General features: G+C 40.7%; 1 protein-coding gene across 6 annotated transcripts; it reads right to left on the bottom strand.

Moving 5' to 3' along the window:
- Positions 1–2,447: 2,447 nt before the first annotated feature.
- On the bottom strand, positions 2,448–48,829 carry Khdrbs1 (KH RNA binding domain containing, signal transduction associated 1). 6 transcript variants are annotated; one of them, XM_071617600.1, is made up of 15 exons: positions 48,302–48,828; positions 35,764–35,888; positions 34,588–34,704; positions 32,746–32,892; positions 29,192–29,325; positions 28,283–28,484; positions 27,744–27,811; positions 26,187–26,245; positions 24,013–24,126; positions 23,503–23,696; positions 20,793–20,853; positions 7,443–9,104; positions 5,232–5,321; positions 5,039–5,128; positions 2,448–2,729 (listed from the first exon to the last, which is right to left on the bottom strand). In XM_071617600.1, exons 1-10 carry the CDS (start codon positions 48,681–48,683, stop codon positions 23,599–23,601), a joined length of 1,446 nt encoding a protein of 481 aa, XP_071473701.1. In that variant the 5' UTR covers positions 48,684–48,828; the 3' UTR covers positions 2,448–2,729; positions 5,039–5,128; positions 5,232–5,321; positions 7,443–9,104; positions 20,793–20,853; positions 23,503–23,598. The 6 variants fall into 6 exon arrangements, with proteins under 6 accessions (XP_071473701.1, XP_071473699.1, XP_071473700.1 ...); XM_071617598.1 differs by having other exon boundaries at positions 5,232–9,104; XM_071617599.1 differs by lacking the exon at positions 5,039–5,128 and having other exon boundaries at positions 5,232–9,104.
- Positions 48,830–60,948: the final 12,119 nt, after the last annotated feature.

Here is a 60,948-nt window from a genome sequence, read left to right as displayed (position 1 = left end):
TGACCTAGTCTTGCTGACCCTAAATTCTAATAATTTCTCATATTTGACCCCCCCCCTCCATTCTCTGCCACCCACCACCTTAATCTAGATCCTGATTCTTAATTTGCCATTTCCAAGCCTTGAAATCCCATTTCTTGGTTTTTACAATGAGGTAGGTAATATTCACCTTGTAGGTCTTCATGAGGAATAAATGAGATAACGCATGTACAACAGTCTGTTTTAATCAATGTTAACCATCATTGTTATATTTGGCAAGTACTTAACCCCGAGGATGAATTGGATAAATGAGCTGTTGCTATTAAGGGTTATTATGAGTTATTCCCTCAAAAGAAAAAGACTTATAGGGCTGAGGCCATAGCTCAGTAGTAGAGTGCCTGCCTTGCACATGTGAAGCACTGGGTTTGATCCTCAGTACCACATAAAAATAAATAAAGTTATTGTCTCCAACTACAACTAAAAAAATATTTTAAAAAATGAATAAGACTTATAAACAGTCTTAATCACCTTGTAGCTACATTTCTTATCACAGTACTTGGCACATGGTAGACATCAATATTAAACCAATTGAATGAATTATCTAATAGATATCTACAGAGCTTACGGTCAAGTGGGAAAATATGGATAAACAAAATTCTGTAGTATGTAAGAAGGGAATGATTGGCATGGAGGAAAAACAAGAGAGGATGGAAGTTTCCAGTTTAAGTAGGATGGGCAGAGTAGACTTCACTGAAGACACTGAGTTAGTCACACACAGAAACCATGAGAAAGGGAACATTCCAGGCAGAAGGAACCACCAGTGTAAGGGCCCTGGGGCACAAGTGTGCTTAGTGCATTTAAGAAATATCAAGATCATGCTGGGGGTGTAGCTCAGCGGTAAACTGCTTGCCTACCATGTTGAGGCACTGGGTTTGATTCTCGGCACCGCATATAAATAAATAAAACAAAGGTCCATTGACAACTTAAAAAGTATTTAAAAAAAAAAATAAGATCATGCTGGGAATGGTTCCACATGCCTGTAACCCCAGTAAGTTGGGAAGCTGAGGAAAATTACAAGTTTGAGGCCACCCTCAGCAGCTTAGCAAGACCCTGATTTGAAATGAGGACTGGAGCTATAGCTCAGAGATAGAGCATCCCTGGATTCAATCCTTTTTTACCAAAAAAATAATAGTAAGGTCAGTGTGGCTTTACTATGTAAAGTTGTGTGGCTTTTACTATGAATGAGATGGGGAGTCCTTGGAGGGTCTGAACAGACCCCCTCCCATGCTGGGGATTGAATCCAGAGCCTGTCAGGTAAGCACTCTACCACTGAGTAGTGTCTAAACTTCCCGCAGTGTCTAAACTTCCTAGGTTTTGTTTTATTTTTGAGACAGTCTTGGTCTGTTGCCCAGGCTGGTCTCAAACTCCTGGGCTCAACCAATCCTGCCTTAGCCTCCCAAATAGCTGGGACTATAGGCATGTACCACCATGCCCAGCTTCCATTTCAAAGAACCACTCTGCTCTGTGAAAAAAAACTTCAGGGGCACAAGGATGTAAGCAGAGAAATGAGACAGGAGGCTATAACATTGATCTTAGCAATGAGATTTTGATGCTTTGGACTACCTTGGGTAAGAAGATGAGACATGGTTGGATTTTGGATTTGAAGGTAAAGTCAACAGGACTTGACATCTTGGATGGGGGGTGGGTACATTAGTCCTTACCTGGGGGCAGAAGGAAGTTGAGGCTCAGGGAGGAAAAATAAACATCCCTGGGTCATTAAGCAGAGTAGAATCCAGTACTGATATTTTTCTTTCTTTCTCACTCCCCCACTCCATTATTTACTTATATGCATATGCAGTGCTGAGAATCTAACCCAATGCCTCACACGTGCTAAGCAAGTGCACTACCGCTGAGCCCCAGCACCAGTCCTTAGTCATTTTTATTTTTTGAGAGAGGGTCCTACAAGTTGTTGAGACTGACCTCCAATTTGCAGTCCTCCTGCCTCAGTCTCCCAAATAGCTGAGATTACAAGTGCATACCATCATGCCCAGCTGAGATTTTTTTTCAAAGAAATTCTGAAAAAAAAAAAAAAATGGAAAAAAATTCTGATAGAATTGGCCTCATTAGAGGGTGCTAAATCTAAAATATATCCAATTTCAAACCCTGAGAGCCTAACACAAACTGGCACATAAAGGGCATTCAATTTGTATGAGGTTTGCTACTTGAAAGTAGTGGCAAATCAGCTCTTGAAAGGACTCCTAGGGCTGGGGTTGTGGCTCAGCGGTAGAGCGCTTGCCTCGCACGTGCAAGACCCTGGGTTCAATCCTCAGCACCACATACAAAAAATAAATAAGTGAAATAAAGGTATTTTGTTCAACTACAACTAACAAAAAATTTTTTAAAGGAAACCTAATTAGTAAAAAAAAAAAAATGATGTCAGGAATATTCTACAGAAAACCAAAGCCAGACCATTCTTAGTAATACATTTTAATTCATCAGGTCAATATTTCTTAGCAACTACTACATCCTGGGCACTGGCGATACAGAGGTAAATGAGTGGCAGTTTGCCACTCATTAGTGGGGAGACAGAATAATTGATATATTAGGCAGTATGTACCAAGTTCAGAGGCAGACAGAGGGTGATTTAACTCTGATGGGAGGGAGTGAAGATTTCATGAGATGACATCAGTTTCCGAGATGTGTTTTCTTGTTGTGCTCCTATCAGGAAGCAATGGCTTGCATCTGGTAATTGCCTATGGGGTTGGTGGTAGGGAAATGTGTTACTGTGAATCTGTTACATGGAAGGTGTTGGGGTTGCACATAGTAAATACTAATGTTTGCTAATGCCCAGCATCCATTTCTCCTTCTTCTGGTAAGAAAACCGATTTTCTCTTGGTGAACTACCTTTCCTTACTCAGTCCATTTGTGGTTTGGTGAGACTGCCTTACCTTGCAGTTCCAGTGGGCAGATGACCCTGAATTGGCAAATCATAGCATTCCAATATTCCTGCCACCCCAAGCTAGTGACTGATGACGTTGGGGGAAGTGTCAGGCTAAAAGACATACAATCCCAGGATCTATAATTAAACTATTGGGGGAAAATTTTTTATTCCCTCCTGGGATGGGTAAGCAAATATGATATAAACTTGGAGCTCTTGGTGGCTACTTTGCCACTTTTGGGGAAGAACTTAGCTGACAAGGAAACATATCAAGAAATCACAATCTAGGCTGGAGATACAGCTCGCCCTGCTTGCACAAAGCCCTGGGTTCAATCCCCAGCACCATAAAAAATAAATAAATAATAAAAAATTAAAAAAAATCACATTCTGGCCAGGGCGCAATAGTGCATGCCTATAATCACATCAACTCAGGAGACTGGGGCAAGAGGAAGGCAAGGACTAGGCTAGCCTGGACAATACACAGTCAAGAAAATAGAGCTGGGGCTGTAGCTCAGTGAGAGTGCCCCTGTGCTCAATCTTCAGTACTGCAACCCACTCACCCTTGGAAAAACAAACAAACAAACAAAAATGAAAACAATATATTGTGAGGCTGGAGATGTGGCTCAGTAGTGGAATGCTTGCCTAGCATGAGGCCCTGGCATTGCCTCACTCTCCCCAAATAATCACTTTCTAAGGGCATCATTTAAACTTCTGGATCCAACCAAACCTGAAGGCTTATTGGACTTTCCTGTCACAAAAAGTAACAGAAACAAGTTTGGTTACCTGATAACTACAACTGAAATAATTAAATAATTAAATATACTAATCCTCGTATCTACCAGAAACATCTAGAGATTTGATCTTTTCATATCTGCCTCCTATAGAGTCCCTAGAAAAAATAATCATATGATGGCAGGATATTGGTTAGCCTCTTGTCCTCCAGCTCTGTAACTACATCTCTGCTGCTTTGTGACCTTAAAGCCCTCATATCCCCTCTCTGAGCCTCTATTTCCTGAGTAACTTGTTCTCTATTGGCTCTCCCAGGAGTCTTTGAGGAAATGCCACTGGCTCCAGGGCAATCCTGTGTCCTTTTCCTTGGTCATGTTATTCTGGGGCCAAGGCACAAAGCTGGCTAGTCTGTCCACTAGATAGTGATTTTCAACCTGGACTATGCAGACAGCTGGTGGTAGATAGAGGAGATGCTAAAACCACAGGATAAAACAACACAGCTTTCTGGAAGCAGTTTTGTCCAATGGAAAAAGCATTTTCAGTATTAAAATGTAGTTGTTGGAGGCTGGAGTTGTGGCTCAGTGGTCGAGTGTTTGCCTTTCATGTATGAGGTACAGGGTTCGATTTTCAGCACCGTATGTAAATAAAGGTATATCAACAACTAAAAATATATTTTTAAAAATGTAGTTATTAGGCTGGGGTTGTGGTTCAGTGGTAAAGCACTTGCCTAGCATGTGTGAGGCACTGGGTTTAATCCTCAGCACTACATAAAAACTAAATGAATAAAACAAAGATATTATGTCCATCTACAACTAAAAATATTTCTTAAAACTCTAGTTATTAAGAACATCTTATCTAGAGCCAGATTTATATGGAGTCAAATCGCAGTCTCACCACCTATTGGCTGTACGACTTTAGGAAGTTACTTAACTTCCCTATGCCTGTTTTCTCAAAATAAAGTGAGGATAGAGTTATTTTCTACACCATTTGCAATTATGACGAGGATCAAGTTAGTCTGTTTAAAGTGTATAGAACAGTACCTGGTGCCTAGTAAGTGCTACTTAAATATTAGTTATTATCAAATCATGTATTATATATGATTGAAGGCTTTGGATAATGTTACCTGCAGTTCTATCCCAGACTGTCAGGGATTTGCTCTCTCACTTTCTCATGCCAGTAAGAATACTTACATCTCATTTTCAATATAGAAACCTACAAGAAATTCTAGACGTCTTCATGTTCTTTCAAATTCTTGGGTCATCATTTTCACTCCATGCATACATTAGTCCTCCCATATAACCTTCCACCTCAGGGCCACCTACTCACCAACCAGTACTCACCTAAATATCCCCTGTATGAAAACAATAAACCATAGGGTTTTGATAGCTAACGTACTTGCAAGTGTGGAGGTAATGAAGATAAAGCATGAACAAAGGTGCAAGGTGGGCTATGTTCCAGGAATGAGTTCATCTTCCCTTAAAAAAACTGAAGATGAGGTTGAAAAAATAGGTTCAGTTCAGATCACTTGAGGATCTTGAATGCTATATAGGTAGTAAGGAACTTGGATTTACATTCCAAACAGACTTACTTTATAATCTGTTTCATCTGTAAAATTCTGATAATTCCTCTTCATTGTTGTGAGAATTACTGATGGAGATAAGTACATGGGAGAGAAATCCTGTATGAGAAACAGTGACCCATCAGGAGGTGGAGAGGATTTTTTTTTTTTACATTTATTTGTTTATTTATCTATCTATCTATCTTTAGAGCAAACCATCCCACTTCTAAGGATGGCCTGAAATTCAGTCTCACATTAGTATTTTATTCTCCTGCAAGGCACATCTTAACCACCAGAGAGCGCCCAATACAAAGAAACCAGAGCACTCAGTTCACAGAGCACGGGAAATTAAGCTGGGCATCTTTGGGCAGGATATGAGAATCTTGGAGCTCCTCAATGGTAGGGGTGAGGCATGCTGCACAACCTAGAGTTTGGTCATATAAGATAAGGGGGGCTGGGGTTGTGGCTCAGCGGTAGAGCGCTCGCCTAGCACGTGTGAGGCCCTGGGTTCAATCCTCAGCACCACATAAAAATAAATAAATATCGTCTCCCACTACAACTAAAAATAAATAAATAAATCTCTAGAGGACTAGGGATGTATCTTAGTGGTACAGTGCTTGCCTGACATGCATGAGGCCCTGGGTTCGACTCCTACCACCACACACACACACACACAAATGGTTCAGTAAGACTAATCAACCATTCTTAAAGAATAAAAAAAACAATCTAGGAAGGTGGAAGAGTAGGGAAAGGAACCAGGTTATTTGGGAGCTTGCCTCCATCAACATCAAGACCCATCAACTCTGCCTCCAAGCCACTAGATGGAATTTCTTGGAATACTGTCAGGCCAGCTAGTTTAGCTAGACCTGGGAAACTAGATGGGACTGCAGTGTGAGGGAAGGGGAAAGGAAGAGTGAGGGTCATCTCTTGAGTCTTTAGTGGTATCTACGTGGCATCAGACCTTAGCCTCTAGGTCCATCAGAAAAGATGCTGTGATCTAGTTCCTTCAGGATATTTTCAAATCCTTTTTTACCTTGTCTTTCCACTTATCTGCATAAAGACAAGAAGGGACTTTTTTTTTTCTATTATAAATGTCAAAATACAGGCCTAAAGAAATGTGAACAATTTACCAAAGATCACAGCACAGTTGGGTCTGTGTTCAATAAGAACAGCTTGAGGGGGCCCTAGTAAGGAAAGGTAGGCAAAACAGCCTTCAGAGTGGTAAGCACTCGCTCCTGGCCAGGCCTCATACAGGCCCCTTCTAGGTTCAACTCTGCTTCTAGACTCCAGGCCCCACCTCCACACTTCCACCACCCCCTGAGAGCCCATCACCCTGACAACAGCCAGAGAAAGGTCTTTCTAAAATATTTATGGCTCAGAACAATCCAGAGGTTAGGGGAAGGTTGATGTCATCCTTCTCCACTTGCAGAGGTGACCGACATGTAGGGTCACCAATTCAGAGTACTTAAAGGAAGATCCCTAGGGACTAAATGGGAGGAGGGTAGAGGGTGTGTGCTACAGGTGATAGGACTGCCAAGACCTACTGGGCAGGAATAGAGCAGGAAGGATGTGTTGAGCAGTGTTATGTTTAGACCCCACGCTAAGCATTTCAAACACACTTCATTTGCTTCTCAGACCTCCTTAAGTAGAAAGGGATTGTTATCCTACTTTTAAGGAGTAAACAGGCCTGAAAAATACAGGGATTCGGGGTCTAGATCTATTTTGCCCTGTAAGCTTTCCAGTAAAACTTGGTGTCCTTCAAATAAAAATCCTACACCTAAGGGTGGAGGGGTATGCCTGCCAAGGGTCCTCACCAAATGCAGACTCCTCAATGACCTACTATCTGTAACTAGGATGCCATCCGGCTCCCTCCCCACTGCAACTCCTCCCTTGTCTGGTGAACTGAAAGGACTATGGCCACAAAGTAAGGCCTAAGAGACTAAGAAGCCAAGGAAAGTACAGCCTCAGCGGCCAGCCTTGGACTGAGAATCACCAATGCAGAGTGACAAATTTTTTCATCTAGGACTTTCCTAGTTTTAGCTCTGAAAGTCCCATATCTCAGAAACCTGACAGTTTCAAAGAACTTGTAGCTGTCTGATGAAGCTTTTTCTAACCTTAGCTAAGTTATTTATTCTTTTTAAGCCTCAATTCCCTCACGTGTAAAATAAACATAATGGATTGGAGGATTAAATGAAACAGTGCATACAAATGCTTGACATAGCTGGGCATGGTGGTATTCACCTGTAATATCAGCAACTTGGGAGGCTGAGTCAGGAGGATCACAAATTCCAGGCCAACCTCAGCAACTCAGTAAGGACCTAAGCAACTTAATAAAAACTTTTTTCTATTTTTTTTTTAAAGAGAGAGAGAGAGAATTTTAATATTTATTTATTTTTTTTTTAGTTTTCGGCGGACACAACATCTTTGTTTGTATGTGGTGCTGAGGATCGAACCTGGGCCGCACGCATGCCAGGCGAGCGCTCTACTGCTTGAGCCACATCCCCAGCCCAAAACTTTTTTCAAAATAGAAAAAAAAAAAAAAAAGGCTGGGGATGTGCCTCAGTTGTAAAGTACCCCTGGATTAAATCTTTGGTACCCCCCAAAAGGTATAATTAGCTACTATTTATAGTAATCAACAATGAAGACAAGCAGGTTCAGATGTTCAACAGCTTGTCCAACGTAAATCAACTGACGTCAAGGTCCCTTTCCACTACACCTGCTAAAAATGAATCTAAGCTCATTAAAATATCCTGACATAGTTAAAATGCAGACAGTCTTCCTCCTTAAACCCAGTCCTAGCTCTTGGTTCCTTTGTTAGGATAAATAACCTGAAGGTCTTAGGGAAGAGTGCAGCACTGGAGGTCCCTAATCTCTCAAGAAGCTCTGTAAATCTCAGCTAGGCCTAGGACCCAGGAAATCAGAAGCCTTTCAAAAGCGGACTTCCTAATCCTTCAAGAGAAAATGTTAAGGCAAACCATTTGGCCCAGTATAGCTCTAGAAGGGGGGCTTAGGCCCTTTCCCAAAGCTAAGAGAAGCTACCAGAATGGGACCATTTATCACTTGACCAAACCTTTATTGAGCTCCTCAGGGGCAAATACTGGTTGGAAAATAGAATACAGATGTAAAGTAGAAAAGCCCTACCTTTCAAGAGCTTTTTTTTTTTTTTTTAAGAGAGAAAGAATTTTTAATATTTATTTTTTAGTTCTTGGCGGACACAACATCTTTGTTTGTATGTGGTGCTGAGGATCGAACCCGGGCCGCACGCATGCCAGGCGAGCGCGCTACCGCTTGAGCCACATCTCCAGTTCCCTCAAGAGCTTTTTTGAACAAGTAATCAACAATAAGAGAAAAACAGGCTCAGCAAGTAATTAACCCAAAGTAAATGAACCTCTGCATTTGGTTTTCCCTTAGCCCATTACTGAGGAGATGAGGATTACTCTCTGGAAGTATCCAAGGGCTCTGATGCTGACAGCCACCAAAGAATTTCTGTATGGTGTGAGGAATAGGAAGTGAAAGTAGGGTATTTCAGTCAGTTCTGTGACAGATTAAGGGGAAGCAGACTGGAAATGGCATAGTGGGAGGTGCCAGTCTACTGATCTGGAGGGCCATGCTAGGGACACATTGTTAGTTCCACTCTTTTAAAGTCTTGAGTAGGCTGTTAATATCACAGAGAACTGTTAATATCACAGTCCCCTACTGCCCTGAGGATTCCATTCTGAGTCTAAGGACTCTTAAAAGGATGATCCTGGCTGGTTTTTCTGTGGTTAATTCAGACAGATCAAGAGGTGGGGTGTGACAGAACTGTTGATCTCCTCTCCATGGTTTCTCTGTGCTCAGCAAATGCCCCAGGCCAGCCTTTAAACAACAGGTAGTTCTCTCTTGGTTACTGGAGTTCTCTGATAGCTGCAAAGAAACAAAGTGGAAATTAAGAAACATGATGCTGCCTTATCAAGGGGTTTCCCAGCCTCCCATCTGGCTAGGCCGCCTTCCTTCAGTCCCCCCATCCCATAGTTCAACTCTAGGTGTTTCCTTCAGTACACAGATTTCTAGGTACCCAGATGAGTGGAAAAACAGCAATCCATAGCCTATTAGCTGTCTCTTTACTCTTAGGTAATAAAAATGGAGTCCCACACTCTATACCTCCCATCCTTGGCCATGCCTGAATAGAGTGACCCAGGAAGGCCTTAACTATAGAAGAGACACATCCTAAGCCTGAGGCACAGGAAAGGGGTCTCTGATCTCATACTAAAGCCTATAGCAGTGCTTCTCCTTTTTAAAAAGACATTTATCCGCCCCCCCCATCCCAGTCAGTAACCCGGAACCTTAATTTTCAATATTATCCTATTACAAGACTTCCTCCCAACCCTCCAGTGCTGAGATTGAACCCAGGACCTGGCACATAAATACTGGGGACTGAACTCAGGGCACCACTGAGTTACACCTCCAGTCCTACCTACAGGCCTTTCTCATTTTGTTGCCCTCACCTAATAAGGTTTCCTATAGAGATGTATTATCAGCAAGTGAAGTTTAAAATCAGAAATCTGAGCCAGAGGTATGGCTCAGCAGTAAAGCACTGGCTTGCTTATCTTGCTGGCGACCCTAGATTTGATCGCCAGCACCGCACACAAAAATAATTATTAATTAATAATAAAATCAAAACAGAAATCTAGAGTTGGGGATAGCTCAGGTGGTAGAGTGCTTGCCTTGCACGCACAAGGCCCTGGGTTCAATCCCTAGCACCACAAAAACCAACCAACCAAACAAAACCCAGAAATCTAATGTTATTCTCCAGTCACTAATTTAATGGTCTTCAGTGATCCCCTCAGAATAAGGTATAGTTTTCTACTTCACCTTAAACCTGCTGCAGTTTACCCTCTGCTTAGATAATGTGCTCCATGTCCTTTCCCCAAACCAAGCCCTCTGCCTAGCTAAAAGCCTTCCTTTTGTATCAGTTTAAACACTATTTGCCCAAGGAAAACCCTAGTTAAGTTGTATACCCTCAAAGCATCCTATCCTTTTCTTTTTAGAACTTGTCATAATCAAAATTAGCTATGTAACTAATGAGTTATCTGTTTAGCGTCTGTCTCCCCAAATATTCTGTTAAGCCAGGACCATTTTATGTTGTTTACACTCCACCAAATCTCCAGAGCCTAGCACACAGTAGGTGTAATAATCAATATATTTTAAAAAATAAATAGGACTGAGGATATGGCTCAAGCGGTAACGCGCTCGCCTGGCATGTGCAGGGCGCTGGGTTTGATCCTCAGCACCACATTTAAAAAATAAGTAAATAAATAAAGATGTTGTGTCCACCAAAAACTAAAAAATAAATATTAAAAAAATAATAAAATAAATAAAAGAACAAAAGTGACCATTTGTACTGATTTCTGGAGACAAGTTTATGAAGAATTCTATCAGAACACAAGGTATTTCTTTTTCCTTTCTTTTGGCTGTGCTAGGTCTATCACTGAGCTACACCCTCAGGCTTTCTTTCTTTTTCAAAGGCAGATGAAGAATTTGTTTCCCACATTCCAACACAAAAAGCTGAGATGGGGAGCACCCACCTCTAAAGCTGCTGGAGTCATAAGACACCAGAGAAGAATTACCCTGAGTCAATCTGTTCCCAAACTCTTCTATCTCAAGTTCTTATCCAATACCGTGCATGGTACCTGGTGGAAAGTGATTGGCTGCCCTGAACTAGACCAAGCCAGGCTCCAGAGGCAGACAAGGGAAAAGCCCTTCTTCACATCTTAATGTAGATTAAGATCAGAAATAGTAGCCAGGGGCTGGGGATGTGGCTCAAGCGGTAGTGCGCTCGCCTGGCATGCGTGCGGCCCGGGTTCGATCCTCAGCACCACATACAAACAAAGATGTTGTGTCCACCAAAAACTGAAAAATAAATATTAAAAAATTCTCTCTCTCTTTAAAAAAAAAAGAAAGAAAGAAATAGTAGCCGAATTTCTGGACATGTGTGCTATTTAGCTGATTAATTTGGGCTGATACCCTGGTTAGGCCTCACACTATCTAGAAACATCAAGTTTTTTTTTTTTTTTTTCCCCCAGGAGTCCAACTGCCCCTCCTTGAAGCATGAATCTGCCTATATCTAGGTGGGGAAGGCACAGGACTAGCCTGTGCCCCTGCCTGAAATGCACCCAAAACCAATCAGCACAGTATGGGAATGTGGACACTCACTGCACAGCAGTTCTAGCATCTTTGGTCAAGGAGTGCCGAGAAACTGAGGCTCAATCATATGCCTATGAAATTCAATTCTTTTCCAGATACAAGTCTCCTTTCAGAGGAGAGATGGTTAGGTGAATACTAAATGAGAATGTTCACTCGGCACCGAAGTCCCAGAACAAATGATAAAGAGTAGAGGACTCAGGGCTGGGGATGTGGCTCAAGCGGTAGCGCGCTCGCCTGGCATGTGTGCGGCCCGGGTTCGATCCTCAGCACCACATACAAACAAAGATGCTGTGTCCGCCGAAAACTAGAAAATAAATATTAAAAAAAAAAAAAGAGTAGAGGACTCCAGCTCAGGGCTGGAAAATTGATTCCAGGTGTCAGTGAACATTTCTGCTCTGTATTCCCCCAACAAAAGGATTTAGTCTGTAGCTTGAGTGTAGCCTTCTTGGGAGCTCAGGGCAGCAATCAGTCCAAAGTAAGACTACAGTGCAATGCCCACCATAAGGCCTTTATTTCTAAGGGGCTTAGAAGAGACAGGCCTATTTCCTAGGGCAGGAAACAAAAGAGGGGGTAGTTAGGCAGTTTGGTGTACTTTTTTCCCCTCCCCCTAACAGCTAGCTATCTCAGACAGCGGTTTCCAGCCTGTCTGTTCAATGCTATTAAATATTCATCAAATGTATGCTAGCTTTAAACATGCAATGACTATTAATCTGAAGAACAGGTAGTACGTGTGGATCTACAAAGACAGAAGGGGAAGACTCACAAGGATTAATCTTTTACCTTCAGGAATCTGGAAAACAAGTCAGGGGCACCCATCCTATACATATACACCAATATCAGGAACTACTTTCAGTGTAAGCTTATCTTCTGGCTACTCTAGTTACAGAGGAGACTAGAAGGCAGCAAAACAGGAGTGGGAAGACTTGGGTCTGAACTCCAACTTTCTGACACATAAGTTTCCAACTCTACATACCAGGTTTAATCCTCACCTCTTAGTGTTATTTTAAAAAATTAAATGAGATGCTGTATATGATATCCCTAGCACAGAGTCAGCACAGAATTTAAGGCTTAAAATAGAGGCAGAGACCTCATCCATTCATGACTTGAAGAGAACGGTAATGTACCAAAGCTTTCTTCTATCAGTGGGTCAGAACCCTGAATATTGGTATCTGATTCACAGGTTGAGTGAAAGGTATAGGATGTGAGGAGACTCCATTAACAAATGGCAAAACCCTAATATCTCGTCCTCAAATAGCCCAATACCTGGATGGAGAGAGGATTCTGTCTTGAGAAAGGCAGGAACCAAAGACCTTCAGGCAAGAGGGAGGCAGGAGGAAGTCAAGGGAGATGATCCCCTTTACCCTACCACAAAGGAATGATGCCATTAAAGTGGCAGAAAGCTTCTCTTTTACTTCTATTTCCTACCTTGCTGGCACAATGACAGAGATGTGGTTCAAGCCCCTCCTTATATTTCTTTCTTTCTTTTTTTAAAGAGAGAGAGAGAGAGAGAGAATTTTTTTTTTAATATTTATTTTTTAGTGGACACAACATCTTTTGTTTGTATGTGGTGCTGAGGATCGAACCCGGGCCGCACGCATGCCAGGCAAGCGTGCTACCGCTTGAGCCACGTCCCCAGCACCCCCTCCTTATATTTCTTAAGGCGTTAAACAGTTCCCTAAACTTCAGCTTTACAAAAGCAACACTGGGGTTGTGGCTCAGCAGCAGAGCACTCGCCTAGTACGAGCAAGGCCCTGGATTTGATCCTCAGCACCACATAAAAATAAATAAATAAAATAAAGGTATATTAAAAAAAAAAAAAAACAATACTAACCTATTTTTCTAGCCTATACATATAGCTAGTATTTATTACATGCTTACTACATGTTATGCTAAATGTTAGTTTCATTAGCTCACTCAATCTTTACAACTGTACTGTTTCGTAAATGGTATCTACATTTTATAGATAATAGAACAGATACTTACGGAGGCTAACACACATAAGATCCTCAAAACTAGCTTTGGAGGAGGTAGAACTTAAAATTTGTCTATTTAAAGCCATAATAAAATGGTATGGTATTTGTTTCAGTGTGGCAAATTCTTAATTATCAGGGCTGAGGATATAGCTCAGTTGGTAGAGTGCTTGCCTTGCATGCACAAGGCCCTGAGTTCAATCCTCAGCACCACAAAAAAAAATCTTAATTATCCTTTAAGACGGAACTTAAATGTTACTCTTTTTCTTTCCTTTTTTGGTACTTAGGATTGAATACAGAGGCGCTTTACCACAGAGCCACATCCCTGCCCTTTCAGAGACAGGGTTTCACTAAGCTGCTAAGGTTGGCTTTGAATGTGTAATCCTCCTGCCTCAGCCTCCTGAGCTGCTGGGATTACAGGTGTGCACCACTGCACTTGGCTGTCACCTTCTTTCTCTGGCATTCCCTAAGCCTGTCTCCTACAGGTCTCTGGTATTCAGTGCAGCAGCAGAACACCATCATCTACTACTGTAACAATGGAGAATTTTCTCCCATTAAACTGTTTCTTGAGGATAAGGACTACAAATTGGATGCAGAAATGTGACTCAGCATAGCCAGCATAAGGCCTAAGTGGTCTCAGCAAATGTTCACTGTAATAATATTCCTGCATAGGAAGTCTTCTTCCAGGACACAGAATGACTAAAAATGTTCCCTAAGACAGTTTTGGCTTGGCAGTTGGAACTTCGAAATTCCATTACATGGTTGAAATTGATCACAGAACCCAAAATCAGACTGCCTGAAAATGAATCTCAGTTCTGCTATATAACAGCTGTGTGGTCTTTGATAATTAACTTTTTTAGACCTCAATTTCATTATGTATAAAAAATAGAATAATATCTACTTCACTGGTAGAGAAAATAAATAAACATTAGAATTGACAAAATGTAATAGTAACTAAGACTTTTTTTCCAGGATGCATCTCACATTTGCTGTGAAAAGAAATCATGTCAGTTTAATTGAAAGTGTTTTTCCTTTGCAGCACTTAATGATTCATCTCAAAACAAATATCCTTTACAGTTAATGAAATAAGGTATTATTTTATAGAAGCAGCATACTTTCAGAACAGAGAATGAACTCTGGTATACAGAGAATGGTATACAGTAATATTAATATGCTCCTCTCCCAATTTGCTATGCAACCAATGTAAATTACTGAATCTCTCTAGAATCATCTGCCTCACTTGCAAAAGGGACACACACAGTAGGCATTCAAACCAAGTTCTCTTTTCCCTTAGCCAGGCAAAGTTACCTATTTTCCCTTTCTTACATTCCCCTTCTTTTAAATGAGGTAAAGATCAGCAAATGGGACAGACTGAAAAGTAGTAAAATGAAGAAAAAAATTTAAATTACTTACTGCTAGCACAGATAGCAAGCAGTAGCCTCTGTACGTTCACACAAAGAACAGTATATCAAAAGAAGGAGCTCATTGCTGCCTTATGCATTCTAACCAAGAAATGATCTTTGGGCAAAGCCTTGGAGGACACAGAACTTCAAAATCATGAGTCAAGCCAGGTGCATGCCTGTAATTCTAGCTTCTAAGGAGGCCAAAGCATGAGGATTTCAAACTACAAACCAGCCTGGGCAACTTGGAGACCCTCAGTCTCAAAACAAAAAGGGATGGGGATGTAATTCAGTGGCAGAGGGCTTGCCTAGCAAATGCAGCGCAGGGCCCCGGATTCAATCAAACAAACCTGAGCCAAACATCCACCACCACCTCTATCCCCATCCCCCTTCTGCCCCTGGTTCAGGAGCATTCTGCATAAGCATAGACAAGAGGCCAGCTGGGTCCCAAATCAAAGGCTGTTATTCCTGAAACAAAAAACAATCTAGAGTCTATTCTATCACTGGTAGCCAAAAAGCCCTAAAAGTTGCAGATGCACTTCATTCTTAGCCTGAGGCAGAGGGTGGCAACTGGGGGGAAAGAAAACAAAAGTGGAAAAACTCTGAGGCTATTTGATAACTGCTTTATCCCTAGGTAAGGAAAGACGAGAGTGTTCCTTCAGCATTAAGTGTCATTGCTATGAGTCTGCAGGCTCTATGGAAACAGGGTGAGTGAGGGTTGATAGTGGGAGATAGATATGCTGGAGCTAAGTTTCTGAGCTTCTAGAACTACATGTGGCCATGCATAATACTAGAACAGTTTCATTCCCACTTTTAACAGCCTACAGTATAATGCACAGGACATGCTTTGCAGTCACCCATACAGGGATCAAATCTCAGCTCTACCACTCATAGCCAGTCTCATAGTGATGCCAAAGCTAGCCAATCAGCTAATATTTATTATTTAGTAGCTATCATGTGTCAGAAATTGTATTAGTCAACCATTTTTAGTAGTACCTACTTCAAAAGGCAGATCTATAGATGTCTTGTGCTTTTAATTGGGGGTGGGTGGGGTGTTGGGGCGAGTTTACTGGAAATTGAACCCAGCCCTTAAAAAAAAAAAAAAATTATATTTGGAGACAGGGTCCAATTAAGTTCCTGAGGCTGACCTCAAATTTCCAATTCTCTTGCTCCAACCTACTGGGATTATAAGCATGTGCTACCATACCAAACTAGACCCATAGGTCTAAGGTCAACTGGTAATTTTGTTTTTTGTTTATTCACTCCTGAGGACTGAAATAGGGGCACCTTGCCACTGAACTACATTCACAACCCTTTTTATTTTTTGAGACAAGAGTCCTGTTTAGTTGCCCAGACTCATCATGGATTTGTAATTTTCCTGCCTCATTCCTTCTGAGTTGCTGGAATTATATGCGTATGCCACTATGTCCAGCTTGGTCAATTGATTTTATTTATTTATTGATACTAGGGATTGAACCTAGGGGAACTTAACCACTGAGCACATCCTTAGCCCTTTTTGAGACAGCCTTGCTAAGTTGCTTAGGGCCTCAATAAATTGCTGAGACTGTCCTTGAATTTTCGATTATCTTGCCTCAGACTGCTGAGCTGCTAGGATAACAGGTGTATGCCACTGCACCAGCTGATCACCGATTTTTGACAAGGACATCCATTTAATGTTGGAAGATTAATTTTTAAAAATATTTATTTTTTAGTTGGACACAGTATCTTTTATTTATTTATTTTTATGCGGTGCTGAAGATAGAACCCAGGGCCTTGCATATGCTAGGTGAGCGTTCAACTGCTGAGCCACAACCCCAGCCCCAAGACTAATTTTTTCAACATCCAGATATTCACAACAGAAGAATCTGAACCCCCACCAAAGAAAAACGGCAACAATAAGAAACCCTTACAATTCAATCATAAATAAAACAGACAAGGGCTAGGATTGTAGCTCAGTGATAGAACACTTGCCTAACATGTAAGGCACTGCATTCAATTCTCAGCACCATATATAAAGGTCCACTGACAACTTTAAAAAATAGAAATTTATTTTAAAAAATAAAAATAAAACAGACAAATAATCTAATTTAACAGCAAAGGATTTTTTTTGGGGGGAAGGGAACTTTACCGAGTCGTCCCCCAACCCCCCCACTTTTGAAATAGGATCTTTTTAAATTGCTCAGGCTGGCCTCAACTTGTCATCCTTCTGCCTCAGCCTTCTGAGTCACTGGGATTACAGATAAGCTGGCAAAAGTAGGTAAAAGATTTAAAGACATTTCTCCAAAGACAAATAACTGGCCAACAAGTACATGAAAAGATGTCCAATGATAGTAATTAGGAAAATGCAAATCCAAACCACAATGAGATGCCACTCCATATCCACTTTGATGACTATAATAAAATGGAAATTAAAAAATGCTAGTGAAGATATGGGGAAATTAGAACCCTCATGCATTGCTGGTGGGAATGATGGAGACTTTGTAAATAATAGTTTGACCATTTCCTCAAAAATTTAACATAAACCAGGCATGTTGGCATACACCTATAATCCCAGCAACTCAGGAGGCTGAGGTAGGAGGATCGAAAGTTTACAGCCAGCCTGGGCAACTTAGTGACACCCTGTCTCAAAATAAAAAACAGGGTTAGGGATGTGTAGCTCAGTGGTAGAATGTTCCTGGAATCAATTTTAAAAATTGAGCAAACTTCTAATACTCGGAGTTGTCTGCCTCAAATGAAAGAGACTGCTTATGTTGTTATTTGTTTGTAGTGCCAGGGATCAAACCCAGGACTGGATAGGCAAGTGCTCTAACACTAAGCAACACTCTCAACCCCTGAAATAGATTGCTTTTGAAAGCAGTGTTTCTTATGACTTTGAAATACTGATATGTAGATGAAACTTGAAAACATATGAAAAGTGAAAGTCAACCAGAAAGGGCACATCTACACAATTCCATTTATATGAAATGTCTAGAATTGGCAAATTCATAGAAAGATTACTCATGGGTTGGAGAGAGTGAGTAAATATTAGTAGGTATCATACTTTCTTTTTGGGATAACAGAAATATTCTGGAAAAAAAAATCACTTTTAAATTTCATGTTATATGGCTTTTTTCCCCCCCTTCCTTATAGTGTTAATAGAGTAGCATTTATTCCTGCAAGATGAGCTGGGACCCATAGAGGTTGCCTATGATGTATGAATTTCATCTCAATTAGAAAAGAAAACCTTTACTAAACTGTTTAGCACATGCCTGTAATGCCAGCAGTTCAGGAGGCTGAGGGAGAACAATCACAGATTCAAAGCCAGCCTCAGCAATTCAATAAGACTGTAATCAACCTAGTAAGACCCTGTCTTAAAATAAAAACTAAAAATTCAAAAATAAAAAGGAAGGGGGGTGGCCTGGGGATGTGGCTCAGTGGTTAAGTGCCCTTGGGCTTAATCCTGGGTACCAAAAAGAAAAGATCAATACCTTGTTTTTTAATTTACTTTTATGTGGTGCTGAGGATCAAACCCAGGGACTTATACATCCTATGCAAGCGCTCAACCTCAGCCCCTTAATGACTTTTTTTTTCTGATGATAAAGAGTCAGAGAAGTTAGGGATTTGTTTTTGTCTAAGGTGACAAAGGCTAAGACCAGGCAGCACCAAGACAAGTACTCAATCTTGCTTGGCTGCAAAGCTTACAGAACTGTAATAAAGTTCACAGGTAGGGAGTACCAGAAAGTTATAGAAAACACTTGGATTAACTAAGATACACCCAGGAAAGACAGATCACCAGCAAACCTGATTCTGCCTTTTCTAATACAAAGCTTGAAAATGAAACAGAAGTTTCCCCAAACTTTTAATCCATTTCTCTTGCTGCTGCTTTTTTCCCTACAGTGCTGGGGATCAAACCCAGGGCCTCGCATGTCACACAAGCCGGAGGAAAAGGAGCTGGAGATACTGGTCAGAGGATACAAAGTAGCAGGTATGAACAAGTCTAGACATCTGACAACATGAGGACTTAATTATTACTTATTTTGCAGATGGAATTCACACTAAATAAGACTTAAGCTACTCTTGCCACAAAAACTATGTAAGATGATGATAATTTGCTTCACTATAATAAGTTTTTAATAATCTATATATATCCCATATCATGCTCAATAAATATACACAAATAAAATTTATTTATAAAAAAGTCTACCCTGCAGGCTAAGGTTGTGGCTCAGTGGTAGAGTGCCTGCCTAGCACAGGTGAGGCACTGGGTTCGATACTGAGCACCACATAAAAAAATAAAGTTTTATATATATGAATAAAGTTTTATATATGTGTGTGAATATATGAGATAAATAAATAAATATTGGGGGGGAAAAAAAAAAGAAAGTCTATCCTAGGAAGAGTTGAAACTAAATCCTTTTAACTAAGGGATTTCCTCCCCTAAATTTCCTAGCCATTAGTGTGACCAACATCAAACTAGGACTTCCTGAGTGCCAAGAACCATTCACCCAGGTTTTGTACACATGACTCTCCTTAAAGCCTCAAGATCTCAGAAGTTCCTGGCTGAGAGGCAGTTTTAAAAGATGTGAGTTCTAAGAGGTCAAATTTTCACTCTCAAAAGCTACATCTACCTTTGGCTCACTTAGTTAAGATCCATTCTCCCCTCAGTGCCATCCTAACCCTAACAACTCATTCAGGAGCAAAGGGAATAATCAGTCAGTCAGTATACCTTGATGGTTTCAAGCAACAGGAAGGCTCATTATTGATAAAGCCCCACTTATAAAAACCAGGGTGTTAAACTTTAGGCAAAGTGTTCCTAGGAAGAAAAAATACTAATATTTACTATATATAAAGTGCTGAATTGTTTGGCCTTACATATTATATTTGCCTTTTTGTGGTGCTACCTATCAAATCCAGGAACCCACTCATGCTAGGTGAGTGCTCTACCACTGAGCCACATCCCTAGCCCCAGCTCCATATATTTAAGAACCCCTATAATTTGCCAGTCACTATGAGATTATCACCATCTTCCTCCTCCAAATGTAAAAGACAAGTATTAGTTTGGAGTCACTGCACAAAAGATAGCTTATAGATTCAACTCTGGGTTTGTCAAACTCCATGTCCTTTCTACTACACCACAATATCCCTACAAATGGTCTCCTAAGTGTGAGAAATGCCTCATTCCTAGATTAAAAGCAATATACTATAGGGTTAAGATGAAAGATTCTGGGATCAACTTGGACTTTATTTTCAGTCATAAATATGTGACCCTGGGAAGTTACTTAACCTCATTAGGTCTCAGTAACTTCTGTAAAATATATTATACAGTACATCTCTTTTTTTTTTTTTTTTTTTTGTGGGGGGGTATCCCATATCCATTTCCCTTTGCTGTTAACACTATGTCCAGCCTGACATTCCCTCCCTAGAACCTGAATCTTAAGTAGGAGAAAGAAACCAAATATAGTATATGAGTTTATTTATTCCAGTGTGTCCAAGCAGCCAGTCTCTGCTCCAAGACCATTTACCACTACTGTCCCAGTTCTCTCTAGCTGCTATAGATCCCAAACCAAATTTTGTTTCTTTCTTTATTTTTTTTAACCTTATTATTATTTTTTTTTAATGTGGTGCTGAGGATCGAACCCAGGGTTTTGCACGGGTGAGGCAAGCACTCTACTGCTGAGCCATAACCCCAGTCCCCCAAACCAGATTTTCTAGTTTTCATATTTAATGTGGGAGTTCCTAACATCATTCTAATAAATTCCCTTTTATTTACATTACCATTTTGATGATTGTAACCAACTGAACTTCAAATGAAACACTGTTGACAGAACAAATAAAAAAGGGATTCAAGGGATAAAAATTGACACCATGGGGGATCTTCTTAGCCATTAGAAGTAAACTTACGGTCTATCAAGTAATGTAAGTATAGTTGTGTTGTAAATTTGAAATGGCTGTAGGAAAGATTAGCCCATTTATCATCTTCCAGGGTACTTCCTAGTGTAACTGTTTTACGGTTATGATAAAAGGATCATCCTCCTTAACAGAAAGCCACTGTAACATACCTGACATGGGTCTTCACTACTCATTCTATTCCAGGAAATATCTCAAGAAGTTTTCAATCACCTGAAAATGGAGAAATAAGAGATCAGTCTTTTGAAGAGGAAGTTCTACAGACATACAAAAAACAAAACAAAACAAAAAAAACCCAAAAAAACAACAACAACAACAAAAAGATAAAGAGATCCTGCATGCAGTTTACACATTACAGGAAAGAAACATGCAACTTTTAAGAAATTTTAAGTAACATTTCACTGTGAATATCAATATAGGGTCCTATGAGGCTCATCCTTGTACATTTTAAAATAGCTGAGCAGAAAGCTTTACTTTGGGGTGCAGCAGGAGGTCTAATCTACAGTCATTGAAATTTTACAATGTGTCATTTAAGATGTCAGACTTTGTGCCCAGGTTACATTACAGTTCACTTGTGATGGGCAGGATTATTAAGAGTTATGGCTAATTTATGCGGCAGCATATGGTTTTTCTTTTTACAGCTATTTTTATTAAACAAGTTTTGCAAAGTTTTAACATTAAAATTAACAGCTAAATAATTGTTTATGCAAGTTGCTGTCACAGTTTATATAAAAGAGAAATATGTGCTATTAAAATCAGACATTTAGGTTACCTTTGGTTTTTTGCGATGCATGTTAGCTTTACACATCCTGATTCTCTTGCGATAATTTTCCTTTAAAAAGGGGGGTATAGAGTGATCTCTTTTCATCAAAACAAGACATAATGCCCTGAAAGCTGACTTCAAACCATGGTTGAAAATTCAGTTATTTACACTTTATCACAATCTACAAATACATTTTTTGTTGGTGTGTTTTTAAAAGAAAAAAAATGTCCATCATGCACTGCTGCAGGCAGCTTGGCACTTCATACAAGAGGATTTTTCACCCCCGAGCAGTTTAGGTGGCTCTCTTAGGGAAGGCATGAGAACCCTGAGAATTAAGAGAGAGGAGTGGAAATGGGGCCAACCAATTCCATATTTCCTCTCTTGATCATGCAGGAGGGAATTCAGGGCCAGTCTATCATGCCAAATACTGCCCCAGGCCAGCTAAGTTATTGACAGCATTTCTGGGATTGGAAAGCAAACCATTAAGGATACCCAGGGTTTGCTGGATTGTCATATGTAAAGGCAGGTGCTATCCCTTTCTGAACTCAGTGATTTGGTGTCACTCTTTAGGTCCACCTAGGGGATTTAACAAGGTGCAAACAAGGGTGGCTGGCACTTTAAATATGGAGACCTACATATGAAAACCAATCCAAGTTTCAGTCAGTTAGTTGGGTTTTTCTCTCCAGATATTAGAACTTTTGATAGGATTGGTTAAAACTGCTTTCAACAACTTCCAGGGGGTGAAAAAGCTTTGGTTATTTTTAAACTAAAACTTAACAACTCAATAAACTTTTTTTTTTTTTTTTGGTAAACTTAAAATAAAATCCCCCCCACCACTTTTAAGAATGTCTCCAACTTTTAACAAGCCCATTAACTTTAGAGTTAATTTAAGTTTATTTAAAAGAGAAAAAACTATTTTATTGTCCACCCAAAAAAATGACAATTCATCACATTTACTTTGATTAAAAAAGGACTAAACTTTATTGACAAACTGCTGCAGACATTTTGACATAAGTTTAAGCTACCTATTTAGGCAGACTTACACATGTAGCATTTAATCTTCCGAGAACAAAATGGGAGGACGGTACAAATCCAATTAGGACTTTAACTTATGTACAAAGTGGATTTTGATTCCTTTTTCATTCAGCTGCAGTGTCCCTTTTTATATCATGCTAGTGTTGAGACATACTTGACTATCTTGGGAACAGTTCAATATTGACAACCGTCAACTTACTGAAAAACTTCAGCTTTTGGCCCCAATGTCCAAGTGAGCTTTATGTGGAGTGCAGAATCTCAAATGGACAAAATACTTTTTTGTCTTCCTGAATACTGAAACTTTAATTATTAGTACTCTTACTGAAAGATTGTGGCTAAAAAACACTACATCAAATTAAATTTAGATGGCCAGCCCCTCTGCCCCAATCAACCTCTTCAAAACTTACTCCCCCTAAGTATCTCTCAACACTGTATGCCTGGGGCTAGATTTCAAAACCCACATAATGAAAAAGTCAGTTTTACAAACCTAATTTTGTTGTTGTTGTTTTAAGTCAATTAACGTTAATAATTGCATCAACTATTTAATTCATGAGGATCTTTCATATTAAAATTTAACTTAAGATTCAATCGCCATGTGTTTTTAAAGGAAACATTTTTAGAGACGTCTGAGCTCACTTTTGCATGGTGGCACCTACTGCCGTTAACGTTTGTGATTTTAAATCTTAAACAGCCCTGAATTTTGAAATGTAGCCTAGTTTGGGATTCTGCAACTACAACTTTACGGGATGCCTCAAATCAAAACTAAGAGAAAGTTAACAAGCCTTACTTCAGAACCTTTAAGCAAGCAATGTCACTTTTGAAACTAACAGGTTTGTGGTTTTTTTTTTTTTACTCAACTTTTTTTTATTATAAAAGGTACACTTCTGTTTATATTTAAACAACAAAGAAAAAAGCATCTACACACTTAAAAAATTAATTCGATATTCCTAAATCTATTTTAACTCATTTTAAAATACTACATACAGAAGCCAGAATGCAGAGTTAAGAATGGAGGAAGGTGGGGAGAAGAAGGGGACCACGAAGAAAAACACTTAGACAATTACTTGTCTGTTGTGGGTAAAGCAACAGGAATCCTGGGAGATACAAGAAATCAGTAACAACTTTGCTCATAACTGATATTTTTCCCCTCCTGTTTGATTTTAATAACGTCCATATGGGTGCTCTCTGTATGCTCCCTTCACTGGCCTAGCTGGAGGGGCCTTCAGTGACGGCCTGGTCCCATTCCAGTCATCTTGGCCTGTGGGAAAAGCGAAGACAGTTTATAAACCATGTGTCAATGGCATCTGGGGATAAGCAAGGGTAGGTCAACCTGGTAAATATCACCAACAACACTGCTTTTCTTTCAGTGTCTTCATACCTCATTGGAGGTCCTTGTTCTCCACTCCAAACCTCCTGAACAGTCTGGACTATTTCCCACAGTTTTGAGTGGAAAGACAAAAGGGAACAACTCATAAAAGGCTGGCATTTACTTTGCAGTAATCTCCAGGAGTGAGGTTCTCCAAAGGCAACATGACTGATATACCCCAGTACCCAAACCTGGATAAACCCAATACCTTGCAGCAAGAGGGAATCATTAATCTCTGTGGGTCTACAATGGCCTTCTCTGCTTCCAATTTGGTAGATTGAAGGAAGACAGCCTCTTTCTATGCAACTGCAAGTCAGGTTCCCTGAGAAGAGAAGTGTTGCCTGGCTCTTTGGCAGAAGCAAGCAAGGGCCGTATTTAAATGAGACCATGCACCAGCAGAGCTGGTACTTATTGCTCTGATCAACAGAAATACAATCAAATATTGCATTTACAGAATTTTTGGAATTCCTTAGATCCTTTCTTATGTCAACAGCAATGAGAAACAAGACAATATGGTTGACATTTACAAATGGTTTTCCATTGACAGGGAAGTCTGGGATAGAGGATCATTTAATTCTACAAATTGTGTTTAAGCTTATTCTTATCACACATTCTCACACCTTTCCCATGGCAGTTCTCCAGCTACCCACATTCACAAATACCTCCTTCCATCACCACAGGTCTTAAACTTCTATATGGATCTAAAGTTGCACAGAACCCTATTTATATCCCTAGTATAATACAGATGTCCATCAATTTCCAGGAGGCTTCTAGGTACCAACAAAACAATTTATTTTTCTAATTCCGTTTATAAAGGCAGAGATCAGAACAGATTTAACTGTGGCAACATCAGACTAGGAGCACAAGGAGCAGCCTGCCTCCTTTTAGTTCAGTCTTTTCTCTAGCAAAACAGAAATTCCGTTTAGTCAAACACATACAGAGGCTCCATTGAACTACCTCACCCACCGGTGGAGGGAAAAACCCGATGCAATCATACTACCCTTCTAAATAATGGCATATGAGCAGAGAAGTACAATGTAGCTGATTGGCTACTTCATACCATGCTGAGGGGTTGGATTCAGGCTGTCTATCTGTGGGAGGCCCTAAGACTGTCCATTATTTTAGCTACGGCTAAGGAGAGACTGTCAATCACTGTCTTCAGATGCACTCTCAACTGTTCAGCCAGCTCCTTGCTAAGCACTCTCTTGAAGTTTCCCAGGTATGTTGAAAACACCTCACATTTAAAGAGAGCTCTGCATCCAATGCCACATGGCACTCCCTTTGGGGCCAATTAGCATGGGATCATAATTGGCTCATAAGGACACACTTGAGCAATGTGTTTTTAACCAAACTTCAGGCCATTCCAGCTTCTACTGCTCTCTTAGGATCAAGGACTGAGTTGTCTCCAAGCCAGTATGGAGCTTGATGCCAGTAGTGCCCTGACTGGTTCCAGCCCTGCAGCCTCTGATCTAACAGGCACTACTTTTGCCCACTAACCTGCTCTAATCCATTCCTTTTCAGCTTGTTTCTACACATTGAGATTCTTTTTGTTAGGATCCAAAACTTTTTAAAATATTTTTTAAGTTGTCAATGGACCTTTATTTTATTTATTGATATATGGTGCTAAGGATCGAACCCAGGGCCTCACAAATGCTAGACGAGTGCTCTATCACTGAGCCACAGCTCTAGCTATGGTGGAGCTGGGCATGGTGGCACACACCTGTAATCCCAGTGGCTCGGGAGGCTGAGGCAGGAAGATCAAGTTCAAAGCCAGCCTCAGCAACTTAGCAAGACCCTGTCTTAAAATTAAAAATTTTGGGCTGGGAATATAGCTCAGTTGGTATAGTGCTTGCCTTGCAGGCACAAGGCCCTGGGTTGAATCCCCAGCACCACCACAACAACAAAATATAAAAATAAAAAAATTTTAAGAAAGGGCTAGGGATGTGGCTCAGTGGTTAAGCACTCCTAGGTTCAATTCCCCCACCACACACACACACACACACACACAAAGAGGTGGGGTAGAAGAATATAACAAAATATGATAAAAATTCTTGTTTCCTACCAATATGGCTCCAGAAACATAACCCAGGTCTAGGTATCCCCTGACTGAAGTAGAAAATGATCAGTATTAGCTTAAAAATCTGCTGCTCCAGCCCAGCTAACCTGGCATGAGCCCTAGTTTAAGAATGTACTTAGCTTCCCAAGGGTAACAGTATTACCACCTAACTTTCCTAATCCCTCTTTGGACCATACATCATAAAATTTAAATAAGAACAAGACTCCTAGTGTCTATGAACACCAGGGTCTTATAAAATCCAGTCATCAGCATTCTCCCAGGCACTTACTTGGTCATTTTGCCCCACCCTAGAAAATAAGACATACCATAAGCTTCATAAGAATCTTGAACCTCCCCATGTCCATAGTCATAATATTCTGAGTCCCTGAAAGCCAAAGACACAGTGTTAAAAAACTATAGCGAAACAATATTTTAGTTCCACCTTTCTCTCAAATATATCCATACCTGTCATTTCATTGTGTGTAAAATACAGGGAAAAGCCCATTTTGTTCCTTCCCTAAACCCCAAAATATTTTCAAAGTACACATGATGAACTACTCCTCCCGCAAAAAGATAAACTATAGTAAGGAAAAATGGATACCACAACTAAAAATGAATAATTCTAAACTGACCCTCTTAATGAAATTACAATAGACACATATTCACAGGGATCACTGTGAAGAAAAAAAAAAAAAAAAACAGAAAAGAAAAAGAGCAATTCTGTCCCTAAAGTAGAATTCTGAGACTAATTTTCAATCACAGATAAGATACATGTGCACACAAACAGAATGGTTTAAGCTAAATGGAAAAAAAAAAAAAAAAGGAAAAGGAAGAAAGAGAAAAATCCAGGTTATGGTAGGGAGACTCTTAGCTTCCTCTTAAAAATTCAGGCAATCTTAATGTGGCTGGGTTTTATTTTCCTTGAACTCAAGGTGCTTCATCACTGAGTTATATCCCCAACGCTTTTTATTTTTGAGACAGGGTCATGTTAAATTGTGGAAGGCTTTGCTAAGTTGCTGGGACTGGCTTTGAACTTATGATACTTCTGCCTCATGGGTCACTGGGATTACTAGTGTGTGTCACTGGGATTACCAGTGAGTGCCACTGAGCCTGGCTTGGGATACTTCTTAGTAAATCAAGCTAAGTGTGATGGTGCATGTCTGTAATCTCAGCAATTCAAGACACTGAGGCAGTATGATCAAAATTTCAGCAATTTAATGAGACCCTCTCTCAAAAGTTAAAAAAAAAAAAAAAATTTAAAGGAGTGGGGAGGCTGGCAGGTGTAGCTTGGTGGTAGACAGCACGGTGGTGCCTCTAGGTTCAATGCCCAGTACCAAAAATAAATGAATAAAATTTAAAAAGCGGGATGCTGAGGATGTAGCTCAAAAGTAGAGTATTCCTGCTTTTAATCCCCAGCACCGCAAAATAAATTTATTTAAATACATTTTCTCTATTTCCATGTAGTTTTTCATCTACTATTCACAGATTCTAAATTATAATTCTAGTTGGCACATGCTGATTACAGTGGCATGCGCCTATAATCCCAGCAATCTGAGAGGCAAAGGCAGGAGGATCGCAAGCTAGAGGCCAGTTGGGCAAATTCAGAGACACCCTGTTTCAAAATAAAAATTATACTCTGTAGAGTAGAATGGCCCCTCGGCTCACTCCTCAGTACCAAAATAAATAAATTTTTGTTTAAAAATTATAATTACTATCCAAATTTTAGAGCCAAGAATGTACCTCACAGATGTCAAAAGCAGAAAAGATACCTTTCAAACCATGAGCCATACTGCTCCTTAGGTCTGTGTAGCTTAAGTATCTCAGTTCCCCTAATTCCATGTATCCATCCATCCTAGGGTACCAAACCACACTGCCTGACTCACCCTTGGCTCTGGCTGTAATAGCCTTCGTAGCCTTCATAACTCTGTTCCGCATATGTATCATCATATCCCTAAAATAAATAAAATGAAATAGGTTAGAATCAGAGGAGAGAGATGCTAATTATATCCCATGTGAGTATGATAGGCTTCTGGATTAATAGTACAAAAAATTTTCCTCCAAAATAGTAACACCCACAATAGTCAGTCAAGAGAGAAAGGGTTACCAAAAACCTCACACACACGCACACATACACACACAAAAAAAAATATCTGATGCCACAGGACAAGTGTGAGCTGAAAGTACAGTATAAAATTGAGCTTTAGTAGGAACACATTCCTTAGTAAAACACTATACATTAGCTTACTTCCCATTTAATTTACATAGATATTAAACTGTGCCTAAAAATGGAAAAATCTCATAGGTCAACACTCAGGGCAGATTACAAATCTTACAGGTATTTCCTGCTACCTACATGAAGGGTCATTCAACTTTGACAACCTTTTAGGCATTGAGAAATGTACATTGTTCAAAATATTCTTACATATTCTTCATATGTTTCTGGTGCAGGGGGTGGAGGCAAAGGTATTCTCTGGATGCCTGCTGTCCGTGCTCTTGGTGCTGGAGCACCCCTCACAGTAGGTGGAGGTGGCACCCCTCGGGTCACAGTGGCACCTCTGGTGATGGCACCTCTCACTGGGGTACCACGCACCAAAGCTCCCCGAGGGGGTCCAACACCACGGCCCCTATAAAAAGAAAATTTTTTTCAAATAGAGCATTTAATAAAGAGGTCACTTTCATCTTCAGATTTATTTGCAAATTTTGGAGCTAGATAGATTTTACAATGCCTTAACTAGACTATCATTAAAGCATAGAGCAATGAAAGTATAGATGGGCAAAGGACCCACACTGGAAGATTTCACCAGGTCCTATAATGTATTAGTGCACCTTGGGCAGGTACGAACAGCCCATGTACCATTTTTCCCCCACTGACTGGGTCTCATTATGTGGCCCAGACTGACCTTGACTTCGCATTCCTCCTGCCTTACCCTCCCCCGTAGCTGGGAGCATTCACCACCAGGCCAGTCTAGGTCTCCACAGTTTAAACATTCCATAAGTGTCAGTCACAGGAGGTAAAATTCTGAAGTTAGATCATTAAAAATGCTAGGGCTGTTCAAAATTTAAAACTCAAAAGTTTCAACAGGACTGCAGCATTTGACTATGGTCAAAGCACTTGAGATATAAAATTACATTTTTTAAATTGGTGCATTATAATTATATATAATAGTGGAATTTATTATGCCATATTCAAACATGCACATAATTTGATCTAAAATTCCATTCTTGATGGAACAAATTCTGAGATCCCTCCTAAATTAGAGATAAGAGCACCAATAAGACAGAGATGGTGCTAACAGTCAATTTGCATCCCATTTCTAGCTATCTATTTTACCTGGGAACAGGTGGAGGGGGAGGTGCAGCTCCCCGGCCTCTCACTGGCACCCCACGTCCACGAGAGGGCTCAGGTACTCCATTCAAGTAGGACAGCTCTAGAAATTGCTCCTGGCAGATATCATCCATCATATCCTGGGAAATAAAGATCACAAGGAATACTGTACAATATCTCCACCTTCTACTGAAAAGTCATCTGGCCCACATAAACCTTGGATGCTAAGAACAACTCTGAAAGCCTAGGTGAAGTCTCAGGTCATTCATTCTCTGAGGTCAAATGATGCCCTACCTGTCACTTCTTTGAGCAAAGTCTTGATGGCAGACCCCTCATTATTCAGATGGAGCTCTTCAGGATGTGGTCCCTGCCTAGCTCTCCAGATTACTTCCATCCTCTCTCCATACACAACCTCCTCTCAAGCTATGCTGAACAATTTGTAGTTCAGAGCCTGGCACACTCTCACACATCCATTCTCTGCAAATAGTTTCCTTTTCCTGGAATAATAAAAGCCACTACCATTAACAGAACTCTATAAACTGGGACTATACAACCATTATATAGATTTTTCAGTTTAATCTTCAAATTGACCCCAGGCAGATCTCCCTATATTACAGTTGGGAAAAGATTCAGGGATTATGAATCAGCCTAAAGACACAAAGCTAGTAAGTGACAGATTCAAGATGTGAATTTAGAATTACCTACCTCCAAAACCTAGGCTTTGAATTAATAGGCTCTACTGCATTTCTTTTACTTTTCTTTTTAATTTTTTCTGGTCTACCAAAGGAACCCTAACTAACCCTTAGCAAGACTTAATGTAAAACGGTATCCCTTTGGAAAAACTCTCTGTTGATGCTATCCCCACACATTCTCTTTTCCCAAAGCACCATGCAGTTCTCTCTATTCAAGCACTTCTCATCATTTTAGAATGGTCTTTCTTTCTCATAAATTATCAGCTCAAGAGCCATTTTTGTAATTTCATACCCAAACACAGTAAATACACCAAGAGTTCCCAATCTAGTGCCTTTCCTACTGTACCACGAAGGCTTCCTGGTACAGTTAGTGGTTCTAAGGGGAAAATGGAGGGCTCTAGTTACAGATGCAAAAACAGGCTCACTTTTTCTTCTTCACAAGACGGAAGAACTTAATCAAATGTTATTTGCAAATTTTTTCACACATTTCCTGTTTTGAGAATCATTCAGTCTTAATACTTCAAGCATATATTCAGGTGGATACAGTTAAGAACAGAAGATGCTAGTCATTAGAGAGATGTCCCCTTCAACTCTTCATTTCCCCTTTTCTTACACATCACTGCTGCCTGAGACTCACATTCAAGCACCAATGCCAATTCTCGCTCAGACTCGTCTAACTGCCAGATCAACACTGAGGAAGCCAGATCTACTCAGCAGGCATCTTTTCTCAAAACTTCATTTACATGCAAGCCTTGTAAACCTATTCCATCAGAGAAATAGGTTGGAGAGTAACAATAAAGAGGAGAGGGACATTCCTTCTGCAGTCCTTCAGAAAGCAGGTAGTCAGAAGATTTCAAACAAAACTCTTCAAAAAGTAAAAAGTGAAGTCTGGCATGGTCATATACACCTGTAGTTCTAGCTACTCAGGAGGCAGAGGCAGAAAAATCACAGACTCAAGGGTAGACTGGGCAACTTAGGGAAACTTTGTCTCAAAACAAAAATTAATAAGGCTGTATTCATATAGCTCAGTGGCCCTAGGTCAATCCCCAGAACCAAAAATTAAAAGGAAGTGAAAAAGGACTGGGGATATTAGCTCAGTGACAGAACCTTTGCCTAGCATATACAGGACCCTGGGGTTCAATTTTCAGAACTGCAAAAAATAAAAATAAATTTTTAAAAATTCAAGAAAAAATTAACCAGCCATGAGTTTTCCTAATGAAGATAAGGTACTTTAAGCTGGGCATGGTGGTGCACGCCTATAATCAGGAGGTTGAGGCAGGAGGATCCTGGTTTTAAAGCCAGCCTCAGCAATAGCAAAGTGCTAAGCAACTTGGTGAGAACCTGTCTCCATAAATAAAATACAAAACGGGGCTGAGGATGTGGCAGTGGTTGAGTGCCCCTGAGTTCAATCCCCAATACCACCCTCTGCCAAAAAAGATAAGGTACTTGAAAATAAAGCAGCCAATGAGATGTCTGAGACAGTATTAGTACTCTTGTGGGTTCAGCTTTCAAGTACACACTTGCCTATCAACTTTTGCTCTACCGATTCTCATACCTTTTGATACTACACTTAACTCCTTCATTCAAGAAATTTAAGGACTATACTTCACCTCTTCTTAAGTTTTAGTGATGAAAACATTACTCAACTTTAGTTAATAGTATTCTAAATCTATCCCAAGGTTTCAGATCCATCCTTTTTTTTTTATTCCCACATTTTTTTTTACTGGTGCACAATGGATATCTGTTACATATTCATACATGCACACAATATAACAATATAATTTGGCCCAACACTTCCCTTCCTCCTCCTATTCCTGCTCACCTTCCTCTATTTATTTCCTCTTTTTCCTGAGATTCTCACCAGATTAAGCCTTGATATTAAATATTCAACAGTAGTATGTTAATGCTGACAACCACCAGGCCTTGCTAAGAGACAAAAATGGTACCATTCTCTCTTTGATAGTAATAAAGGCTGAGCATCACTAATCTGAAATGCCCCCAAATCCAGAACCTTTTGAGTCATAACATGATGCCAAAAGTAGGAAATTCCACACCTGAGTTCATATGATGGATCATAGTCAAAACAAAGATAAACTAAAAACACTATAAAAGTATCTTCAGGCTATATATAAGGCACATATGAAACAAAAGTAAATTTTTTGTTTAGACTAGGGTCCCATCCCCCAAGATACCTCATTATGTAAATGCAAATATGCCAATCCAAAAAAATCCCAAATACAGAACACTTATGGTTGTCAGAATTCCAGATAAGCAACACTCAGCTATAATCTGACAAGGTGGTAATACTTTGGCCTGTCACAAGACTTCCTAGGCCTCAGTTATATCCTTAAAGAAAGGAGCTGTCTTTAATATTATAAACAGTTAACCAACAGATGCCTCTTCAAATCACTCGACTTGAGTGACACCTCCAGAAGAGGAACCTGAGTGTAATAGGTCAGAATTTAATCCAATAATAATGGATGGTATAAGTTTCTTGCTGTCACCTCTAGATTTCAATAGAGTCTGGAAAGTCTACAGCATAAACCCTTCAAGTGCAGGGACCTACCTTAATCATTTTCCTAACACTTTCAAAATACCAAGCTTAATGAAGACTGTTAAATATTTGTTCATCAGATCTCAGAATGGATACTCATGGACTCAAGATATTGACAACAGATACTAGTATACAATGAAAACCACATCAAACACAGGTGCTTTTGGTAATGGACCATCAGAAAAATAAACATAAATGCAGAATTTAGTAGCATCAGCTTAGGCAGAGACCCTGGTTAATAACCCCTTCCTTCACAAAAGCATATAATTCTACTTTTCCCTTGCTCAGAAGATAAAGGATATGTGTTTCCTTACTGGTACTAAAAACTTCTTCACTTCTTCCATGGCATGGGCCATGAGAGCATAAGCCTCACATGGGGGTCCAAAGACTTCAATGAAGACATGCAGATCCATATTTAAGTGGGCATACTTTGGGTCTCCGCCTTTGCGAAGCTCTTCTTCCTATGGAAAAATGCAGAGACATTATATTACATGGACTAAAGAGAAAACTTTTACCTCTAGGCCAAAGGGATAGCAAGATATAACCTGAATATTTTGTGAAAAACAATAAGCTTTAAGAAGAAAGTTAAAAGAAAAAAAAAAGTTCTGGAGAGGGCTGGGGATGTGGCTCAAGTGGTAGCACGCTTGCCTGACATGCGTGTGGCCCGGGTTCGATCCTCAGCTCCACATACAAAGATGCTGTGTCTGCTGAAGACTAAAAAATAAATATTAAAATTCTCTCTAAAAAAAAAAAAAAAAAAGTTCTGGAGAATAGTTAATTTACACGATATACTAAACTTATACTTGGTTAACTATTCTCTTAAATCACTGGGGTATTCACTGGTGCTCTTATTAGAAGGCACAAAATAGAAAAACTTAATTCTAGTCTCTTTTCAGCTAACAGCTTGTTGTTAAACATTTGCAAGTATGTATGGGGTGTGTGTGTGTGTATTTATGGCCCAAGCATTTGTTTTTAAGTCCCAGGTAGAGAGCTCTTAACCACCACTAGCTATGCTTATCTGCTTATACGGTATGGGGGATTCCAAAGAAGGAAAGAAGTCAAGATCAAGAAAAACTCAAATTAAGTCTCACAGGTAAACATACTTCAGCCTCAGTAGAGGGCCTGAACAAACAACATTTGTCAATTAAGAAAAAGGAGGCCTGGTGGCTGAGGCTGTAGCTCTGTGGCAGAGAACTTGCCTAGCATGTGTGAAACAGTGGGATCGATCCTTAGCACCACATAAAAATGAAACAAATAAAATAAAGGCATGCTATCCATCTACAACTTAAAAAAAAAAAAAAAAAAAGAAAAGAAATAGGAGGCCTGAAAGAGTTTAGACTAGCACAGGTACATCTCATCTAAAAAAGCTGACCTAGAAGGCTAAGACTATTGTGTTGTGGTGGGAAGTTTTTTGGTCCTTAAAACAGTACACAGTGAGCCAGGCACAGTGGCGCACACCTATGATCCCCAGCAGCTTGGCAGGCTGAGGCAGGAGGATCACAAGTTCAATGCCACCCTCGGCAACTTGGCGAGATCCTATCTCAAAATAAAAATAAGAGCCGAGGATGTGGCTCACTGGTTAAGCACCCCTGCTTAACCTAGCAAAAAATGAAATAAACAGTAAACAGTATACAGTGTATGGGCTATGGCATGGAAAAGAAGTAAGTATCGGGTAGGTTTTGTTGTCAGAATTACTCATGGTTCCTTTTGATTACATAAAAAACTTTTAGCAGTCCCACATTCCAGCTGGCTAAACAACAGACCATCTAATCCTCAAACTCACAACACTGCTGTTCTACTTTTTCATGTTACCAGAAAGGAGATATGTTACATGTTGTTCACATTTTGATGTGGGTAAGTTTTAGTAAACCCAGCTAACATTTCAAGTTTTCACAGTTAAATATAAACACCAAAGATAATATTGCTATTTGGACAGCCAAAATTCTAAAAGAAAACAATCATAAGGCACATCAAGGCTCTTCCAGGGTTGCCAAGCAAGTAAATTAACTTGGTCTATAATCTCTTGTATCCAGTGAAAGCTTAAGAAGTCCTATTGTATAGGTATACAACACTTGTACCGTAAGTCATCCAAACTGGATGCCAGGGCAACTAGAAGGCATTAGGGTGTTATCTTTGCCTCACAAATATGAGCTTACCTTGGCTTTGTCTCTCATTGAGCCCTTTCCCAATACAGAGATCTTTGCACCAGTTTCTTCCTGCAGTCTTTTGATTGTATTCCCTTGTGGTCCAAGAATCTTCCCCACAAAATTGAACTGACAAGAAAAAAAAAACAAAAACAGATTTCTGAAAACACATGGCTCCTATAAAACATTTCCACATATACTATCTAATTTGATCTTCAACAACCACGTAAAATAGGTATTACCATTCACGTTTTACTGAAGGATATAGAGGCTATACTATGATTAGGTTAAAGTTATACATCTAAAAAGTTGGCAGTTCACAGACCTGAATTTCAGTTTCATGATATAGTCTGGTGTTTTTTCCCCCAACACAATGCATCCCTTAGTATTTTTTTTTAATATAAATAAGCATTTTAACATAAACAGAACATACATATAGCATCCTTTGATAGCACGTTTGGTAAAATAAGAAGAAAGCATTTCCTTAAAAGGTAAACTTTGAGTAAGAAATAATTAAATTCATCTAGTCAAGAATTTGTGTTTTATTTTAAGATTCCAAGTCATCCCAGCAGCTCAGGAGGCTGAGACAGGAGGATCGTGAGTTCAAAGCCAGGCTCAGCAAAAGCAATGCACTAAGCAACTCAGTGAGACCCTGACTGTAAATAAAATACACAATAGGGCTGGGGATGTGGCTCTGTGGTTGAGTGCCTCTAAATTCAATCCCTGGTACCCCCGCCAAAAAAAATTACAAGTCAATCATTTGACAGAGAGCAACTCTTCAGACTTCAAGGGATTTTGATTGTTCAGAGAAAAGAAGGAAAACAAAAAACAAACAGATGAAAAATTCTTTTTGATAATAAAAAGATGGGGCTGGGGTTGTAGCTCAGTGGTTGAGCACTTCACATGTGTGAGGCACTGGGTTCGATCCTCAGCAACACATAAAAATAAATAGATAGATAGATATTGTTGTGTCCATCTACAACTAAAAAAAATATTTTTAAAAAAGATGACTATATTTTCTTTTTGACTATAGCTATGTTATTCATTATGGACTTTCAACTCCCCAAAACAGGTACTCAAGCATGGAAGAGAACCTTCACAGGCTTAGATCCCATGCAGTACAATCCCTGCCAATGACTCCCCTGCTTATAATGTTAATTCAGAGAAAAGAGGCACTTTTTGCCTTACCTTTGGGTACTGCTTGACAGGTATCAGCACCCGCTCTTTCAGCTTCATGTTCTTATGAGAAAATAAGTCCAAATAATTCTCCTCATCGTCCTTTTTTGAATCCCCTTTCTGAATCTTCTCAATTTCTGAGTAGGAAAAACAGAATTTATTTCTGCTCTAGTAAATAAAGGCAATTTTCCAAGACTGCTTAAAGCAATAACATGGAGTACACTGTGTAATAAGACCAAATTGTTCAAATGAATGCACTAATTTTAGATAGACTGGCTGAAAGCACCAATGCTATATGAATTTGACTAGGGAACCATGAGTCCGATTTTAATAAAAGCAGTTTGCTCTTCCAACCTCACCTGAAGACTTTACATCATCCAAATATTTCTTGACATAAGAGTAAATAGATTTAACAAAGCTAATGGGGGTGAGATGAAGGAAAGCAAGATAAAGGAATTTTTTAAAAATTTAAATCTTTATCACAAAAAATTACAGAGTCAAACCTTCATGAAGAAGCAAAAATCAATAACTTACGTAATGGACAGTTTCATTAAAATTCCATTGTAGCAGTAGTGCTTTTAGATACTAGTCCTTAAGAGTTTGAAAGATCTAATGGGGCAAGGTGGCACATGCCTATTATCCCAGCATCTCGGGAGGCTGGGGAAGGAGGATCTTAAGTTTGAAGCCAGCCTTTGCAATTTACCAAGACAGTATCTCAAAATAAAAAGGACCAGGGACTGAGGTTGTAGCTCAGCGGTAGAGCATTTGCCTAGCACATGCGAGGCGTTGGGTTCTATCCTCAGCACCAAATAAAAATAAATAATAAAATAAAGATACCATGTCCATCTACAACTAAAGAAATTAATAATAAAATGGACTGGGGATGTAGCTCAGTGGTAAAAAGTCCCTGGGTTTAATCCCCAGTACAAAAAAAAAAAGGAAAGAAAGTGTGCTAGCTTAGCATGTATGAGGGCCGTGAGTTCAATTCCCAGTACTGGGGAACAAACAAACAACAACACACCAAAAAAAACCCCAAAAGATAGAAAAAAATGAATGAATTGAAAGATCTGGTTCTTACCCTGCCACTCATTAGCTGTGTGAAATTAGACCAGTTATTTCACTGCTCTGAATGTTGGTCTCATTTGTAAAATACACAATATGTACTTTATGAGGTTGCTATAAAGACATAACGAGGGGCTGGGGTTGTGGCTCAGTGGTAGAATGCTCGCCTACCATGTGCAAGGCGCTAGGTTCGATCCTCCATGCCACATAAAAACAAATAAAGATATTAAAAAAAGACAAAATGAAATAACACATATACATCCAATTAAAGTCCACTCTTGACGGGTGTGGTGGCACATGCCTGTAATCCCAGTGACTTGGGAAGCTGAGACTGGAAGATCTCAAGTTTAAGGTCAGCCTCAGTAACTTGGTAAAACACTGTCTCTAAATTGGGGGGGGGGGGGGGGGGGGGACTAGGGATGTAGCTCAGTGGCAAAGCACCACTGGGTTCAATCTCCAGTACCAAAAGAAGAAGGGGAAAAAAATAGTCCATTGCTTAGAAAATGCTTAATACATGCCCCTGTTATCTAATCTAAATCCAATCATTGTCCTTGAACAAGAAAATGTATCAAAGTAGTTTGTTTTGGTTTTGGCAATATTGGGATGGAACACAGGGATATCAAACCACTGAGCTACCATCCCCAACCCTTTTATTTTTGGACAGAGTCTCACTAAATTGCCCAGGCTGCCTCAAACTCCTAGGCTCAAGTAATCCTCCTACTTCAGCCTCCCAAGTAGCTGTTAGTGCAGGCATACTCCACCAAGCCCAATGGGCAGAACTATAAATGCCAGGGCTTTTCACACTTCTATGTTTCATGCTTAGAACAGAAAACAAATTTGACCTTACAATTAACAAGACTACATGTTCCATTTAACACCCTGTTTGTTTAGTGTTTTACTGGTGCTAGATCCTGCCCTCCACCCCTTCCCATCTACTTCTAATATTAACTTTTTGGTTAGTTTTGAGCCCACCAAACTGACCACACCTTTTCTTGAGTTTGCTCACTAGAAAACTAGGTGCTTAATCCTCAAAGTCCTAGAGGAAAAAAGGTGTCACAATTCTGACTTGCAAAACAAACAAACAAACAAAAAAAAAAAACACTGAGAAGCCTGTAAGAATGTGAAACAAGGTTGGAGTTGTGGCTCAGTTGTAGAGCGTTTGCCTGGCATGTGTGAGGCACTGTTCAATTTTCAGCACCACATATAAATAAAACAAAGGTCCACCGACAACTGAAATATATGTGTGTGTGTGTGTGTGTGTGTGTGTGTGTATATACATACATATATATATTTTTTTTAAATGTGAAACAAATTACATCCTTTGTTTTATCTATTATCTTCCCTGTTTCCTAACTACCACCATGCAGTTATAGGGTATATAGGCACCAGAAAAATCATTAAAACCAAGGCTTTCTATAACTTCAAACCTCATACTTTTCCTGTTGCCTCTTAATGGGGGCAGGTGAGGGCACTTTATATAAACAAGGAAGAGTTAGTTCAGTTCTAGGGATAGAACCTAAGTGGTGCCCTAACCCTAACCCTAACCCTTGCTTGAGTACATCCCCAGGCAACTTTTTTTTTTTTTTTAACTGTTTGAGATGGTCCTCACTAAATTGCCAAGGCCTCAAACTTGGCAGTGATCCTCCTGACTCAGCCTCCCAAGTCACTGGGATTACAGGTATGTGCCACCACATAGCCAGCTTAATAAAAGTTTAGGGAGCACAATTTATACCCTCAGACACTGTCACGCAGCCTAAAGGCAATGAAAGGGCTTTATGGGTGCCTCAGATGTTCAGATGCCTGATGATCTTTTTCTTTTTCTTATGGTGCTAGGGTTAGAACCCAGGGTCTTGCCTTGTGCATGTGAGGCAATTACTCTATCAACTGAGCTATATCCCCAGCCCTGTTTCTCTCCTTTTGTTTTCAACTCTATATTTCTCTTTGGCCTTACTTTTCTGGGAAAGGAAGAGCAGCCTATAATGGGAAGCAAGCCAAAAAATAAAAACAAACAAAAAAAAACTTCCTAAAAATGACTTACCCTCAGGCAAAAGTACTTTCTACACAACACTTCTTTTTTTTTTTTCTTTTAATGTTTTTTTTTTAGTTGTCAATGAACCTTTATTTATTTATATGTGGTGCTGAGAATTGAACCCAAGGGCCTCACACATGCTAGGCAAGTGCTCTACCACTAAAGCCACAATCTCAGCCCTCTACACAACGTTTCTGAAACAGACTCCTTTAAATGATCTTTGCCAGGGCCTCTGGAGACCTTGGATGTCCCAAGAGTCAAAGAAAGAAAAGCTGAGGTATAAACAACAGATAGGTGACCCCATTTATTTCCTAGCCAGGCACCTTGAAATTAATTATATCTAGTGTCTTCACATGGCAAGAGTTTTCGATTTGTTATCTTGCTTTGTCTTTATAACCAGTATCATCCCTACTTAACAAGTAAAGAAACCCAGGCTCAGAAGTTATATAACTTGTGCAAGATTATAAAACCAATTAGTGACAAGGCAGACACTTAAACCAAGTCACTTTTTACACCAATCAGAATAAATTCACCTCATCTCATGGCATTTCTTTTACTATAACTTGATGTTTCTTTTCTCACTACCCCACAGGTCTTAAGCTCCCAAGTTTAGGGCTGTTTATAATATACCTCAAAGAAAGAACATGTTTTTTGTTTTGGGTTTTTTTATGCATGTGTGGGGGATGAAACCCAAGGTGCTTAACCACTCAGCCATATCCCCAGCCCTTTTTATTTTGAGTCAGGGTCTGGCTAAGTTGCTTGCCTTGCTAAATCGCTGAGGCTGACCTCAAACTTGCAATCTTCCCACTTCAGCCTCTAGCATCACTGGGATTATAGGCATACACCGCCCCCTGCCCACCCCGGGCAGAATATGAGTTTTGAATCAAGAGAGAACTGGGCTTGAGTCCTGCCTCTGCTACATGCTTGGTATGTGGCCTTTTATTTTATTTTGGTAGCAGGGATTGAACTCAGGGGCACTTAAACACTGAGCCACATCCCCAGCATGTTTTATATTATACTTAAGAGACAGGGTCTCATTGAGTTGCTAAGGCCGGCTTTGAACTTACAATCCTCCTATCTCATCAGCCTCCTCAGCCACTGGACTACAGGTGTATGCCACCATGCCCAGCATGACCTTACTTTTAAAAAGGAGAATGATAATATGCACATGTAGAAATATGGCATAATAAATCCCACTATTATATACAATTATAATGTACCAAAACAAAATAAAATAAAGGATAATAGTTTTAAAAAGTAACAATGCACACAAAAATGTTAACACTAGGGACTGAGGGTGTAGCTCAATGATAGACCACCTTGCCTAGCATGCACAATACCCTGGATTCTGTTCCCAGACTACATACAAAAGTTACTAGAAAAAAGTATATACAAACTTTATCAACTGGACTGGTTTACCTAAAAACCAACTACCAGGTGTATTTCATTAACTCAGCATTTGATAAAGAACAAGACAATGGTCAAGATTTTCTGACCATAGCATCCAGAGATGTTTGCTTTGCTTTTTCCCCCCAGTCCTGGGAACTTATCAGGAGTAATTTACCCATGAGCTATATCCCCAACCCTTTTTTTTAGTTGAACGTCTTTGTTTTATTTATTTAGTGTGGTGCGGAGGATTGAACCCACTGCCTCATAGATGCAAGGCAAGAGCTGCACCACTGAGCCACAATCTCAGCCCCTCCCCAGCCCTTTTTGAGACGGGGGTCTCGCTAAGTTTCCCAGGCTAGCCTCAAACTTGCCTTCCTCCTGCCTCAGCCTCTGTAGTCACTGGAATTACAGGTGTGCACCATCATGCCCAGCCAGAGACAGTGCTACTAGGAGGGCAAAATTCACCGCAAATCTGCTCCAAAGGGTAAGGGATCATGTTATTCTCTACACTCTCAATGCACATGGTTCATACTTCTAACCATACCTCCCTTTCTCTTGTTAACAATTTCTGGACCCCTTCAATCACAACCAGAATATCTGCAAATTTTAGTACAATGTCTGATATACAATAGGCAGCTATAAACATTTACTGAAAGAAATGTACCACTTAATATCCCAAACTTTCCTTAATGATTCATGACTTTATCATTCCCAAATTTATATTTCTCCTTCCTTTACTGTAGTACTATCTTTTGGAATCACAAATCCAATGTCTTTGGGGAGATGGAAAAAAAACAAAACAGCCTCCATTCTTTATCAAAATTACATATTGTTTCAAGCAAGAGCACTAAAGCAACAGGTTCTTAATCTTTTGGGGAGTCTTGGACCCTTCTGAGAATATGATGAAACTATAGACTAGCTTCCAAGAAAAAGGTACAAAGTCACAGTATGCTATATGTAACACTGGCTAAGGGATAGAGAAAAGGTGGGTATTGGTATGTGCAAGGCATTGGGTTCGATTCTCAGAACCACATATAAATAAATGAATAAAATAAAGATCCATCAACGTCTTAAAAAAATAAAATAAAAAAAAAGCATGAATTTAGAGACCTTTTGTAGGGGCTCAATTCTCACATTCCAAGACAGTGGCATATTGACTAAGGTCTCCCAGATTCTTTCCTTAGGGCACAATTTATTAGAGTTTAGGGATTAGTCTTTTTAAGATTTTTTTTTTTTTTAAGTTTTTGAGATAATTGTAGATTTACATGCAAGTTTCAAGAAAACAACAGGTCCTGGCCAGGCACAGTGTGCAGGCCTACAATCCCTGAGGCTGAGGCATGAGGACTGTCAAGTTCAAAGCCAGCCTCAGCTACTCAGCAAGGGCCTTAGCAACTTAGTGAGACCTTGTCTCAAATTTTAAAATGGTGCTGGGGATGTGGTTCAGTGATTAAGTGTCCCTGGGTTAAATCCCCAGTACCAACAAAACAAAACAGAAACAGATCCTGTATACTCTTCACCAGTTTTCCCCATAATAACATTTTTCTTACCTATAGTATTGCACCCACAAAATTAATATTAATGAAATACTATTGGTTTTATTCAGATTTCACCAGTTTTGTTTTGGTACTGGGAATTTAACCACTGAGCCACATCCTCAGCCCTTTTTTATATTTTATTTAGAAGCAGGGTCTCACTGAGTTGCTAAGTACCTTGCTAAATTGCTGAGGCTCACTTTGAACTTGTGATCCTCCTGCCTCAGCCTCCCAAACTGCTGGGATTACAAGCGTGCCCCCCCCCACCAGATTTCACCAGTTTTACATGCCCTTATTTGCATGTTTAGTTCTATGTAATTTAATCAAATTCAAGATACAGAGAGCTGGGAATGTAGCTCAGCAGTAGAGCACTTGCCCATCACCACGTCAAAGGCCCTGGGTTCTATCCCCAGCACCTAAAAAAAAAAAAAAACACGCACCTTTCAACAACAAAAATACAAAGAACAGTTCTATCATAAAGATCACTCATACTACCCTTCTATGGCCAGTAACAACATTCCCTCATGATTGGCAACCACTAATCTGTTTTCCATCTCTATTATTTTTTTTCAACAATGTTATATTAATGGAATCATAAAGTACTTAAAACTTTTTTTTTTGGTGGGGGGGATATTGGAAATTGAATCTAGGGGCACATAACCACTGAGCCACATCCCCAGCCCCTTTTTGTATTTTATTAGAGACAGGGTCTCACTGAGTTGCTTAGGGCCTCACTAAATTGCTGAGGCTGGCTTTGAACTCTAGAACCTCTTGCCTTGGCATCCTGAGCCACTGAGATTACAGGCTTGTGCCACCACACCTGGCTATACTTAAAACTTTTCAGATTAGTTTTTTTTCACTCAGCATAAGTTTCTCAAGAGCCATCCAACTGTTGCATTTATCAAAAGTTCATTTATTTGCATTGCCGAGTAGTACGCCATGGCGTAGATGTACCATGGTTTAATATTTCACCTACTGGAGGCATTTGTTTTGTTTCCAATTTTAATGATTTTGATTAAAGCTGCTATGAACATTCATGAACAAGCTTTGTGTGAACCTGAGTTTTAAATTCTTTAAGACTATATAAGATATAACTGCTAAGTCTTATGGTAAACAAGATTTAAAAAAAAGAAAACTGCTTTATTACAGATAATAATGCTTCCCAATATTTTGTTTTATCTTGATAGTATTTGTGTTCTTCAAAAATAGAATCGTGGGTGGAGGGCCACAGCTGACAGGGTACTTGTCCAGCATTGGCTAGGCTCTGTTTCAATATCCAGTACCACAAAACAAAAAGAGAAACAAAAATAAAAACAGTACTGTATCACATGTAGTCTTATGGAGGCTTATTTTTTCACCTAACATTAAATTCCCAAGATTTCTCCATGTTGTTGCAAGTGGTTAGAGTTGATTCATTTTTACTGGTTACAAATATTTTATTTTGTAAATCACATTATTCAATGACTGGTCAAACAAATCACACCACTTTGTGAACAAGGAGCACAATTTTATAAATGAGGTATTCATGTGCAAATTTCTTTGATCACATTCCTAAGAATGGTGTTGCTGAGATATTAAGGAATTTCAATGTTCAGCTTTCAGATGAAATGTGGTTGAACCAATTCACATTTCCACCAGCAACGTATAAGAATTCCTAATTTTTCAGGTGCAAGTGGTGCACACCTGTAATCCAGGAACTCAAGACAGTGGTGCACTCTTGTAGTCCCAGGAACTCAGAAGGCTGAGACAATAAAACTGCAAAATGGATACCAGCCTGGGTAATTTAGCATGATCCTATCTCAAAAAATTATTTAAAGGACTGGGAGAATAGCGCAGTGATACAGAGTGTTCTTGGGTTCAAACCCTGGTATGGAAGAAGGAAAAAAAAAGAAAGAAATTCCTTCTAATTCACATCTTAACAAGCTATACTTCTTGTTTGACTTGATTTTGCTCAATGCACATTTTCATTAATTTCCTGTCTCTTAAAACAAATTTACCCACTTGTCTTCATTTACTCTTTTAATTACTTTATATTCAATTTGTCAAGTTGGAAAAATCCAATTGGAATTAGTTTAGAAAATGCAAAACCAACAGATTAATTACAAAGTATTATTCTCATTATACTTTTAATTCCCCTCCACTCCAAGGACATGGCTTATTTCTCTTTTGATTCAGATCAAGATCTTCTGGTGACTTTATTTTTTTAATTTTTCTGCACTACTGGGGGTCAAATCCAGGGCTGCTACATCCTCAGCCCTTTTTAATTTTTATTTTGAGATAGGGTCTCAATAAATTGCTGAGGCTGGCATAAAATTCAAGATCCTCCTATACCAACCTCCCTAGTCACAAGCCTGCATCATCGTGCCCAGCAACTATTAAATCTATTATACTAACTTTTTTTTCTTTTTTTGCAGTGCTGGGGATTGAACCCAGGGTCTTACGCATATTAGACAAGCACTCTACCACTACACTACATCCCCAGCCCTGCTTGCTTATATTTATCTTTATTTAACTGTGGAAAGTTTAAAAAAAAAAATTAAAAAGAGCAAGCAGACACATATAACAGCATTTTATGTTCATTATATAAACTAACACAAATAATAAAAAATAATTTTTAAGCCAGACACAGTGGCACACTTCTGCAATCCCAGTGATTCCAGAGTCTGAGGCAGGTCACAAATTCAAGGTCATTCTCAGCAATTTAGTTTAGTGAGACTGTTTCAAAAAAAAAAAAAAACAACCGGGGGTGGGGGTAGGGATATATACCTGTAATGCCAGCAATTTAGGAGACTAAAGACAGTAGGATAGCAAATTTGAGGGCAGCCTCAGAAACTTGGCAAGGCCCTAAGCAACTTAGTGAGACTAAAAAGGACTGGGGATGTAGCTCCATGGTAAAGTTTCCTGGATTCAATCCCTAATACAAAAGAATTTTTTTTCTCCTTTCAGAAAACAAGTTGACTGAGTCCTTGTGTTTCTACAATTGCATTTTATTGTCATCACAGCTGAATATCAATTTGGTTAACAGAGAAGTCTATATTCAAAATCTAAATCCTTGAGAATTATATCAATATTTTTCCAAACAATGAAGGTGAATATTCATTCATAAAATAGCACGAGGCCATTCTGGACAACACTCAAGACACAGGGGAGACAACAATGAATAAAAAGGCAACAAGAAAAAAATCCCTGACCTGGTGGAGCCGAGAGTATAGCTATGAAGGAGGAATCAACAAATACATAAATATAGTATATAATACACCAAAAGGTAATATGTGCAAAATAAACAGGAGATAGGGCCAGCAAGATCTATATGGGGGTACAAAAAGGTAGTTTGGGTCTCATGGCACCTTATGAGAAATGGGCAGGTTTCCCTGGAGGAATCCTAGTCTAAGTGCTAGCCTCTGCACCTTGGATTTCCTCCTTTTTCTGTATCTTGGCATCCTCATCTCCACTGGCCTGTTAGCCCTTTTTTTTTTTTTTTTTTTTAATTTATTCTTTAGTTTTCGGCAGACACAACATCTTTATATGTGGTGCTGAGGATCGAACCCGGGCAGCACGCATGCCAGGCGAGCGCGCTACCGCTTGAGCCACATCCCCAGCCCCCCTTTTTTTTTTTTGAGACAGGGTCTCACTAAGTTGTTTAGGATCTTGCTAAATTGCTGAGGTTGGCCGCAAGCTTGCAATCCTCCTGAGTCAGCCTCCAGAGTTGCTGGGATTACAGGTGCACACCACTATGCCCAGCTAGGGCTTACTATTTAAGTAGTGTACGTACTACAGTGGGGGAGGGAGAAGGGGTTGTTGCAGGGAAAGAGGTGTTAGGTGTGTAAATCCAGACACACTGATTTAAAATCCAGTACATAGCTTACTAATTTTGTTACTTTTCTTTTTTAGATGTTGATAGACCTTTATTTTATTCATTTATTTATATGCAGTGCTGGGAATCCAACCCAGTGTCTCAGACATGCTAGGCAAGGGTTCTACCACTGAGCCACAACCCCAGCCCTAATTTTGTTATTTTACGTAAATTACTAATCTCTGGGTGCCTTAGTTTCCTCCTCATCTGTAGAAATAATAAGAGAAAATTCTCATAGTTATCAGGAAGGTTAAACATTAAATGTAAAGTTCTTGGTCCTGTGTCTAGCACAATGTTAGCTATATTTTTCTTACATATGTTCTTTCTTTTAATTTTTTTTTTTTTTTAGTTGTAGATGGGACACAGTATCTTTATTGTTTATTTCTTTTTACATGGTGCTGAGGATTGAACCCAGTGCCTCACACGTGCTAGGTTAAATGCTCTACCCCTGAGCCACAAACCTGATGTTCTCATCAGGGCTGAAATACTACTATTTGAGTCTTGGAGTCTCCTTTCCTCACAACTTGTGATAACTTCACTGCAATCCCTTTTTACATATCACTTAGAAATACCTTAAAAGTGAGGCCCAACAAATATCAAGATTTATCCAAGTTAGAGTTGTCATACATCCCAACAACTCTCTTGCTTCAGTGAGTCATATTACCTCAATTCTATTTCACAAATTAAAATTTCAGTTTGGTTTATAAAAAAACAACAACAACAAAAAAGCACTGAAATGAGCTGGGTTGTGGCCTAGTGATAGAGCACTTGCCAAGCATGTATGAGGCACTGGGTTGATTCTCAGCACCGCATATGAATAAAGTAAAGGTCCATCAACAATTGAAAATTTTTTAAAAAGAAAAGCACCAAAAGCTCAAGTTAAAACAAAATTAAAGAGCATTCTCTGAGAGAGAAAGGTGAAAATCATAAATAATAATTAAGGATCCATAGTTTTTGAGGGTAAGCCTAAGAAACCATCTTTTAAAAGATTAACACCCCAGGCACTAGATGCGGTCAGAAAGACAAAGACATATCTGGTGTTTTCAGACTTTAGTCCCATAGATCTACAATTAGAAGAAAACTGTAGTGACAAAATTTTAATAAAATGATTATAGGTCAAAGGAAACTGTCACTGATTTTACATAACCATTTAATCTCTAAAACTCACCACCCCACTTTACTGAGACTCAGGAAATTTCCCAAGATCAATTTAAAACTAGTAAAGAATCAGTTTCCCTTAACTGGGAACTGTCAACAGCTTAAAGCTCTGAAGTTATTTTATTCTCATGCATTTAATCAAAACTCATTAAAGATTTGAGAAAATAAAAATAAGACCATCAAGTCAACCTTTACTACTTAGTCTGACATTCCAGAGTCTGCATGTGCACACTTTCAAACACCCTGTTTACTATTAAATACTTAACAACCTTGCCCTCAAAGAGCCCGTCAGAAAAACACAACAGAACAGGAATGTTACAATTTGAATGTTACAGAACAGCCAATGTTGAAAATTAAGTAGCTTATCTAAAATGTTCTTGATCATGAGCTTTTATTACTATGATTAAAAGACCCTTTACCAATGTTGGGATAAAGAACAAAGGGAGGGAAATTGGAAATGATATTTTCATAATGAATCATTTTATCACATTATCAATCTTTCCAAACTCCAACTACTCAGTGTTGTGGGTTGTGGCTTTTTACTTGCTTAATAAAACTCAGGTATCATAAACATTTTCTAAAACAGTATTTTAACTAGAAGCAATGATCAAACAGGCAACTCGAGGGAGAAATCAGAGTGTCTGTAAGTAACTGGCAGTACTGATCAGGAAAGGAGAGCTAGACTACGGAGAACAAAGGCTACCATTCCTAATGTATTTCACTACTGAAGCAAAAACTAAAAACTAAACAAAAAGAACAAGCCTTTCAGGTTCAAGCATCGTAAAACTTCTCTCAATTTTTATCCATCTCATTGGGGAACGTCAAGTAAACCATCCTGGAGTCCCTTGCCTATCTTCTCATTTCACTCTCTCTAGGGTTATTTCCCCACTTGAAGATAGAAAACACATGTTGTAAAATAAAGGCGAGAAACCTTCAGGGTCTGCAGCAATTTCTCATTTGATTGGCCCAAGTCAGAAATCGGATTCGGGAAGCCTCAAGCTCCGATTCCCACAAGTCGCTTCTGCCTCTGAGCAACTTCAACTCCAATTACCGCTAAGTCCAGCCAAGCCTCAGTGACCGCGGCGCGCTGGACAGGGCATTCCACTGCAGCTCGACCCTCGCTCCCATAATCCCTCCCCGCTCGGGCTGTCTTCACCTCCTACACCGCGGTGGAGGCCTCCCGGGCCACCCCGCGATCAAAAGGCTTTCCCTCTGGGGAGAGCGTAGAGATGAGGGTACGTTCTGGAAGGCTCTGAGCACTTGGGGAGCCGGGCAGCTGCATGAGGGAGGAGGGGGCAGGGTCCGGGAGGGGGCGGGAGTCGGCGCCATCCATCAAACGCTCCGCGCTAGGAGATCTCGGAGTTGTAGCCGGGCCTCCACCGCAGCCCAGGAATCCTCCCTCGCACCCTGGGCCGGGTGGGTATGTGGGGTCCAAGCTCCCGAAGAGAAGTGATGAATCGCGGCCCGGATCCCCAGGGGACGTGAGGCAAGAGGAACAAAGCCGCGGCCACCCGGAGGCCCGCTTACCTGCCGTCAGAAGCTGCATGGCATGAGTGAAGGACGGGTCGAGCGAGTCCTTCTCAGCCATGAGTTCGGGCAGGTACTTGTTCTCTGGCTCCATCTTGACCGAGGCCGTGGCTGACGGGGGTAGCAGTGGGGTCGGCGCCGGCCCGCCCACTGTCGCGTCGGGACCTGTGGCCGAGGGAGGCAGCAGCGGTGGCGGCTGCGTGGCTGGCGAGGCCCGGGCGCCCCCTCGGGGCCCCCCTCCGCCTCCCCGGGACCGGTGAGGCAGCGGAGGCTGCCGAGACGGCGTCTGACGCACCGAGGGGTGGGCACCTGAGGGGTCCATAGAGCCGCTGCGGCCCGAGGACCGGGTCATGCGCGCGGCAGGATCGTCCCGGCGCTGCATCGGGGAGGATGTGCGAGCGAGAGAGCGAGCAAGGAAGCCACGCGGCAGAGACCCGAGCGGCGGTTAGCAAGGGTGGAAGAGCAGGGGCGACAACGACCGAAGCCGACCCGAGCGACCCAGCGAGAGAGCACCGGAAATGAGGCGGCGCGCGTGCGCAGCTGGCCACCGGCACCGCCCTTGGGTTTCTCCGCGAAGAACAAAGTCCCCAGTCGGGCCACGGCGCCTGCGCACCGCCACGGCGCCCAAAGACGTCCCCTCCCTGTTCCTCTTTTCCCTCTGAGCCCGCCGGGCCGGATCTTGGGGCGCGTGCGCGGGCGACCGCGGGTTTCGTTCGTTTTTTTCTTTTCCACGTGACTCGGCGCTAGCGGGACACGTGTCTCCTCCCCTTCTGGCCGGGTGCGCGGAGGGGGCGGAGGATGTGGAATGTCTTTGTCTGCGCGCGGGCCCGCGGAATGTGGGGCGGGAGACCTCTTACTCGCGGGCCACGCCTCCTCCAACGGCTGAGCCGCGGGGGACCCTGGGGGCAGACTGCAGGACCGAATGGGAGTCGGGGTGGAGTGGGGGAACCGTCACCGAAGCGAGAGAAGGAGAAAGTGACGCGGGGGTGGTGGGAAGGGGAAAGAGAGGGAACTGAGGCGGGAGGTGGCGAAGTGGGAAGAGACAGGGACCTGCGCAGGCAAAAGGGGAAGACTATGGGAGCTTCTGACGCAGGGATGAGTGGTAGGGATGGAGAAGGGAATGCTGGAGTGAGAAATCGGAGGCTGCCTCAGTGGGAAGACTTAAGGCCACTTATTGCAGGGCTTCAACGAAGAGGGAAGTTTACATGAGCGATGAGAACCCAAGAAGTCGTGTCCCAAGGCTTCCAGTATGTTAGGTTTTAAAACGTTAGGCATTGTTGGTCAGAGAAATCTTATTAGAGAAGTTTTTTTAGTAGATCATCTAACATATCCTGTTGCTTTCTGCTGACTTAGTGTTTCTCCTCCGAAAAGGTGGATTCAAGGCCAGGTCCTTCAGGATAGCTGCATCATTAGGATGGCTCCTTCTACCACTGATGTGAACGTTAGTCTTCTGCCTCAGTTGGCCTTTCACAAACCATTCCAAATTTGCTGGAAGAGAGAGCTTTAACACTGCCCAAAAGGCCAAGATACATAGTTTCCCAAGGTATTCTCACCCTGGGGTACTGTATGCAAGTGGAGCCTGGGTCTCTACCACCACCACCACCACCACCCCCCAAAAAATTCGCGGCCTTCCCCAACTTTCCCTTCCCTTCACAGAATTTTGTTTTCCCCAAACTAGTCACTTTATCCCTTCTCCTTTTGTATCTGATGAACCAACACGGATCCAATGAACCCACCCTTTTCAGGAATTCTGGAACCTGGAAATTGTGGACATTTGGATCTGAAACTTAGACCCCTTCAACTAGGGAACATTAAGGCCTGGCTATGATCTTCTTTGGGGTAGGGGGAAAAAATCAACAAATTACCCAAAGAAATAACAAAACAAATATCTGTATATATTATATATGTATAGTATATTATTTATATTATTACCTAGTGTATATTGTGTTGTATGTAAATATTGTGTATGTTTTATGTTAAAAATTTCCTGATGTCATGTTTGCTTTTGAGGTCCTTTAAGTGACCCTTGTCTCCAAGTCGTGGGGACTTACCCCTATAATCCAGGCTACTCAGGAGGTTGAGGCAGAAAGATCCCAATTGTGAGACCAACTTCATCAACTGAGACCGTGTCTCTAAATTTAAAAAGGACTGGGAATGTAGCTCAGTGAGAAAACAGCCCTGGGTTCAATCCTCAGTACACAAACACAACATACTCAGTGACCCTTGTCCTTAGGTAGTTTGAGGTCAAGTAGGAAAAATATGTTATTTCTGTGGCTATATATATATATATATATATATTTTTTTTTTTTTTTTTTTTTTTTTTTTTTTTGGTGCTGGGGACCAAACCCAGGACCTTGTGCATGCAAGGCAAGCATTTTACCAACTGAGCTATATCCCCAGCCCACAACAATTTTTTTTAATATTTATTTTTTAGGTATAGATGGACATAACACAATGCCTTTATTTTTATGTGGTACTGAGGATCTAACCTGGATCCCATCCATGCTAGGCGAGCATTCTACCACTGAACCACAATCCCAGCCCCCCACAACATTTTAATATAACCAAAATATAGGGTGCCATCAGATTTCTAGAAATTTCATACAATTTGGGGATCACTTATATCAATAATATACCCATAAATATGTTAAAGGTCTAACATCATTTCTTATTTCCTTCCCATATTGTTTATCATATAAAATAAGCCTAATTTGTTTTCCTTTTACAAGGTGAGAGACCCAACTTTTGAGGTTTTCCAGGGGCTCAACTGGAAAATCCTAGAAGTTAATTTAAGGTCAAGCAAGCCCCCTTGGCACATACCTACAATCCCAGCTACTATTGAGACTGGGCAGGAAGGTCGCCAGCCTAGGCAAATAGGGAGACCCTATTTTAAAAATAAAAATTTTTAAAAAGGACTGGAAATGTAGTTCAGTGGTAGATCACCCCTAGGTTCAATCTGTGGTACCAAAACAAACAACAACAACAAAAATAGTTCTTTGAATATGAAAAGACTCAAGTAATCAAAGACATAATTTAAAAAAAAAAGGCACAAAATCCAAGAAATTATCTTGATAAGTCACAGAATCTTTGTCTCCTAGGCCAACTAAGTGGCCTTTAACTATTTTCTATTAAGAGCAGATCGGTACTCCAAGAAAACCTTGTTTTAACAAAGGACCAAATTCTAGTTTTGTATCAGTGTATGTTTGATATTAATGTCAATTTTTAGAAAAACTTAATTCCTTTCTAATTTTAGCCAGCTTGACCACACACAAATTTTTTTTTTCCTACAAGTTTCATCTTCCCCAAACCTTTTACAACTTTCTTGCCCACTTAGTTTTTGTTCTGTACATCTTATTTTGGAACAGCTAGTCTTTCCACTTTAGAACAAAAGGTATTCTTTTTTTCCCTTAATGAAAACATACCTTGTATACCTCATAGCTTTGCTTAACAAACATGTCTTACTTTTCTTCCAAAAATAGGAATTTTGTAATAATTCTGGTTTTAATTGCCATATTTTTTTAGATGTTGATGGACTTTTATTTTATTTATTTATTTTTATGTGGTCTGAGGATCAAACCCAGTGCCTCACACATGCTAGGAAAGTGCTCTACCACTGGGTCAAAACCCTAGCCCTTAATTGCTTTAAAATATTAATTAGAAGTTTTCTTTGTTCTTCTTTGATGTTGGGGATTGAACCCAGGATTACACTCTTGCTAAGCACATGCTCTACTACTGAGCTACACCCCTATCCCCTAGAATTTTTTTTACATTTTTAGTTGGACACAATACCTTTATTTATTTTTATGCAGGGCTGAAGATCGAACCCAGTGCCAGGCAAATGCTGTGCCACCACTAAGCTGAAACCCCAGCCCTAGAATTTTTAATTCTTAGTGACCTTAACTTCTAGTGAAAATCTAGGAAGTATACAATTTTGAACTGATTTATATCAGCATTTTGTAGAAGAGCACCATTTCATAATTTTTAGAAAGGTATTTCTTCATAAGACAATTTTTCATGTTTATTAAAAGACCCAAATACATTTAGATACTATATACCATATAAAAATAAGATGCACTTTAAATTTCCATTTGGCAATTAATGTTTCAGTATTTTGAGTAGAAATGACTCAGATGTTTTTAATGAATATTAGTTTAACATAACATGGCTTTAAGATTTCAAGTTACTGAAAAAGACTTTTGAAACTGTGACAAATTCATTTATAAACTTTTATCCTGTCTACTTTTACCTAGTTACTCATCCCTAACAATTATGCTTAAATTGCTCATTAAACAAAACTAGCTGAAGACATTCAAGAAATGACACCCCAAAACATGTTTCCTTGATATATTGATTACCAAAAGGAAAACAGGCAAGGCTTTCTCAATTCCCCTTATCTGTCCAAACACAGATCCTTCAATAGGAAATCAGTTGTCATCAGTCTTCTTCCCAGGGTGTCCCAGCAATGAGGAGAAATCAACTTTTATCCCAGGAGAGGGGATTTCACCATACTCAGACCCTATCACCAACCATCCCCCAAGAATCATTTATACTGAGGATCTCTCTTCATCCTCTGACCATTATGTCTATTCCAGCAGGCAACTAAGTTAAATAAACAACCTTTGTTCTTTCTTTGACTGTCCTACCTGTTGATGGCCTTGGGTAGAGCCAAGATAAAAAGCCTAAGAGTGAAACCCACAGAGTTGGGTCATGTAATGCTCTCTCAGTGGACCTTGTTGCATGAACATTTTGAGTCACCCAATGTTAGCTACCCTGTGCCATGGTGACCTTATCCTTTCATGAGAGTATTATTACTATTATTATTTTGGTGGTGAGTGCTCTTACAGATCTGAAGTGCCAGAGGCCTGAACCATAGCTCACAAATCAAATTGTAGCTTTGACTCTTAAATCCCCTTGACCAACTTAGCCATGATTTTCCCCTAAGAAAATGAAACAAAGAGGATAGAACACAAAGTCCCTGAGGATTTCCAAAAGCCAGAGTTCACACTTTCTGCAGTAATTGCCATTTATTGCCAGTTTGTGCCTGACCCAGACACTAAGTGTCCTCTCTATTGAACCCATTCCTCTTTCTGTCTTGACTTCCACTCTTGCCAATAACTTGTCAGCAATTGCAAATACCAAAAGGTCATATACTGTCTCATGGCACAAACTAAACTTGGATTTGAAAGTCACAAAGATTGGGGGACTCAAGGAAAAAGGGCAAAGTCTGACCTAACAGGCACTTAATTTACGACCCCTGGGGTTCCAAGAAGATAAGGGACTGCAAAAGGGGTCAGTGGCACCTCTCTGGTGTTCCTCAAGGGTTCTCAGGAATTTGCCAGAAGTACATTTCAGGTCCCTTTTTTGGTTTGCCAGAACTGTGAAGACAAAACAAAATGGGTTTAGAATCTTAATTGGCTTTTATTTGTGATTCTAGATTCAGTCAACACATCCTGGAATGAGTGTTCCCCACAAAATAAATTTTTTATAATAATTGTAATGAAGACCACGAATGTGACAAATACCAAAGATAGGTGAAAATTAAGTGCTACTGGAGTTCAAAGCAGAAGGTAGATTTCAACCAGGGGAGAATGAGTTCCCAGCAAAAGAAGTGTGAATAAATGAGCAGAGATGAAGATGTGAGAGATGCTTTCAGGGGATGGGAGCAATCCCATTTCAGACTGTGAAGGAATAAATGGGCTGAGCAACTTCATGAGGAGGGGGAGGGGCGTGGAGGATCCATAGCTCCCCTGCCAACCCCCCACACCTGTCTGCTGCCTTTCTGATATATCCTTGCGCAGTAATGAGATGCCCAGATAGGTACCTTGAGCTGAGGGTAATAAAACTGATATGTATGGGGGCTGGAGATATAGCTCAGTTGGTAGAGTGCTTGTGTCCCATGCACTAAGGCCCCGGGTTCAATGCCCAGCCTCACAACAAACAAATTTGTCTGAGAAGGAGCTGGGTAGTTGTGTTTGTGGTTTTTGTAAACTACTGTCATTGCATATGCATATCAAAACATCATGTTTTACATCTTAAATATATAAAGTCTTTCTAGGTTTTTGCCAGACTTTGACTTGCATTCTCTGAGAGTGCTCTAAGAGGAACATATGAGCTCTTTCTTCTTCCTGGTGAGACCTCAGAAGACAATCTCAGAGACCATGAGTTGCAGAGGCTGTAGTGTACCTGCCAAGCAAGTGATGAAACAGCCTTCCATTTGGGGCAGGATGGGGCTCGGGAAAGGCGGGGGGCGGGGGGGGGGGGCGCTTCCCTAGGGACAGGGGACAGCGAAGCATAATTTCTGCCCTGAAAGCCTAGAGGACTTTTTTTTTTTTTAATAATATTTATTTATTTTTTGGCGGACACAACATCTTTTGTTTGTATGTGGTGCTGAGGATCGAACCCGGGCCACAAGCATGCCAGGCGAGCACGCTACCGCTTGAGCCACATCTCCAGCCCTTTTTTTTTTTTTTTTTTAAACCAGGGATAAAACCCAGGGGCACTTAACCACTGAGACACAACCCCAGCCCTTTTTTTATATTTTATTTAGAGACAGAGTCACTCAGGGCCTCTCTAATTTGCTGAGGCTGGCTTTAAACTCGCAATCCTCCTGCCTCAGCCTCCAGAGCTGCTGGGATTACAAGCATGCATCCCAGCGCCTGGCTGGAGTTCACTTTGCCTTGACCACAGTATGATACCCCAGGTTCACCTGAGGGTTCAAAAAGACTGACTTCAGGGAATGAAGCAGACAGATTCAAACCCAGCAATACCTCCTTGTTCTTGCTATGTGTCATTAGGAAAACCACAACTTCTCTGAACCTTTAGTTTCTTCAGTTTCCTCTTCATAAAGGGAGGGTAATAACATTTACCTTGCAGGCTAATTGTGAATATTAACAAATAGCAGTGTAAGCCTCTTGACAATAGAATTTAAAAGCAGAAGTGATGATGACTATTAAGCTGTTAGAGTCCAGTGAAGATTCAGGGGTGCTTTATGTTGGCTGTGGATCTGAAAGTCCTAATCTAATCTGTATCTTTTTCACTGAGTTTAAGGTAGACTTTGATTTGAAGGTGGGGAGGTTCCAAAAAGAGTTTCTTCTACCCTATTTCTTCCCTTAATCTAGTTACTATGGTGTAGGATGCAGCCACACTGAGAGCAGAGTGATTCAGCGTCAGATGGAGTTAGACCCTCCCCTTCTGACCTGCTGAGTGAATGAGCACATTACTTAACTTTGCTCTGCTTCCTCTTCTTTGATAAAATAGAAGTAATAATAATACCTACCTCAGAGCTATTAGGGTTAAAAGAGATAGTGTCTGTAAACCATTTAGCACTGGGGATGGCAATTAGTAAGTGCTTGATAAGCAATAGTGGCCATTGTTATTATTACCACACACATTTATCCCATGTCTTCCTTCAGACTTTCACTTTTGAGTCCCTAATGCACTGGTTGGAAGGACTTGACATTCACCCACAGCTGCCTGACCTGTGTGATAGCCCTTCACAGGCCTCATCTACCCTCTGAATCTCGAATCGCAGCCACTATAGAAAGAGCTCCAGCCCCAAGGAGAAGAGTTTCTCTTCCAAGTGTGTAGTTCTTGTATTTAATCTTTGTGTGTGTGTGTTTGGGGAGGGGGGGGCACATACTGGGAATTGAACCAAGGATGCTTTACCATTGAGCCACATCCTTAGTTCTTTTTATTTTGAAATAGGATTTCACTGAGTTACTGAGGCTCAAGATTGCAGTCCTCCTGCCTCAGCCTCCCAAATTGTTAGGATTGTAGGCGTGTTCAATTTTGAATGCCTGCTTCATGCCAAATATGTGGAATAAGGGGATAGTGTTACAGGGCTGGGGCCTTCCGGGAAACTGAGGCAACTTGAAGACACCCTACTCTTCAAACCCCTATTCTTGAGATCAAGTCAGAAAGACTTCAGACTTGTCACTTAGAGTAACAGGAATGAGTTTAGTAGAAGGGATGGAAAAGGGGAAAAGGTGCCACTCTCAAGGGAGAGAGTGTACCTCTGAGAGGGACAGCATATCTCTCCTGCACTCCAGTTTTATTGGGGATCCCAATAAAGAGAGACCCACCAAGGTCCACCTCTTGATTTTTGACCAACAGCAAGATGACATCAGACTTTCAAGTCCCCACTGCCATGACAACTCTAGGTCACTTTGACCCATGGTGACTGGTTTTAATTGGATTTTTAACCACAAATTCCTCATAGATGGTATGATTAGGAGGAATTATCCTTATCTTCCTGAGTTCCAGGATCTGGTCCATGAAAAGGGTCACAAGAGTTTCTCCTTTAGGGTAACATTATTTCAGGCCTGCATTTCTCTTGCAGATAACAGGTAGTTTGCTAAGGAATGTGACATATCCTGTCCACCTAAACCAGGCAAGACTGCTGGTAAATTGGTACTTGGAGAAGAAAGCATATGAGGGACAGCAAAGTAGATCTATTTTATAGAATTATCCCCTTAACCTTATGTTCCCACCACTGGCATCTGTCTGTTCACCATCAGTAGGAGACGGAAATTCAGCATTGATTAAGAGCAAGTCTTTGGACTAGGTATGTGGCTCAGTGCTAGAGTGCTTGCCTAGCATGCACAAGGCCCAGGTTCAGTCCCCAGAACAACACACACACACACACACACACACACGAGAGCAAGTGTTGTGATACAAATATAACAAGAGCTGCAGGAATCAGGCACAATGGAAATCCCAGTGACTTTGGGAGTCTGAGGCAGGAGGATCATGAGTTCAAGGCCATTCTCCAAAATTTAGCAAGGACTTAAGCACCTTAGTAAGACCCCATCTCAAAATTAAAAGTTGACTGGGAAATGTAGCTCAGTGGTAAAGCGCCTGGACTCTAAGTTCAAAGCCCAAAAGAAAAAGAAAAAGAAAAGCTGCAGAATGCACAGGAAGGAGTTATGGAACAGCCCCTCCAACTCAGATGATTTAGGCAAGGCAAGTGGGGTGTTTCGGAAGTTGCCAGATGGAGTCGTGGAATGGGGCATTTTCATGTTGGGACTCCAGCAAACTCTGCACCAGTATTTCCTCCTTGAGTTCCCAGCTCTGGAATATAAATGGGTGGCTCAAATTTCTGAGTTCCAAAACCAGACAATCCTATTGTATCCCTGACATCCTCATCTGCATGTCTCAATGACCCCTAAAAAACTCAACATATCTGCCAGGCATGGTGGTGCACACCTGTAGTCCCAGCAGCTCAGGAGGCTGAGACCAGAAAATCTAAAAATTTGAGTCCCTGAGCAACTTAGACCCTGTCTCAAAATGCTCAGTGGTAAAGCACCCCTGGTTTAAATCACCAGTACCAAATAAATAAAATAAAATAAAAAGTATGCTCAATAGATTCGAACTGCAGGCACTTCTCCAAGGCCCAGATGATAACACAGCTCCTCTGTCATGGAGCTTTTCTTTGGCAGGCCTGCTCCTGCACCTTGCCTAGAGAACATCAATTCAGCCAAACTTCAGGGCCTCCCTCCTAGCCTGGCTCATTCATGTCCCCATGCTGGCCTGAGCATTCCCACAGCAGGCACCTTTGGTAGGAGCAATGGGCAGTGGCAGAGGGATCAGATCAGGGGCTAATATGCCCAACTGTGGCCCTACTGCTTATTCTGACTACCACATAAAAAGTCATTAAAAGCATCCCAGAAATACCTGACGGGGACTTTGCAGGGGCAAGAAAAGGAACTCAGGATGATTGTTCATGTAGCTTGCTTTGAACCTATAGATTGCTGAGGCCTGCAGAACAATTTGGATTGTAATCATCTTTTTTTGTGCCCATCTTGCTAACGAGAAAGTGAGGGGCTTGTAGGCAACAACTCTTTGTTTTTGTGTAGACAGAGGCTGCAGTGGAATACACATTCCAAAAATATCTGTTGACTGAATAAATGGCTGCAAAATAATTAAACTGCCCTTGCCTTCACCACTGACCTGCTGCCCCTCAATTCCCCTAATCTGGGGAGTGGCACTTCCACTCACTGTTCACTTGGAAATCTGGGTGCTTTAATTTCTTTCCACTGCCTCTCTGCCATACCCTGCCATATTCTTGTTTTGTTGTTGTTGTTGTTGTTGTTGTTTTGGTTTTTTTTAATACCAGGTTTTAAACACAGGGGACACATCATTACCACTGAGCCACATCCCCAGCCCTTTTTATTTATTTATTTTTCTGAGACAGAGTCTTGCTAAGTTGCTCAGGGCCTCACTAAATTGCTGAGGCTGGCTTTGAACTTGTGATCTTCCTGCCTCAGCCTCCTGAGTTGATAGGATTGCGGGATTGTGCCACCATGCCCAGCTATTCCTGCCATATTCTTAAATGCTATTGTCATTTACCTCATCAGTATTGCAAATTCCACCCACATTTCTGTTTCCATTTACCTGTGCCCCACTCTGAGTTACCAAACTGCCTCACCTAAACTTTTGCACCTCTGAATTGGTCCCCTGCTGGTACTACTGCACCCTTTCTCTGTTTTCAGCCCAGAAATGAGCATACAGTTTTCAAAATGCAAATTTGGTTATGTCTGTCTCCCTTGTTCTTTAAATGTATATATATATATATATATTTTTTTTAATTGTTGATAGACCTTATTTTACTTATTTATATATGGTGCTGAGAATTAAACCCAGTGCCTCACACATGCTAGGCAAGTGCTCTACCACTGAGCCACAGCCCCAGTCCTCCCTTGTTCTTTCTTATACACACACACACTGGTTAACCTGTTCAGTAATTTCCCATCTCCCAGTGGATAAAGATCAGAATCCTTACCAGATCTGACCTGACCCTGCCAACATGGCTGGCCTCACCTGGTTTTCTTTACCTCGTCTCATGTCCTTGTACTCAGCGACTCTGGCCTTTTTCAGTCCCTCAGATAAGTCAGACTCCTGCCTCCCTCAGACTGAGCCCATGCTGGTTTAATCACTGCTTCCTTCCCTCCAATTCATCCCCCCCACCACCCTGCTGCCTTTTTTTAAAAAAAAAACAGGGATTGAACCCAAGGGCATTTGAACACGGAGCCACATCTCCAGCACTTTTTTTTGTGTGTGTGTGTGTGGTGCTGGGGATTGAACCCAGGGTCTTGTGCATGCTAGGCAAGCACTCTACCAACTGAGCTATATCCCTAGCCCTACATACACACACACACACACACACACACACACACACACACACACACACACATATATATATATTTTTAATTATAGGTGGATACAGTATATTTATTTTTTTATTTTTATGTGGTGCTGAGGATCGAACCCAGTGCCTCATGCATGCTAGGCGCGCGCTCTACCTCTGAGCCACAATCTCAGCCCTCCAGCACTTTTTATATTTTATTTAGAGACAGGATCTTGCTAAGTTGCTGAGGCTAGCTTTGAACTTGCAATCCTCCTGCCTTAGCCTTCCAAACTGCTAGTATTACAGGCATGGCCCAGCTCATGTGTCACTTCTTCAGGAAAGTCTACCCAGGTTGTCAGGGCAGGCCAGCTTAGCTCATAATGATAATAAGTTTTTATGGCTCCTTTCTAGTATATCACATTTTAAATTTACTTGTGTGGTTATTTGAGTAATCTCCATCTCTGCAACCTGATTGTAAGCTCTATGAGGACAAGAGTTTTGCCTCTGTTGCTTAAAGTTATGTTCTGAGCATGCACCACAGTGCTGGGCTGGATTGGCTGATTGGCTAATCAATAAACATTTGTTGAATCAATGAATATACATACAAACAGCACATGCAGAGACATTAAAGCATTACAAACTTGGTGGGGGTCCCTTGAATGGCAAGTTATGTGAGATAACCTAGATTGGGGAGGGAGATACATAGAAAATGGCACGAGATGAAGCCAGAAGGTAGTGAGTTGTCACACTCAAGTAAAGAAATTGGGTGCCAGCGGGAAGATAATATAGCCAGGGACTTAGAGTAGACAAGGAAACAGGCCATAATTGATATGCTTATATATTTTAATTGACCTACCTAATTTTTAAAAAATCAAATTAGTTGCTGGTACTTAAACATTGGGAGATTGCAAATTTTTAAAATTCTGGATTTCCACCGGTCACGGTGACGCACACATATAATTCCAGCGGCTCAGGAGGCTGAGGCAGGAGGATCACAAGTTCAAAGCCAGCCTCAGTAGCTTAGCAAGGCCTTAAGCAACTCAGTGAGACCCTGTCGCTAAATAAAATACAAAATAGGGCTGGGAATGTGACTCAGTGGTCGAGTGCCCCTGAGTTCAATCCCTGGTACCTGCCCCCCAAATCTGGATTTCCAGTTTTCTTCTCTCCTCCACCCCCCCACCACCAAGTGTTTTATCACTGAGATACAGTTTCACCCGCTCACTCCCCTCCTGTTTTTCTTGAAGCATCAGATGTAGGAACACTGGGCTTGTTTTCTTCTGCCTTTAGATGGTACTGCTTCAAACTTCCCTGGCATCCATGCTCAGCCTCACTCTTAAGCATTTTAGTTAGAGGCCCTGTCCTACAGGGAACATTCTAGTGGGGCAATCAGAGAAGAGATTGGAATGGGATAGTGGGGGGCAATGGAAGCTAGAGCCAGGCAGAGAAAGAAGTTCATGTTCAAGTTAGAGACACCTAGATCCAAGGGACACTACACTGGACTCAATCATTCTGGGTCCAGTCT

This window comes from Marmota flaviventris, chromosome 10 (genome assembly GCF_047511675.1).
Source record: "Marmota flaviventris isolate mMarFla1 chromosome 10, mMarFla1.hap1, whole genome shotgun sequence".
Taxonomy (NCBI): Eukaryota; Metazoa; Chordata; class Mammalia; order Rodentia; family Sciuridae; genus Marmota; species Marmota flaviventris.
The sequence above is the reverse complement of the archived record's forward strand: the minus strand, read 5'-3'. Positions and strand labels throughout refer to the sequence as shown.

Excerpts from the sequence above, each read along its gene's own strand:
- Khdrbs1 (XM_071617598.1), bottom strand. The coding sequence starts at position 48,683 with ATGCAGCGCCGGGACGATCCTGCCGCGCGCATGACCCGGTCCTCGGGC. Across the intron at positions 35,889-48,301 it reads CATGCAGCTTCTGACGGCAG|AAATTGAGAAGATTCAGAAA; the intron begins GTAAGCGGGCCT and ends TTTCCTACTCAG. Across the intron at positions 27,812-28,282 it reads CAGAAACATATGAAGAATAT|GGATATGATGATACATATGC; the intron begins GTAAGAATATTT and ends TATTTATTTTAG.